Here is a 72089-nt window from a genome sequence, read left to right on the forward strand (position 1 = left end):
AGTGAATTTTGGATAGGTTTGTCCCCAAGTTATACTGTTTAAATTGATGTAAGTTATATGTATGGACAATGTAAACTCACAAAGTTGTAACAATTTATAATAAGTGTAACTTGTCAGCTTGGGAGGAATATGCGGGTGTGTTTCTGTTGTGCCATTGTGCCATTGTGTGTTTAAAATGGTGATGTCTGTTCTGTTGTCCCCACATGTGTATTGGTGATTTCCCTTTGTCCTGAGAGATAATTGGATTGCTCCTCGGTTGTCTCCGGGACAGAGAGGAGGAAACCATGATGCATTGTGGGGATATGTTGTATCTGTCCTGTGTCGCAGTCTCCCTTCTGGTCCTCTGGGGGCGTGAACGATTGGTTGCTGTACTTACATTGTATGTGTTGTAATATACTGATTGGTTGTATTTCAAAACCCTGTGGGCAGTACTATGTTTTTTTTTTTGTGAATAAAAGAGGCTGTACTTGAAGTACAGTCAGACCACTTCTTGACCCTCAACACAGAGCCTTGTCTCGTTATTGGGGGGATCCACTGTATGCTGTTAGAGACTGATTGCCAGGAGTGTAAGCTGATTCCTGTTCGTCTGCTAGCAGCTATTCGTGAGGTTCCAGTTTGGAGTGCTATTTTGTATCCAGTTCGGGAGTTTGGTGTTCTGCAGTAGCTGTGCCTGTCTCTCAGAAAAGGGGCATATCGCCGAAACTGATTTTAACCCCTTGTCTGCTGAAACGGTCCGTTACAAACACTTTTTCCACAGTAGTAACAAAGTTTATGCAACCTCCTAAAGTTCCTACTACCAGAACGGATAGATACCTGACCCAACTGCATGGGTTCCTCCCCTACCCCAGAGTTACATGTCATATCACCCTGGGGAGCAGGTGAGACGAAACCACTCACAGAAGGGATCTCTTGCGCGGAGGGAACCTTACACCTCTCACTAATACGTCTATCTAACCGTACTGCCAAAGACATAGCATTCTCCAATATATCCGGGTACTCATGAAAAGTTAGGGCATCTTTCAATCTCTCGGATAACCCCTGACAAAACTGACTACGTAACGCGGGGTCATTCCACTCTGACTCAGTAGCCCATCTCCTAAACTCAACGCAGTAAGCCTCTGCAATATGTTCACCTTGTAATAAATTACGCAATTTAGATTCCGCCATCAAGACCCGATCTGGATCATCATAAATTAATCCCAAGGCTTTAAAAAATTCTTCCACCGACCGGAGGGCCAGAGAACGGGACGGCAGAGAAAAAGCCCAGGATTGCGCGTCCCCTTTAAGCAGGGAAATGATTATCCCTACCCTCTGACTCTCATCACCAGACGAAGATGGACGCAGCCAAAAATACAACTTGCATGACTCTTTAAAGCGGATAAAGTCATCCGCACCCCCTGCAAATCTTTAAGGGAGAGCGACTTTAGGCTCCCCATAAATTTGACTCCCTCCTATTGCACCTGATGCCAGAGCATTCTGACACCGTGTGACCGAAATACGCAGATCCGCAACCTCTAGGGATAATCCCTGCATGCGATCAACTAGCGCATCAATTGACTCCATCTCAAAACAGCTGAGAAATGGCAGACAAAGTAATGGCGGGTTATAATGTCACGGCAGACAGGATACAATATACACAGGATATAACAAACAAGTGTCTAGGCAAGAAGCTGGGGAAAGGGGTCACCTCCTGACAAATCCCTACCAGCTCTCCCTAGACTACTATGCCCACATTCAGACCCTGAAGGTGGAAATGAATGTGTCCTCGTGCCTGGGCTGAAGATTCCCTAGAATCCCTAAGATGGTGAAAGGGGGAAAGAGGCAGCCTGCTCCCTCAGACCTGGAGGGGGCAGGCGTCTCTCTAACAGCCTAGACAGACAACCACAATAAAACAAAACCAACTTATCTATTGCTGAGCAGGAACAGCCAATCCGTCCTTCCTTCCTCTGAGCCAGACAGAAGCTATAACCCGCCCAGGACACTGGGAGTGGGTGTAATTTAAACTCTTACCAAAGACCCCACCCAGTGCACCTGAAGGGAGGCGGATACAGCTCCACTCCAAAACAATAACAAAAGGCTACACATGTGCTGCTAACCTAGCAGACCTCCGCACATGACCTGAGCAGGGCATGACAGTTATAGTAAATGTGCCAACAGTGCGAAGACACGCCCCTTTTTCTCGGCACTCCAGAAAAGTGCTGGGAAGCTCAAGAAGTAGCAAATTCAGGTGCACAGATGCTGTGTGCCTTAACCGCTTGCCGCCACGTTAACGCCGAAAGGCGTCATTGCGGTGGCTCCCCCAGGTCACACTAACGCCAATAGGCGTCATCTCGCGTGAGCCGAGATTTCCTGTGAACGCGCGCACACAGGAACGGAAGGTAAGAGAGTTGATCTCCAGCCTGCCAGTGGCGATCGTTCGCTGGCAGGCTGGAGATGTTTTTTTTTTTAACCCCTAACAGGTATATTAGACGCTGTTTTGATAACAGCGTCTAATATACCTGCTACCTGGTCCTCTGGTGGTCCCCTTTGTTTGGATCGACCACCAGAGGACACAGGCAGCTCAGTAATAAGTAGCACCAAACACCACTACACTACACTACACCCCCCTGTCACTTATTAACCCCTTATTAACCCCTGATCACCCCATATAGACTCCCTGATCACCCCCTGTCATTGATTACCCCCCTGTCATTGATTACCCCCCTGTAAAGCTCCATTCAGACGTCCGCATGATTTTTACGGATCCACTGATAGATGGATCGGATCCGCAAAACGCATCCGGACGTCTGAATGAAGCCTTACAGGGGCGTGATCAATGACTGTGGTGATCACCCCATATAGACTCCCTGATCACCCCCCTGTGATTGATTACCCCCCTGTCATTGATTACCCCCCTGTAAAGCTCCATTCAGACGTCCGCATGATTTTTACGGATCCACTGATAGATGGATCGGATCCGCAAAACGCATCCGGACGTCTGAATGAAGCCTTACAGGGGCGTGATCAATGACTGTGATGATCACCCCATATAGACTCCCTGATCACCCCCCTGTCATTGATTACAGGGGGGTAATCAATGACAGGGGGGTAATCAATGACAGGGGGGTGATCACCACAGTCATTGATCACGCCCCTGTAAGGCTTCATTCAGACGTCCGGATGCGTTTTGCGGATCCGATCCATCTATCAGTGGATCCGTAAAAATCATGCGGACGTCTGAATGGAGCTTTACAGGGGGGTAATCAATGACAGGGGGGTAAAGCTCCATTCAGACGTCCGCATGATTTTTACAGATCCACTGATAGATGGATCGGATCCGCAAAACGCATCCGGACGTCTGAATGAAGCCTTACAGGGGCGTGATCAATGACTGTGGTTATCACCCCATATAGACTCCCTGATCACCCCCCTGTCATTGATCACCCCCCTGTCATTGATCACCCCCCTGTCATTGATCAACCCCCCTGTCATTGATCACCCCCCCTGTCATTGATCACCCCCCTGTCATTGATCACCCCCCTGTCATTGATCACCCCCCTGTCATTGATCACCCCCCTGTAAGGCTCCATTCAGACATTTTTTTGGCCCAAGTTAGCGGAATTATTATTTTTTTTTTCTTACAAAGTCTCATATTCCACTAACTTGTGTCAAAAAATAAAATCTCACATGAACTCACCATACCCCTCACGGAATCCAAATGCGTAAATTTTTTTAGACATTTATATTCCAGACTTCTTCTCATGCTTTAGGGCCCCTAGAATGCCAGGGCAGTATAAATACCCCACATGTGACCCCATTTCGGAAAGAAGACACCCCCAGGTATTCCGTGAGGGGCATATTGAGTCCATGAAAGATTGAAATTTTTGTCCCAAGTTAGCGGAAAGGGAGACTTTGTGAGAAAAAAATTAAAAATATAAATTTCCGCTAACTTGTGCCAAAAAAAAAAAAAATTCTATGAACTCGCCATGCCCCTCATTGAATACCTTGGGGTGTCTTCTTTCCAAAATGGGGTCACATGTGGGGTATTTATACTGCCCTGGCATTCTAGGGGCCCCAAAGCGTGAGAAGGAGTCTGGTATCCAAATGTCTAAAAATGCCCTCCTAAAAGGAATTTGGGCCCCTTTGCGCATCTAGGCTGCAAAAAAGTGTCACACATCTGGTATCGCCGTACTCAGGAGAAGTTGGCGAATGTGTTTTGGGGTGTCATTTTACATATACCCATGCTGGGTGAGAGAAATATCTTGGTCAAATGCCAACTTTGTATAAAAAAATGGGAAAAGTTGTCTTTTGCCAAGATATTTCTCTCACCCAGCAAGGGTATATGTAAAATGACACCCCCCAACTTCTCCTGAATACGGAGATACCACATGTGTGACACTTTTTTGCAGCCTAGGTGGGCAAAGGGGCCCACATTTCAAAGAGCACCTTTAGGATTTCACAGGTCATTTACCTACTTACCACACATTAGGGCCCCTGGAAAATGCCAGGGCAGTATGACTACCCCACAAGTGACCCCATTTTGGAAAGAAGACACCCCAAGGTATTCCGTGAGGGGCATGGCGAGTTCCTAGAATTTTTTATTTTTTGTCACAAGTTAGTGGAAAATGCTGATTTTTTTTTTTTTTTTTTCATACAAAGTCTCATATTCCACTAACTTGTGACAAAAAATAAAAACTTCCATGAACTCACTATGCCCATCAGCGAATACCTTGGGGTCTCTTCTTTCCAAAATGGGGTCACTTGTGGGGTAGTTATACTGCCCTGGCATTCTAGGGGCCCGAATGTGTGGTAAGGAGTTTGAAATCAAATTCTGTAAAAAATGACCTGTGAAATCCGAAAGGTGCTCTTTGGAATATGGGCCCCTTTGCCCACCTAGGCTGCAAAAAAGTGTCACACATCTGGTATTGCCGTACTCAGGAGAAGTTGGGGAATGTGTTTTGGGGTGTCATTTTACATATACCCATGCTGGGTGAGAGAAATATCTTGGCAAAGACAACTTTTCCCATTTTTTTATACAAAGTTGGCATTTGACCAAGATATTTATCTCACCCAGCATGGGTATATGTAAAAAGACACCCCAAAACACATTCCTCAACTTCTCCTGAATACAGAGATACCAGATGTGTGACACTTTTTTGCAGCCTAGGTGGGCAAAGGGGCCCATATTCCAAAGAGCACCTTTCGGATTTCACAGGTCATTTTTTACAGAATTTGATTTCAAACTCCTTACCACACATTTGGGCCCCTAGAATGCCAGGGCAGTATAACTACCCCACAAGTGACCCCATTTTGGAAAGAAGAGACCCCAAGGTATTTCGTGATGGGCATAGTGAGTTCATAGAAGTTTTTATTTTTTGTCACAAGTTAGTGGAATATGAGACTTTGTAAGAAAAAAAAAAAAAAATCATCATTTTCCGCTAACTTGTGACAAAAAATAAAAAGTTCTATGAACTCACTATGCCCATCAGCGAATACCTTAGGGTGTGTACTTTCCGAAATGGGGTCATTTGTGGGGTGTTTGTACTGTCTGGCCATTGTAGATGTCAGGAAACATGACAGGTGCTCAGAAAGTCAGAGCTGCTTCAAAAAGCGGAAATTCACATTTTTGTACCATAGTTTGTAAACGCTATAACTTTTACCCAAACCATTTTTTTTTTACCCAAACATTTTTTTTTTATCAAAGACATGTAGAACTATAAATTTAGAGCAAAATTTCTATATGGATCTCGTTTTTTTTTGCAAAATTTTACAACTGAAAGTGAAAAATGTCATTTTTTTGCAAAAAAATCGTTAAATTTCGAATTAATAACAAAAAAAGTAAAAATGTCAGCAGCAATGAAATACCACCAAATGAAAGCTCTATTAGTGAGAAGAAAAGGAGGTAAAATTCATTTGGGTGGTAAGTTGCATGACCGAGCAATAAACGGTGAAAGTAGTGTAGTGCCGATTTGTAAAAAAGGGCCTGGTCTTTAGGGGGGTATAAACCTGTGGTCCTTAAGTGGTTAATGTGCAACTTTTTAATGCCACTCTTGTGGTGTAAAGGGCTTTAAATATGTCCCCCAGTGTTCACACAATGAGAGCTGTTTCCCCAACTCACATACCACCCTACTAGAGGTTGTTGTCCTCAGCAACCCTCCCAATACAAACTCATCCTGGGCATAGCGCTGTGGAGGCACACCAGCATTGGGTCTGGTTGACCTTTGCAGAGTGATTGGGGACATCAGGCACATGGGGACATCAGGCACATCTAATGGGGGTGGGGGGAAGCTGCTGACAATATACCATTCCTCCTCCTCTAAGGGGATTTCCTCTGTACTCTGAGCAGGATGACGCATCTCCTTCACACACATGGGCTCATCAAAATTACAACGCCTCAACATGTTATGGTGCAAGTTCCGCAAGGGCCCCCCTCCCACCGCCCATCCAACTTCCCAGATGGCCGCTTGGCATTGACCATCACTCGATCGCCCGGGGCATACCCATCCCTCTGCACTGGTCTTGGTTTAGAGTGTATCACTTGTCTGAGGCACTCCCCCACAACCTTGTGGATCGCTTTCAGCCGGCGGTGGTGCTTTTGCACCCATGAGGTGGTATTTCTTGGTGGTGGCTCCATCGGATCGGGCATGTGGAGATCTTCAATCTCCAACCGGCTCTCCCAAACATGAGCATATGTGGGGAGTAACCGGTGATAATGTGTACCCTGTTGTCATAGGTCCACATCAGTTCAGGTAGGTTCTCTGGCCACTGGGCCTTTTGGCTGTCCTCCAGAGTCTGCAGCATCTGGAGCACGGCCCATTTCCCTGGGGGTGATACGGGGTGGCGCAGGAATCTTTGATCCCATACAGTTGGTACAGCTTATTCATTAGAGTACCCTGAAAACATGCTCCCTGATCCGAATGTATCCTCCGTGGACACCCGAACACCTGCTTCAGCGGCCGACTCTGCCGTCTGGTCTCTGGTGTGTACAGCCACCGCATACTTCGTGAAATGATCGGTCATGACCAGACAGTACAAGTGTCCCGAGGCAGAATACCCAATCTGTACATAATCGATTATCAGGATCTCTAGGGGAGCAAACGTCCGGATGGCCTTGACAGGAGCCCGCTGTTCAGTGCTCTTAATCACACTTGAGACATGCCTCAGTCACCATGTCTGCCAGATCCTCTCATAACTTCCCAATGACATGGGGGTGTTGTCGGTACTGCACCTCTGATTGCAAGTATATAGTCCGACACAGGAGGCCCTGGGTAACAGTACGTTTATCCCACTGCCTCAACAACTTCTTGCATCCGATGTCAGATGGGCCTGCTCTTCTGGTCAAGACCAGATCTTGGTCCGGATCCATTCTTTCACTTTCTACAGGTCCGTGCAGACTCTCTCCCACTCAGCCAATGTCTTTCCCAGCACCATTCGCATTCCGGACATCACCCCACTTGAATGTGCCACAACGACTCCTCAATCTGCAGAAGGGAGTAGGGAACCCGGACGGTCTGGGCATTCAGCTTCCGATAATCCACACAGAACAGGAGACTCCCATCTTTCTTCCGCACCAAGACCACTGGAGCAGCCCTGGCACTTTGACTCTCCTGGATCACCCGATTTTCCAACATGCTGGCCACCGTGTCCTTCACCTCCTGGTACATTTTGGGCGGGATTTGCCAGTAACGTTCCCTGATTGGCGGAGCATCGCTGGTGGGGATTTCATGCTCAATGGCCGAAGCACACCCAAAGTCCTCATCATGTCTCTAGAACGCCTCCTGAAAATTCCAAAGGGTGTCTTTCAGCAACTTCTGTTGTCCTGGAGTCAAGGTCTTGCAGTCAACCCACATCCGGGCCATGATCACTTGGCCATTCCACTCCACTGTCAGGGTCTCCCTTTGATAGACCTCTACACCATAGCTCCAGGCTGTTTTCCTATCTGGCTGTAGCGTGAAGCTCCTTCTTCATAGGATGTTGCCCTCGGACACATAAACTTTGGCCAGCAAAGTATTCCCAGGAACGGTTAATTTGCAGTCTTCGACATTGAGGCAGCAAACAGTCACACATCCATGCTTCACAATAGCGAGGGCATGGGCTACCAGTGGGTGAGTCTGCATTTCCTCCTGATAAGCGGGCTCAATCAGGACCTCCAGTCCACTCAGTTGTCATCCAGCCCCCACTGGCAGCATCAATATTTGTTGTTGTCTTGGCGAGATCTTCACCGGGGTCCTCCGTGGCACCTTCATGTGTCCAATGGGCCAACCAGACATGTTACTCATGTAGACTACAGCTCCTCCCCATCTGCTGTAGAACCTTTTGGGTCGGCCGGTGTGTGGTGGCCCGTTGCCAATACTTCGGCCCTTCTTTGGCATAGAGTTGATGGTCTAGGTCTTGCAACACATTTATACCTAGCGTCACGTCCATTCCTCTCCAGGACGAATGGTCCACCAGCAAGACCCCCTTCTTGCCGATGTCTTGCCCAAACAGTCGCACCTGCTTCTAGACTATCCCTGCCACGTCTATCTATCTGTTATTTGCAGCCGTCAGCCTGATGATTCTCCCGTCTTCTGGCTCCATCATATGCCCAAAGTGTCTCTCAAAGAACTCCAGAGGCATAAGGGTGCACCCCAACCCTGTGTAAACTAGGCAGCGTACCTTCTGGCCTTCCATAATGGGGCTGCTGGCATATAGGTCGTGTTCCTCACGCATAGGGCTTAGTTTCTGGTGTACCGCCGCAGGATGCCCAGCTACTGCGGCGGTCAGAAGTTTAACGTCGGCTCGGACTTCATCTGTATCGGGCACTCTCTGGCCATACTGTCAACAAGCAAGCAAGGGGCCCTCTTTCGACGAGCCCCCAAACCCGAGCTATCCTGGATGGAGTGGCGCGAGGTACCTGGGTCATTTCCTGGAGGCCGGGGTGATCCTGCCTTCATCTGGGACACTTCCAACCAAAGTTCTCTCAATTCTGTCTGCAGGGCCTGGACCACATCTTTTAAGGACTTTGAGTCTTCAGACCCTAACCTAACTCCTGATGCATGGGTGTTACGCACTACTTGGCTGCCACAGGAATGTGCTCTTCTCTCTCCACGGCGGCTATGTAGATGCTGTAGAACGTCATGTGGGCCGTTTTCCATGTAATCTTTTGCAAATGGTCTTGTAAGAACTTGTTAGAGTGCCCCACTATGAACTGGTCTCGTAGCTGGTCCACCTCCTGGAAGGCTCCCATGGCCTCTGGGTCTCGCTGCTATATTTAATTTAAGGTCTCCTGTAGTGGTGCGTTGGAGTACTGCATTAGGGTCTCGCCCTCTCGCTGTGGTCGGTTGAAGAAGTGGCTCCGCAACTGTACTACTTTAGCACATCCTGCCTGGACTCCCTCCATCAGAGAGAATATTTTCTCTAGGTCTCCCTCTCAAATTCGGGCCTTACCATCACTGTCCGTCTGACGTGACCCTCTAGAGCCCGCAAAGCAACCTCCGCCCGCAGCTTGGGGGTCAGGTAACACATTTTAACCGCACTCCGTACCCTTTTAGTCCAGTCCTGCAACGTCATGTTTTTACCGTAAAATTTGGCCAGATGTCGCAATAGCGCCCCCCCCCCACGGGGAAGTAGCCTACTGGGGCTGGCATGGCAGGGGCAGGCTGTATCGGCGGCACTGGGGCCAGTTGTTCCAGTGGTGTTGGGGCAAGCTGGCATTGCACTGATGCACCCTGAGCTGGGTCCTAGGTCGGAGAGTTAGAAGGTCTCCTGCATTGTTCCCGTCCATAACTGTCGCTGTATCCTGCCAACTAAGCCAAGTTGTAAGCCGTGTCCCGACGTGGGCTCCCCAGGATACAGCAAAGTTATGAACGAGGAAAGCAGCTCTAACACCAGTTTTTGTCTAAACAGTATTTTACTTAAACGTGGTAATGAGTATGAGCACAAATGCTGATAACACACAATTAAATTTACATATACCCAGCCAGAAGGCTGAGACCCTTGTGCTGCACAGCGTGATACCCTCCAGTGGATGCTGGAGGTAAGAGCGGTCATTTACCTACTGGCGGGCTCAAATAAAACAGTCACACCTTACCTGTTATTACCCTAAAAATCAGGAATAACTGTTGCGTGGTGCAGGCTAGCCTGCGGTACAGCCCAACATCTTATAATCTTATTATACTCTATAGTATTCTCCCTCAACTGGTCATGTAGAACGTGCCTTAGTGTTTCTTCTGAGTAACCGCCAGCCTGGCTTGAGTTTGTGCTACAGCTGATCAGCTCTCCGGTTTAAACTGTAACTTTAACTGTAAAGTCTTTGTAATGAACAGTTAACAATCCTTGTGATCTGACACAAACAGAAACCTTAGTAACTGAGTACAGGCCTGGTCTCAGTCTCTAGAATCCTAGGCGCCAACAATATAATAAGGTGAGTGCACGATCAGTCTTAACGACTGTAACGGATCTCCTGGCACCCTGACTGGGTACCTCTGTTGATGGATGCTCCTAGTGCTTCCTGAGAACTCCAAGCACTCCACTTGACACCGTAAGCACTGCCGACCCCACGAACCACCGCAACTTCGGTTGGGATCTCGCCGTCTTCCACCCACCCTGGGCCCAAGACCAGGATCCAGCTTCCGGTATTATACTCCCAGGGGAGTATAATACCGATAGCAATCCCCAGAGTAAATATAGCTGTTCCCCCCACACATGAGATGAGACTCTACGTTGAAGGTAAAACAGGAACTGACTTTATTAAAGACCAACTCAGTATATATACAGTTCAAGAAGTCTAACAACATAAATCAATCAACCATGAACAACATGCAGACAGCTTCCCCCCCTCCCTAATGAATGAATATGGAGAGAGGAGACACATGTGATGGGATTATCTCCTGAGTGTATCATAGGGTGATATACTCATCTACACCGGAGTCGGCTATTCCTAGAGTCAGCTATCTTAATCCCATCACTAACACAATCAGTGGGAGTCTCAGTACAGAGTAAACCCTTTTTGTGTTGCTGGATTCACACCCTGCACCTTTAGTGGTCAATAGGAAATATGTGTCATATAAACTCCACATATAAATCAGGGTTCATAGTTCCTTGTAACCCCAAGAGGTCTGAGGGGGTCTCCATAGTTCTGGGTCCATAGTCCGTAGGAAGGAGGCTGGCCCTCAGGCTTCTCCAGCAGCCCCAGTGACGGGTCAGTCTGTCACACCGACCCAGGTCTGCGCTGCATCAGCTGGTGAGTGGTGACTGTGAATCGAACAAAGGCTTTTCCAACAAGCGTGCGGTACTGCAGTGTATGTTGCTTTGCCGCTCAGCTCTCATCAGCATTCCTGGCAGCAATCCTCCTTCCTCTGGACAGGATCAGGGTCTTGGACATGATCAGCTTCACTTGGATGCAGCTCCGGTTACAGAAGGATGCTCCCATACCTGGATGTCAATGGATTCTCTACTCACACAAGTGCTCAGTCTCTTTTAGCCTCACTCTAAGATGGAGGACCCTTCACTTCATTTTCAGGCTCTGTAACTCCACCCCTGTAAGTTTTTTTTAACATCAGATGGATTTAGGAATGCAGCCCTTTTTAGCTGTGCTTAGGAAACAGCGGCATCTTGTGGCCAAACAGCAAAATGTCAGTCCAGATCATTTAACTTCATTTACACAAACAGTGTTCACACAGTGAGAGCTGTTTCCCCACATCTGCACAATGCATAATAAATACGGGGTCCTCTCAAGTATTGCCACCACTCCAAGGGACTGTACAATCAATGCCATCATCAGCCTTCTCTGCCTCCAAAGTGGGATAAATGTTCCTCCACCAACATCAAAGATTCTCACCAACGTGGGGCAACTACGTCCAGTGTAACATCTCAAGTTACCCCTGATATCTCCACTCCCTCCACACAGGGAACGATAGAGATAAGGGGGAAAATAACTCATTTAAATACCAACATACTTAGAGAACGTCCTTGAGCAGAGGCTTTAAAAGGGTCATTTACTTCACCCCAAGATGGGATCTGTTGATCAAAGACGTGAACCTCTGCCAGAAAATTTCCAATAATCAAATGTCATACAGGTGAAAATAATGAGAAGCGGAAGCAATAGGGATCTTGGAGACACCCAGCAATGTACAAGAGGGAATCACCGCATCCTTTACTAATCTCAAATCGAAATCTAAAACTACACCTCTGTTCTCCCAATGTCCACAAATAAAGACATTTGTAGAAATGGTGATCCAAGATATCTGGAAAATCAGAGCAGATAGAAGCAGGGAAAATCAGAACCTGACTAAGGAGCAAGAAAAAGCCCTTCTGGTTATCAAACCTTCTGATAGAGGGGAAAATATAGTTATAACGGAGAGAAAGAACTACATTGCTATGGTAACAAGACTACTTCAGGATACAATGGGCTTACAAATAGATATACGCCACTTTTGTGGTGTATATCTGGCGCAGATTCTGTTACATACCATGCTGCAGCAGAATCTGAAACTTCTTCCCCACTCACGCCAGGTCTATAAAAAGGGTGCATGACGTGTGCGATGAAGGGGATGGGCCGGCAGGCCTGTCTCATCCATTATTTACTATGCATAGGCGTCAGCATTTAGAATGGCGATGGATACCCCAAAGCTATGTAGAGGCCGGCGCCTAAAGCGCATGGGCTTATTAAGACCGGCGTCTAAAATGCTGGTCTTAATAAATGTGCTCCAATATTCTTACCTTTAACTAGGGGCCCTACAACGGCCTTCGTGGGGGAACTGTCCAGGATACTGAATAAAGCTAAGGTTTGATTAGTGCTGGGAAATAGAGATAGCTTTGCGGTTCGCCCGGCGGTCGTTTCGCGGCAAACGTTGCTCGTTCGCGATTCGCCGAACATATGGCGATGTTCACATGCGCCATATTCTTTTGCATTGTGCCGAACTTTGACCCATGTCACATCCATCAGGTGGGACAGGACAGCCAATTGAGACGTTTCAGCACATGGACACACCCCCACCCTATCACAGAACCCGATCTGCCGCCATTTTACATTCAGTGTTTTGCCAGTGTAGGGAGAGGTTGCCGTGTGGAGCAGGGACACCAAACGCTAGATAGTAGGGCCACAAAAGTACTTTTAAGGACTGGTATAGGGGTGCTATCGATAGGTGTGACTTACTGAGGGGTGTGATATACACTGCTCAAAAAAATAAAGGGAACACTTAAACAACACAATGTAACTCCAAGTCAATCGCACTTCTGTGAAATCAAACTGTCCACTTAGGAAGCAACACTGAGTGACAATCAATTTCACATGCTGTTGTGCAACTGGGATAGACAACAGGTGGAGATTATAGGCAATTAGCAAGACACCCCCAATAAAGGAGTGGTTCTGCAGGTGGTGACCACAGACCACTTCTCAGTTCCTATGCTTCCTGGCTGATGTTTTGGTCACTTTTGAATGCTGGCGGTGCTTTCACTCTAGTGGTAGCATGAGACAGAGTCTACAACCCACACAAGTGGCTCAGGTAGTGCAGCTTATCCAGGATGGCACATCAATGCGAGCTGTGGCAAGAAGGTTTGCTGTGTCTGTCAGCGTAGTGTCCAGAGCAAGGAGGCGCTACCAGGAGACAGGCTAGTACATCAGGAGACGTGGAGGAGGTCGTAGGAGGGCAACAACCCAGCAGCAGGACCGCTACCTCCGCCTTTGTGCAAGGAGGAACAGGAGGAGCACTGCCAGAGCCTTGCAAAATGACCTCCAGCAGGCCACAAATGTGCATGTGTCTGCTCAAACGGTCAGAAACAGACTCCATGAGGGTGATATGAGGGCCCGACGTCCACAGGTGGGGGTTGTGCTTGTGGCGAAAGCCACTTTGCCACTGTGTTTTGGAGGGGGCTGTTTGCCCGCCTCCTGCCCCTGGATTACGGCCCTTTAAGATACTTTTACTAACTTTTAAACCCCTGAACCTATTCAAGTGAATTTTGGATAGGTTTTTCCCCAAGTTATACTGTTTAAATTGATGTAAGTTATATGTATGGCCAATGTAAACTCACAAAGTTGTAACAATTTATAATAAGTGTAACTTGTCAGCTTGGGAGGAAAATGCTGAGTGTGTTTCTATTGTGCCATTGTCCCATTGTGTGTTTAAATGGTGATGTCTGTCCTGTTGTCTACACATGTGTATTGGCGATCTCCCTTTGTCCTGAGAGATAATTGGATTGCTCCTCGGTTGTCTCCAGGACAGAGAGGAGGAAACCATGATGCATTGTGGGGATATGTTGTATCTGTCCTGTGTCGCAGTCTCCCTTCTGGTCCTCTGGGGGCGTGAACGATTGGTTGCTGTACTTACATGTGTTGTAAATTACTGATTGGTTGTATTTCAAAACCCTGTGGGCAGTACTATGTTTGTGGTTTATGAATAAAAGAGGCTGTACTTGAAGTACAGTCAGTTCTGCTTAACCCTCAAGCGAAGTGTCGTCTCGTTCTTGGGGGAATTGGATTGTATGCTGATTGCCAGGAGTGTAAGCTGATTCTATGCTTTTCCTGTTCCGCGGTTTCCAGGATTCGTGTAGTTCGGCAGACTGGTGCTTGCAGTAGCTGCCTGTGCATTGGAAAGGGGAATATCGTCTGAACGGAGTTGTGTGCTGAACGGTCCGTTACAGTGCTTACAGCCCAACACCGTGCAGGGCGTTTGGCATTTGCCAGAGAACACCAAGATTGGCAAATTCGCCACTGGCGCCCTGTGCTCTTCACAGATGAAAGCAGGTTCACACTGAGCACATGTGACAGACGTGACAGAGTCTTGAGACGCCGTGGAGAACGTTCTGCTGCCTGCAACATCCTCCAGCATGACCGGTTTGGCATTGGGTCAGTAATGGTGTGGGGTGGCATTTCTTTGGAGGGCCGCACAGCCCTCCATGTGCTCGCCAGAGGTAGCCTGCCATTAGGTATTAAGATGAGATCCTCAGACCCCTTGTGAGACCATATGCTGGTGCGGTTGGCCCTGGGTTCCTCCTAATGCAAGACAATGCTAGACCTCATGTGGCTGGAGTGTGTCAGCAGTTCCTGCAAGACGAAGGCATTGATGCTATGGACTGGCCCGCCCATTCCCCAGACCTGAATCCAATTGAGCACATCTGGGACATCATGTCTCGCTCTATCCACCAACGTCACGTTGCACCACAGACTGTCCAGGAGTTGGCAGATGCTTTAGTCCAGGTCTGGGAGGAGATCCCTCAGGAGACCGTCCGCCACCTCATCAGGAGCATGCACAGGCGTTGTAGGGAGGTCATACAGGCACGTGGAGGCCACACACACTACTGAGCCTCATTTTGACTTGTTTTAAGGACATTACATCAAAGTTTGATCAGCCTGTAGTGTCTTTTTCCACTTTAATTTTGAGTGTGACTCCAAATCCAGACCTCCACGGGTTGAAAAATTTGATTTCCATTTTTGAATTTTTGTGTGATTTTGTTGTCAGCACATTCAACTATGTAAAGAACAAAGTATTTCAGAAGAATATTTAATTAATTCAGATCTAAGATGTGTTATTTTTGTGTTCCCTTTATTTTTTTTGAGCAGTGTACTTATAATACACTTCTAACATAGAAAGTATATTATAGTGCATTTGCATTGTGCAGCAGTTGTGTGCGGTTCTGCTGAGATACCACAGCTATATAGAGGGACAAATGGTATTGGAATAACTAATTGCAACTGGTGTGATATACCTGTTGTCCCCCAAAAAACTGATTGAGGGGTGCGATATACCTATAATATACTTTCTAACATAGAAAGTATATACAGGGAGTGCAGAATTATTAGGCAAGTTGTATTTTTGAGGATTAATTTTATTATTGAACAACAACCATGTTATCAATGAACCCAAAAAACTCATTAATATCAAAGCTGAATATTTTTGGAAGTAGTTTTTAGTTTGTTTTTAGTTTTAGCTATTTTAGGGGGATATCTGTGTGTGCAGGTGACTATTACTGTGCATAATTATTAGGCAACTTAACAAAAAACAAATATATACCCATTTCAATTATTTATTTTTTACCAGTGAAACCAATATAACATCTCAACATTCACAAATATACATTTCTGACATTCAAAAACAAAACAAAAACAAATCAGTGACCAATATAGCCACCTTTCTTTGCAAGGACACTCAAAAGCCTGCCATCCATGGATTCTGTCAGTGTTTTGATCTGTTCACCATCAACATTGCGTGCAGCAGCAACCACAGCCTCCCAGACACTGTTCAGAGAGGTGTACTGTTTTCCCTCCTTGTAAATCTCACATTTGATGATGGACCACAGGTTCTCAATGGGGTTCAGATCAGGTGAACAAGGAGGCCATGTCATTAGATTTTCTTCTTTTATACCCTTTCTTGCCAGCCACGCTGTGGAGTACTTGGACGCGTGTGATGGAGCATTGTCCTGCATGAAAATCATGTTTTTCTTGAAGGATGCAGACTTCTTCTGTACCACTGCTTGAAGAAGGTGTCTTCCAGAAACTGGCAGTAGGACTGGGAGTTGAGCTTGACTCCATCCTCAACCCGAAAAGGCCCCACAAGCTCATCTTTGATGATACCAGCCCAAACCAGTACTCCACCTCCACCTTGCTGGCGTCTGAGTCGGACTGAAGCTCTCTGCCCTTTACCAATCCAGCCACGGGCCCATCCATCTGGCCCATCAAGACTCATTCTCATTTCATCAGTCCATAAAACCTTAGAAAAATCAGTCTTGAGATATTTCTTGCCCAGTCTTGACGTTTCAGCTTGTGTGTCTTGTTCAGTGGTGGTCGTCTTTCAGCCTTTCTTACCTTGGCCATGTCTCTGAGTATTGCACACCTTGTGCTTTTGGGCACTCCAGTGATGTTGCAGCTCTGAAATATGGCCAAACTGGTGGCAAGTGGCATCTTGGCAGCTGCACGCTTGACTTTTCTCAGTTCATGGGCAGTTATTTTGCGCCTTGGTTTTTCCACACGCTTCTTGCGACCCTGTTGACTATTTTGAATGAAACGCTTGATTGTTCGATGATCACGCTTCAGAAGCTTTGCAATTTTAAGAGTGCTGCATCCCTCTGCAAGATATCTCACTATTTTTGACTTTTCTGAGCCTGTCAAGTCCTTCTTTTGACCCATTTTGCCAAAGGAAAGGAAGTTGCCTAATAATTATGCACACCTAATATAGGGTGTTGATGTCATTAGACCACACCCCTTCTCATTACAGAGCTGCACATCACCTAATATGCTTAATTGGTAGTAGGCTTTCGAGCCTATACAGCTTGGAGTAAGACAACATGCATAAAGAGGATGATGTGGGCAAAATACTCATTTGCCTAATAATTCTGCACGCAGTGTAGAGCATTTGTATTGTGCAGCAGTTGTGTGCGGTTCTGCTGCGATACTGCAGCTATATAGAGGGACAAGCACTATTGGGGCAACTAATTGCAACGGGCGTGATATACCTGTTGCCCCCAAAAAAACGGATTGAGGGAGTGCAATATACCTGGCTCCACCAAATATTGATTCAGGGGTTCTATATACCTGTTTCCACAAAATACTGATTAAGGGGTTTGATATACCTGCTTCCACAATATACTGATTGAGGGGTGCGATACACCTGCTTCCACCAAATATTGATTAAGGGGTTCTATATTCCTGTTCCACAAATACAGATTCAGGGGTTCTATATACCTGATTCCGCAAAATACTGATTAAGGGTAGTGATGAGCGGCAGGGGCAATATTTGAATTTGCGATATTTCGCGAATATTTGGTAGAATATTCATCATCTATTTGCGAATTCGAGATTATTTTCTTGATCGCGAAAAATCGGCAATGTAATATTCGCATAATACACGCAAAATACAGGTGTGGGTCACTATAGCTACATTTTTCAAGCTGCTAGAAGTTTCCTGAGACTGGAGAAAATGGTTGGCACGGCAGAACATTATAATAACTTTATATGCAGATAGAGTGCTCCAATATATTCGCGATTGTGAAATCGGCACTAGTGATGCAAATATTTTGGCGCAATACCTGCAACTTCACATTTTAACAGGTCTGACTACTTATTAGTGATTGGTGCACTAAATATTGTTGTGAACTTGTGACATCACAGCACTATATATGTATGTATCATGTATGTATGGACAGCAGACCCGATCAGCTCCACTATATCACTATCTAACTTACACTGACTATTTCCCACTAACTATCTGTATTATATATATAAGCTAACTAACTATCTAATCTAATGACACAGGAAAGCAGAGAGCATAGCAATAACATTGCTGTCTCTCTCAGATCTACAAAATACTGCATACAAGGGCTGCTGGGAAGGTTCTTATATAGTAAGGGGGAGGCAGATTTCCTATTGGTTGCTAAGCTCAGACATAGACATTGCAGCCTTCTCATTGGCCCACAAGCAAGAAGGGAGGTTACTGATGAAAAAAAATCTAGAATATTCGAAATTACGAATATACAGGTCCTTCTCAAAAAATTAGCATATTGTGATAAAGTTCATTATTTCCTGTAATGTACTGATAAACATTAGACTTTCATATATTTTAGATTCATTACACACAACTGAAGTAGTTCAAGCCTTTTCTTGTTTTAATATTGATGATTTTGGCATACAGCTCATGAAAACCCAGAATTCCTATCTCAAAAAATTAGCATATCATGAAAAGGTTCTCTAAACAAGCTATTAACCTAATCATCTGAATCAACTAATTAACTCTAAACACCTGCAAAAGATTCCTGAGGCTTTTAAAAACTCCCAGCCTGGTTCATTACTCAAAACCGCAATCATGGGTAAGACTGCCGACCTGACTGCTGTCCAGAAGGCCATCATTGACACCCTCAAGCAAGAGGGTAAGACACAGAAAGAAATTTCTGAACGAATAGGCTGTTCCCAGAGTGCTGTATCAAGGCACCTCAGTGGGAAGTCTGTGGGAAGGAAAAAGTGTGGCAGAAAACGCTGCACAACGAGAAGAGGTGACCGGACCCTGAGGAAGATTGTGGAGAAGGACCGATTCCAGACCTTGGGGGACCTGCGGAAGCAGTGGACTGAGTCTGGAGGAAGACTGGGGAGAGGGAAATGCCAAAATGCCTGAAGTCCAGTGTCAAGTACCCACAGTCAGTGATGGTCTGGGGTGCCATGTCAGCTGCTGGTGTTGGTCCACTGTGTTTTATCAAAGGCAGGGACAATGCAGCTAGCTATCAGGAGATTTTGGAGCACTTCATGCTTCCATCTGCTGAAAAGCTTTATGGAGATGAAGATTTCATTTTTCAGCACGACCTGGCACCTGCTCACAGTGCCAAAACCACTGGTAAATGGTTTACTGACCATGGTATTACTGCCAACTCTCCTGACCTGAACCCCATAGAGAATCTGTGGGATATTGGGAAGAGAAAGTTGAGAGACGCAAGACCCAACACTCTGGATGAGCTTAAGGCCGCCATCGAAGCATCCTGGGCCTCCATAACACCTCCGCAGTGCCACAGGCTGATTGCCTCCATGCCACATTGCCGCATTGAAGCCGTCATTTCTGCAAGAGGATTCCCCACCAAGTATTGAGTGCAGAACTGAACTTAATTATTTGAAGGTTGACTTTTTTTGTATTAAAAACACTTTTCTTTTATTGGTCGGATGAAATATGCTAATTTTTTGAGATAGGAATTTGGGGTTTTCATGAGCTGTATGCCAAAATCATCAATATTAAAACAAGAAAAGGCTTGAACTACTTCAGTTGTGTGTAATGAATCTAAAATATATGAAAGTCTAATGTTTATCAGTACATTACAGAAAATAATGAACTTTATCACAATATGCTAATTTTTTTAGAAGAACCTGTATATCACTATATTCTAAATATCCGCGAATTCTAGAAGTGCCGATATTCGTGATTAATATTTGCTATTCAAACCCAACACTAATTAAGGGGTTTGATATATCTGCTTCCACAAAATACTGATAAAGGGGTTTGATATACCGGCTTCCACCAAATACTGATTGAGGCCTGCCATATACCTGCTTCCACAAATACTGCTCTTCTCTAGGGACTTTGGCACAGGGTCATTTTGAAAATGACAGGTAGAGGAAGAGGCAGGCCGTTCCGCAAGGGTGGTAGGGGTCGGGCCGCTGCACCAGGCCTGAGCCTATGTGGGAAGTTGAAGAAGGTGCGTGCGATTACGTCAAAGGACGCACCAGAGTTGGTTTAGTGGCTCACTCAGCCTTCAGCTTCTGCACCCTCCTCATCCTCTATATCTGCACCCTCCTCACACTCTGCTGTGTGCACCCCCAAAGACACCTCCACCACCACCATAGCCCCTCCACTCGAGTCAGAGGAATTATTTTTCCATCCATTCCCAGACCTTACTGATGCGCAGCCATTCTTGGCATCGGATCAGGAAGAGGAGGTAGCAACGGCCGCCACACAGCAGTCTGACGACAGCACCCAGATCAGCCCAAGGAGGGTGGTCCCCACTGTCGCTGCCTACTCCGAGATCTCTAATGTCAGTGGTGGTGAAGGTGACGATGATGACGTGCCGATGGACGTCATGTGGGTGCTTACAAGAGAGGAAGAGGAAGGGAGTTCAGAGGGAGAGACGGAGCAGCAGATAGGGAGGAGAAGCAGGCAGAACTCGCAGTGCACAGGAGGCAAAAAGCAGACTGCAAATGTATCTAGAGCGAGCCATCCACCATGCACGGTCACATCTTGCGCTCCCAGAACGCCAACACATGGCTCCGCAGTGTGGGCTTTTTTTAACGTGTCAGCTGCTGACAATAGTGTTGCCATCTGCAGCCTGTGCTGTCAACGCATAAGCCGCGGTAAGCCCTCACCTAGGGATGACTGCGTTAAAGGGAACCTGACCTCCCATCACCCAGCACAGTGGGAGCAACGCCGTCAGAACCCACAAAGCCACACTCCCGGCGCTCCACGTCCTGTCTCTTCTCCTCCCGTTTGTTCTCCACTTCACCTTCCCGTTGTCGCTTTCATCTGGCAGAAGGCAGGCTTCCATGGCCCAAATGTTCGAGCGTAAAAAGTTGATGACGCCGGATAACCCTATTGCCCAACGGCTGACCGCTGGTTTGTCGAAACTGCTAGCCCGCCAGGTACTGCCATATAAACTGGTGGACTCGGAGGCCTTTAGAAAATTTGTGGCCATTGGCACACCGCAATGGAAGATCCCCGGAAGGAAATATTTCTCCCAGAAGGGCATCCCAGAGCAATATGGCCACGTTCAGCGGCAAGTGAATATATCTCTGGAACACAGTGTCAGTGCCAAGATACATCTGACCACAGACACGTGGTCTAGCAAACACGGGCAGGGAAGGTACATAACTTTTACTGCCCACTGGGTGAACCTTCTGACAACCGTCAAGCATGTAACCCAAGGCACCCGTGTGGATTTGTTGTTACCGCCACGGATTGCATGCAGGCCGGCCTCTTCTTCTCCTCATACTTCATCCTCCGTCTCCTCCTCCTTTTCCACTGTTACCGACTCCTCTGCTACACCCCTCAAGCTCCCTAGAACCTATTCGACGTGCCAGGTGAGACATTGCCATGCTGAGGCTGTTGTGCCTGGAAGCCAAGAGCCACACCGGTCCTGCACTCCTTTAAGCTCTGCGGTCACAGGCCGATCAGTGGCTAACCCCGCTCAATTTGACAGTTGGTAAAGTGGTGTATGACAGCGGTGCCAATCTCCTGAGCGCGCTGAAACAAGGCAAAATGACACTCGTGCCGTGCATGGCACACATCCTGAACTTAGTTGTGCAGCGATTCGTTGCCAAATACCCCGGGGTCCAGAACGTCTTGCGGCAGGTCAGGAAAATCTCTGGCCATTTTAGATCTTACACGGCCATGGCTCTCCTTGCTGATGTTCAGCAGCGACACCACCTGCCCGTCAGACGTCTGATTTGTGACTGCCCGACGCGATGGAACTCCACCTTGTATATGCTTGATAGGCTGCTCCAGCAGAAACGTGCAGTTACCGACTACCTGTACGAACTCTGCGGCAGGACAGGTTCTGGGGAGCTTGGTTTTGTTTCACCGCGCCAGTGGCTGCTCATGCGCGACGCATGCAGACTTCTGCGGCCATTTGATGAGATCACCAAATTGGTCAGTCGCAGCCAGGGCGCCATCAGTGACATCATACCTTACGCCTTCTTTCTGGAGCATGCATTGCATGGTGTCATTGATCAAGCCGTTGAGGTGCAGGAGGTGGAAGATGAGGAAGTCGCAATGCTGAATGAATTCCCAGCGGGAAGGAGTCAGAGGAGGATGCTGGCTGGAATAAAATTTGTATCCAGTGACCGCCTAATGTACCTCCAGGAACATCATAAGATCTTTTCTGTTAGGTGAATGACTAATTTTTGGGGCCTGTACTGGCCTACAGTAAAATTTTTAGCCGGTGACTGCCTACTGTACCTCCAGCCACATCATCACAAGTTATTTTCTGTCAGGTAAATGCCTAATTTTTGGCCTACAGTAAAATTGTTATTCGGTGACCGCCTAATGTACCTCCAGCCACATAATCACTTGTTCTTTTCTGTCAGGTAAATGCCTAATTTTTGGGGCCTGTACTCCCGTGGCCGAAAAATAAAAATTTTCTAGGCTCCAGCTCCTCACATTTTTGAGAGTTTCCCTTTAAGACGCATAAAAATGGCCCCTGATTAAAAATACATATTTTTTGTGGGATTCTTTACTATTGATCCCCCTCTGGTACGTTACTGTCTATGTTGTGCACTTCTAGTAAGTATTTGGTGGCTGCAAATATGACCGGAAGGTTTTTCAGGTTCGCCTGCCATTAAAATGAAGGGGGCCCGCCTCGAACGTGTGGTTCGCGAACATTTGATCGCAAACGCTTGTTCACTTTCGCAAAACGTCCCAACCTATGTTCGTCCATCACTAGTTATGACCCAGTCCTGGAATATAAAAGGAGGGGCTGCCTACTCCTAACAATAATTTTGATATCTGGATACCTCTATCACCACTATCTCCTTGTGAACCTCTGGATGAGGTCCCACATACATACCTAGTCTTGTAATCAGTGGATCCGTACTTCAGATCCCTCCCTGATAAGGTTTTTGCTAGTTATCAGACTTTACCCCAGAGGACAGTTCTTTGATTTCTGTAGTCAAGTCTTCTCCTTCCAGTGTCTACTATGAGCTGTCCACGAATGAGGAATATAATCTCTATTCCCTCGATCTTCCCGGATGTCCTGAGATCTACTTATCCTGGAGTAAAGGAAGGTTGATATTTCCATAAGGAACAATGAGCTGAAGAGCCGCCATACGTACCCTGGGTAGATAGTTCTTGGATGCCATTAGACGGTTAGAGTGGTGTCCACCGATTGGGGTGATGAAGTCTAATCCTGCTAGATCAAATTTTTGCGAGTAGCATGTGGCTTGCACTGTACGTTACATTTACAGTGCTCACAAGAGACTGCTCTGTGGTGGTCTATTTGAGATGGCCTTCTCTATGGTGATATTTCTTCCACATTCTCGTGCTGCTGGTTAGGACATAAGAGAAGGATTTCTAACATGAATATGTTTTCCCTTAGTCCTAAGAGCAGCACAAGCTTCCCTCCCTAAGCATGTTACTTCTTTATAGTTATCAGGAGTCAAAACAGGAAACACCTGTGTCCCAGGCGGCAGCCTTGTTACTCAGGGCGGCTCCACTCCTGAACCTGGTGAATAGTTTCCTAGTCTTGGATAATCTCTGCTCGTTTTGACTAATCAGCCACAGCTTGGAACTTCGTATATAACCCGACCTGGACACCCCTCCAGATTACTGTGCTTCCTGCCTCTATCTAGCTCCTGAGCGGACTCCTAAACTGCTCCTGTTATCATCCCGGACTGTTATTCCACGCTGCTCGTATCCCCTGCTCCACAAACACATTGCAACGCCACACCTCGGTGAGAAAGGGGTAAATACAAACTTTATTAAAGGTAAAATATTACAATACAGCACATAGATAATTATTTTAGACAGCAGCCATAACAAAATGGAGGACACAAAACCACGGAGGAGGCTGAGGGGTCAGCACATGAACAGAGCAGGCCTCCACATTTACCTGTCTAGAAGGTGCATAAAGCTCCCGGACAAAACCAAGGAAAAAGGAAAGAGCAAAAGTGACAAGTGGAGAAACAGAAATGTAGTAAATGTGTGCCGGCTCCTCAGACGCCGCGTGCCGGCTCCTCAGACGCCGCGTGCCGGCTCCTCAGACGCCGCGTGTCGGCTCCTCAGACGCCGCGTGCCGGCTCCTCAGACGCCGCGTGCCGGCTCCTCAGACGCCGCGTGCCGGCTCCTCAGACGCCGTGTGCTGGCTCCTCAGACACGCTGGCTTCTTCTCACCGAGGTGTGGCGTTGCAATTTGTTGCCCTCTTCGTAGTATTAAAACTATGGATGCGGTGATCATCTTGGTGGCATTGTACCCGCTGCTCCAGATAGTCTCAGCCCTTGGACTCCTTACCTACCTTCCAGGCCTAGACGATTCCTCACTTCACTCTTACAATAATATACACGGGGCAGGAGGAGCTCGGAGTCCGTCTATAGGCTCTGCCGTCTAGAATTCATTAGTAATCGATGTATTAGACACTCAATCACGGGTCTAATTCTGCCTGATGTGATATAACAGAACTAGACTATGGAGTGGACTCTGTGGAGTAATAAACCGCCTCGGAGGTAAAGCAGAACAGCGATCGGCGAGGGGGGGCAGCTCTCCACCGATCACAGCCATTCATGAGGAGAGGCCACTGATGGTGAAATCCTGGAGTGCCCCTTTAAACCACTCATCTTTCACGCTGATCAGTATTTTTCCTTTACTTTCTACAAATTCATAAATTTAAAATGTGAGACGGCAAAAACGCCTGAAACGTTGGCACAAATTAACCCTGAGTTCAGGTGCAGTCGCCAGAATTACGGACACCCGCGTATCGGAGTCTGGCGTCTCCTCTCCTTGTGAGAAGGGGTAGAACGGGGCCTCACCGCTGCCCTGATGCCCAGCAGGCGCTGGTGATGAGGAGGCCCGGACAAGTCTGGGTTCACGGAGAGGCGAAGGACAAACATGACAGAAGCGCGCTGGGAGCACGCAGGGTACGGAGGATACGGGGGACCTCGTTACCATGACTCTGCTGTATACGGCTTCTCTCTGCCAGCGGGGTGTTATATATCTGTCCCCCTGTGGGAGGGGCTTATAAGAGCACCGCCCCCAGCTTCCATATAAGGAGAGGACTCCACCTGCTGGTAGTAAGAGAACCAGCCCGACTATGGAGGCTGCACAGATGACACCCTGTCATGGGCTCAGGGCCCCAGCTATCCTGTGGACCTCGCCTCTGACAAGCCGAGCTCCTCAGGCTCAGCCTACACCGGCCAGGTCGTCTCTAGGGAGCCGCCTGCGAGGGGCGCTGTCCTTCCAGCGCTGGCAGAACAATCAACATGGCGACTCCTGCGCGTAATGACGTCACAGAGTTGTCACGCTGCAAAGGTCTTAATAAAGCTTCGTATGCCACAGCAGTTCAAGACGACAGGAAGGGGCGGAGCTAGTCGCTTCTGTCCGTCAATCGCGCTCTGTCCAATCAGAGAACAGCGACTACATTTCTCTTTCTTATTGGCTGAAGACGACAGCACAGAATAACAGCTACTAAACTGCAAAGTCCGGCTAATGGGCGGGGCCTGCTGTAAAACTGTCCAATGACAATCGTCAGAAGGCGGAGATAAAAAGCGACGAGCAATCCGTCTGCAGCCTGGGGTGAGTGACAAGTCTGTCCACCAATCAGCGAGCAGATCCGCCGAGACATCCGGAAAAGTGACAGGTCCACCGAGGAAGCAAGAGACAGCAGAAGAGAGTGTGAGAAGAACAAAGTGTGAGACAGTAGAGTATACAGCGAGACTGCAGAGTGTGAGACAGTGGTGTATACAGAGGAGACTGCAGAGTGTGAGACAGTGGTGTATACAGAGGAGACTGCAGAGTGTGAGACAGTGGTGTATACAGAGGAGACTGCAGAGTGTGAGACAGTACAGTATACAGAGGAGACAGTGGTGTATACAGAGGAGACTGCAGAGTGTGAGACAGTGGTGTATACAGAGGAGACTGCAGAGTGTGAGACAGTGGTGTATACAGAGGAGACTGCAGAGTGTGAGACAGTGCAGTATACAGAGGAGACTGCAGAGTGTGAGACAGTGCAGCATACAGAGGAGACTGCAGAGTGTGAGACAGTGCAGTGTACAGAGGAGACTGCAGAGTGTGAGACAGTGGTGTATACAGAGGAGACTGCAGAGTGTGAGACAGTGGTGTATACAGAGGAGACTGCAGAGTGTGAGACAGTGCAGTATACAGAGGAGACTGCAGTGTGAGACAGTACAGTATACACAGGAGACTGCAGAGTGTGAGACAGTGGTGTATACAGAGGAGACTGCAGAGTGTGAGACAGTGCAGTATACAGAGGAGACTGCAGAGTGTGAGACAGTGCAGTATACAGAGGAGACTGCAGTGTGAGACAGTACAGTATACACAGGAGACTGCAGAGTGTGAGACAGTGGTGTATACAGAGGAGACTGCAGAGTGTGAGACAGTGCAGTATACAGAGGAGACTGCAGTGTGAGACAGTACAGTATACAGAGGAGACTGCAGAGTGTGAGACAGTGCAGTATACACAGGAGACTGCAGAGTGTGAGACAGTGCAGTATACAGAGGAGACTGCAGAGTGTGAGACAGTGCAGTATACAGAGGAGACTGCAGAGTGTGAGACAGTGCAGTATACAGAGGAGACTGCAGAGTGTGAGACAGTGGTGTATACAGAGGAGACTGCAGTGTGAGACAGTGCAGTATACAGAGGAGACTGCAGAGTGTGAGACAGTGGTGTATACAGAGGAGACTGCAGAGTGTGAGACAGTACAGTATACAGAGGAGACTGCAGAGTGTGAGACAGTACAGTATACAGAGGAGACTGCAGAGTGTGAGACAGTACAGTATACAGAGGAGACTGCAGAGTGTGAGACAGTACAGTATACAGAGGAGACTGCAGAGTGTGAGACAGTGCAGTATACAGAGGAGACTGCAGAGTGTGAGACAGTGGTGTATACAGAGGAGACTGCAGAGTGTGAGACAGTGGTGTATACAGAGGAGACTGCAGAGTGTGAGACAGTGCAGTATACAGAGGAGACTGCAGAGTGTGAGACAGTGCAGCATACAGAGGAGACTGCAGAGTGTGAGACAGTGGTGTATACAGAGGAGACTGCAGAGTGTGAGACAGTGGTGTATACAGAGGAGACTGCAGAGTGTGAGACAGTGCAGTATACAGAGGAGACTGCAGTGTGAGACAGTACAGTATACACAGGAGACTGCAGAGTGTGAGACAGTGGTGTATACAGAGGAGACTGCAGAGTGTGAGACAGTGCAGTATACAGAGGAGACTGCAGAGTGTGAGACAGTGCAGTATACAGAGGAGACTGCAGAGTGTGAGACAGTGCAGTATACAGAGGAGACTGCAGAGTGTGAGACAGTGGTGTATACAGAGGAGACTGCAGTGTGAGACAGTGCAGTATACAGAGGAGACTGCAGAGTGTGAGACAGTGGTGTATACAGAGGAGACTGCAGAGTGTGAGACAGTACAGTATACAGAGGAGACTGCAGAGTGTGAGACAGTACAGTATACAGAGGAGACTGCAGAGTGTGAGACAGTACAGTATACAGAGGAGACTGCAGAGTGTGAGACAGTACAGTATACAGAGGAGACTGCAGAGTGTGAGACAGTGCAGTATACAGAGGAGACTGCAGAGTGTGAGACAGTATACAGAGGAGACTGCAGAGTGTGAGACAGTATACAGAGGAGACTGCAGAGTGTGAGACAGTACAGTATACAGAGGAGACTGCAGAGTGTGAGACAGTGCAGTATACAGAGGAGACTGCAGAGTGTGAGACAGTGCAGTATACAGAGGAGACTGCAGAGTGTGAGACAGTGCAGTATACAGAGGAGACTGCAGAGTGTGAGACAGTACAGTATACAGAGGAGACTGCAGAGTGTGAGACAGTGCAGTATACAGAGGAGACTGCAGAGTGTGAGACAGTGCAGTATACAGAGGAGACTGCAGAGTGTGAGACAGTGCAGTATACAGAGGAGACTGCAGAGTGTGAGACAGTACAGTATACAGAGGAGACTGCAGAGTGTGAGACAGTACAGTATACAGAGGAGACTGCAGAGTGTGAGACAGTGGTGTATACAGAGGAGACTGCAGAGTGTGAGACAGTGCAGTATACAGAGGAGACTGCAGTGTGAGACAGTGCAGTATACAGAGGAGACTGCAGAGTGTGAGACAGTGGTGTATACAGAGGAGACTGCAGAGTGTGAGACAGTGCAGTATACAGAGGAGACTGCAGAGTGTGAGACAGTACAGTATACAGAGGAGACTGCAGAGTGTGAGACAGTGCAGTATACAGAGGAGACTGCAGAGTGTGAGACAGTACAGTATACAGAGGAGACTGCAGAGTGTGAGACAGTGGTGTATACAGAGGAGACTGCAGAGTGTGAGACAGTAGAGTATACAGCGAGACTGCAGAGTGTGAGTCAGTGGTGTATACAGAGGAGACTGCAGAGTGTGAGACAGTACAGTATACAGAGGAGACTGCAGAGTGTGAGACAGTGGTGTATACAGAGGAGACTGCAGAGTGTGAGACAGTGGTGTATACAGAGGAGACTGCAGAGTGTGAGACAGTACAGTATACAGAGGAGACTGCAGAGTGTGAGACAGTACAGTATACAGAGGAGACTGCAGAGTGTGAGACAGTGCAGTATACAGAGGAGACTGCAGTGTGAGACAGTACAGTATACAGAGGAGACTGCAGAGTGTGAGACAGTGCAGTATACAGAGGAGACTGCAGAGTGTGAGACAGAGGAGACTGCAGAGTGTGAGACAGTATACAGAGGAGACTGCAGAGTGTGAGACAGTACAGTATACAGAGGAGACTGCAGAGTGTGAGACAGTGCAGTATACAGAGGAGACTGCAGAGTGTGAGACAGTGCAGTATACAGAGGAGACTGCAGAGTGTGAGACAGTGGAGACTGCAGAGTGTGAGACAGTATACAGAGGAGACTGCAGAGTGTGAGAAAGTGCAGTATACAGAGGAGACTGCAGAGTGTGAGACAGTGCAGTATACAGAGGAGACTGCAGAGTGTGAGACAGTGCAGTATACAGAGGAGACTGCAGAGTGTGAGACAGTGGAGACTGCAGAGTGTGAGACAGTATACAGAGGAGACTGCAGAGTGTGAGAAAGTGCAGTATACAGAGGAGACTGCAGAGTGTGAGACAGTGCAGTATACAGAGGAGACTGCAGAGTGTGAGACAGTGCAGTATACAGAGGAGACTGCAGAGTGTGAGACAGTGGTGTATACAGAGGAGACTGCAGAGTATGAGACAGTATACAGAGGAGACTGCAGAGTGTGAGACAGTACAGTATACAGAGGAGACTGCATGGCGCCGGCCTCCTGTGTGCCTTAGCCTCCCTCTGCATGGCGCCGCCCTCCTGTGTTCTGTAGCCTCCCTCTGCATGGCGCCGGCCTCCTGTGTGCCTTAGCCTCCCCCTGCACGGCGCCGCCCTCCTGTGTTCTGTAGCCTCCCCCCGCACGGCGCCGGCCTCCTGTGTTCTGTAGCCTCCCCCCGCACGGCTCCGGCCTCCTGTGTTCTGTAGCCTCCCCCCGCACGGCGCCGGCCTCCTGTGTGCTGTAGCCTCCCCCCGCACGGCGCCGGCCTCCTGTGTGCTGTAGCCTCCCTCTCACGGCGCCGGCCTCCTGTGTGCTGTAGCCTCCCTCTGCACGGCGCCGGCCTCCTGTGTGCTGTAGCCTCCCTCTGCACGGCGCCGGCCTCCTGTGTGCTGTAGCCTCCCTCTGCACGGCGCCGGCCTCCTGTGTGCTGTAGCCTCCCTCTGCACGGCGCCGCCCTCCTGTGTGCTGTAGCCTCCCTCTGCACGGCGCCGCCCTCCTGTGTTCTGTAGCCTCCCTCTGCACGGCGCTGGCCTCCTGTGTGCTATAGCCTCCCTCTGCACGGCGCCGGCCTCCTGTGTGCTGTAGCCTCCCTCTGCACGGCCTCCTGTGTTCTGTAGCCTCCCTCTGCACGGCGCCGGCCTCCTGTGTGCTGTAGCCTCCCTCTGCACGGCCTCCTGTGTTCTGTGAAGAGACTGATGATTTCTCTTATTTTCTAGGTATCGTTCCTGAATCTTGTGGCAATGGAGGAGTCTACAAGAAGTGGGGTGAGGGGTGACCTCATATTATGCCGCTCAGTCACATGACCCCCAGTTTACCGGAATGTCCTGTCATCCGGATGCTCTTGTTGTATGACCTGTAGATGATGACCCCCACTAAGCAGGATTGTACCGTCATCCGGAATACGTCTGTGTATTTTATATACGTGATATTCTCGGGGTGACTGGTTGCCGGGGGATGGGTGCATTCACTCTTCTTTTCTTTCAGACGATCGGTGAGCTCCTCCTGGCACTCTATGAGATGGGCTTCGATGAGTCTCAGGTTCAGGCCGCGCTCCGGGCCGGATGCTTCAGGGTGCAGGACGCAGCAGAGTGGTGAGTGACGCCTGCAGGGGGCGGACTGTACGGTGCGGTAGACAAGAGAGTCTGGGTCTGGTCAGTGACCTGCGGTACACACAGCGCAACGTGGGGCCGTCTCGTGCAGCTGGCGCGTCGCCTGCCGGGCCGTCTCGTGCAGCTGGCGCGTCGCCTGCCGGGCCGTCTCGTGCAGCTGGCGCGTCGCCTGCCGGGCCGTCTCGTGCAGCTGGCGCGTCGCCTGCCGGGCCGTCTCGTGCAGCTGGCGCGTCGCCTGCCGGGCCGTCTCGTGCAGCTGGCGCGTCGCCTGCCGGGCCGTCTCGTGCAGCTGGCGCGTCGCCTGCCGGGCCGTCTCGTGCAGCTGGCGCGTCGCCTGCCGGGCCGTCTCGTGCAGCTGGCGCGTCGCCTGCCGGGCCGTCTCGTGCAGCTGGCGCGTCGCCTGCCGGGCCGTCTCGTGCAGCTGGCGCGTCGCCTGCCGGGCCGTCTCGTGCAGCTGGCGCGTCGCCTGCCGGGCCGTCTGGCTGATGACAATTATCTATTGTGAGGGGGTGAAGATAGGCTCACAGCTCCTCTTGTATCTACCCCTGTGGGGCCCCTGCAGGGTCCCTTTATAGGGTTATCAGTGTGCAGCACTGTCATGGAACGTGGTGTCTTTTGTGTTGCAGGATCCTGCAAGGCGGTCAGCCCCGGGGAACGCTCCTCGCCCAGCAGACAGCAGAGCCAGGAGCCGTGGCCGCCTTTAATCCCCCCTTAGAAGGAGGAGGGGAGATATCCCAGGAGTCCTCCTCCTCAGGTCAGACCACATGATGTCCCCTCCAGACCGCAATCATTCATTCCCTCCAAATGTAATCAGAGAGCGTGGCTGCGTGTCCAGCATGTGTGAGTCTATGTCCTGAGGGAGCGCCAGAGAGCCTGGGAGTTGTCCTCACCATGAGCAGAATCTACTCCTAAACCTGAAGAAGAGGGAAAAGAAAGTTCACTGGCTAATTATCCGTGCGGCTGGCCATTGTGTCTTGATCCACTGTGAATAACCGGGCACACAAATAATGGCTGGTCTAGGATGTGTGGTGTCGGTGGGTGACCCGGCTGGTCTAGGATGTGTGGAGTCGGTGAGTGACCCGGCTGGTCTAGGATGTGTGGAGTCGGTGAGTGACCCGGCTGGTCTAGGATGTGTGGAGTCGGTGAGTGACCCGGCTGGTCTAGGATGTGTGGAGTCGGTGAGTGACCCGGCTGGTCTAGGATGTGTGGAGTCGGTGAGTGACCCGGCTGGTCTAGGATGTGTGGAGTCGGTGAGTGACCCGGCTGGTCTAGGATGTGTGGAGTCGGTGAGTGACCCGGCTGGTCTAGGATGTGTGGAGTCGGTGAGTGACCCGGCTGGTCTAGGATGTGTGGAGTCGGTGAGTGACCCGGCTGGTCTAGGATGTGTGGAGTCGGTGAGTGACCCGGCTGGTCTAGGATGTGTGGAGTCGGTGAGTGACCCGGCTGGTCTAGGATGTGTGGAGTCGGTGAGTGACCCGGCTGGTCTAGGATGTGTGGAGTCGGTGAGTGACCCGGCTGGTCTAGGATGTGTGGAGTCGGTGAGTGACCCGGCTGGTCTAGGATGTGTGGAGTCGGTGAGTGACCCGGCTGGTCTAGGATGTGTGGAGTCGGTGAGTGACCCGGCTGGTCTAGGATGTGTGGAGTCGGTGAGTGACCCGGCTGGTCTAGGATGTGTGGAGTCGGTGAGTGACCCGGCTGGTCTAGGATGTGTGGAGTCGGTGAGTGACCCGGCTGGTCTAGGATGTGTGGAGTCGGTGAGTGACCCGGCTGGTCTAGGATGTGTGGAGTCGGTGAGTGACCCGGCTGGTCTAGGATGTGTGGAGTCGGTGAGTGACCCGGCTGGTCTAGGATGTGTGGAGTCGGTGAGTGACCCGGCTGGTCTAGGATGTGTGGAGTCGGTGAGTGACCCGGCTGGTCTAGGATGTGTGGAGTCGGTGAGTGACCCGGCTGGTCTAGGATGTGTGGTGTCGGTGAGTGATCCGGCTGGTCTAGGATGTGTGGAGTCGGTGAGTGACCCGGCTGGTCTAGGATGTGTGGTGTCGGTGAGTGATGTGGCAAGTTTAGGATGTGTTGGTTGGAGGTCGTGTGTTCTCGTTCCCTCAGTTTGTCGTTGTGGCGAAACCAACCTCGCCACTGGGTTTTGGAGGGGCCTGGCTACCAGCCTCTTGCCCCAGGATTATGGGCCCTCTCATCAGCCAGGCTTCCTTTGTTCACAAAGGACTTGTACTAACTTGAACCCCTGGTCTAATTCGTGCCATTTTGGGATGTTAAATGACTATGTGTATTGAAAAGGGTGGGACATTGTATACGCTGAGTAGTGAGGTCTGTTCCATTGTCTCTCTGTGTGTATTGGCGATGTCCTTTGTCCTGAGAGATAATTGAATTACGTCTCGGTTGTCTCCAGGACAGAGGACATTGTGTATTCTCCTGCCTGTGATGATTGCATCAACCCAGTGTGAGGTAATTGGATCACAGGCAGAGGGGAGGATTTTGTGTGGGAGTGTCTGAGTGTATTGTACGTGGTTATTGGCTGTTTTTACAAAACCCTGTGGGTGGTAACCTTGTTGGAAAATGTGTATAAATCAATGCTTGTGTTTTCAAATAAAGAGTTCCTGTTTTACCCTTTATCATGTTGAGGCTGGTGTTTGGGTAACTGATCGACACTGGGGATTGCTATACGCTGAAGATTTGCTATACTCCCCTGGCATAATTACTAGCTCTTGTAAGAGCTGTTCCTGCTCTCTGGATTTAGGAGAGGTTCACCCACGGGAGCCTGGAGCCTTGTCGTAGGTCCAGGGTGGGTAGGAGACGATGAGACCTCAACCAAGCTTAGGCGGTTTGTGGGGTCTGCAGCGCTTACGGTGTCAAGTGGAGTGCTTGAAGTCCTCGGGAAGCACTAGGAGCTTGAAGTCCCCGGTCGGGGTGCCAGGAGATCCGTTACAATGGTGGCAAGCAGTGAGAGGAGAAGCAGCTCGGAGACACCGTTCGTGGATTTACAAAATTGAGGGCAACACTAAATGTAACGGATCTCTTAGCACCCCGACCGGGTACCTCCGTCGATAGATGCTCCTAGTGCTTTCCGAGGACTCCAAGCACTCCACTTGACACCGTAAGCACTGCAGACCCCACGAACCGCCGAAGCTTGGTGGAGGTCTCATCGTCTCCTACCCACCCTGGACCTACGACAAGGCTCCAGGCTCCAGTGGGTGAACCTCTCATAAATCCAGAGAGCAGGAACAGCTCTTACAAGAGCTAGTAGTTATAGCCAGGGGAGTATAGCAAATCTTCAGCGTATAGAAATCCCCAGTGTCGATCAGTTACCCAAACACCAGCCTCAACATGATAAAGGGTAAAACAGGAACTCTTTATTTGAACACACAAGCATTGATTTATACACATTTTCCAACAAGGTTACCACCCGCAGGGTTTTGTAAAAACAGCCAATAACCACGTACAATACACTCAGACACTCCCACACAAAATCCTCCCCTCTGCCTGTGATCCAATTACCTCACACTGGGTTGATGCAATCATCACAGGCAGGAGAATACACAATATCCTCTGTCCTGGATACAACCGAGAAGTAATTCAATTATCTCTCAGGACAAAGGACATCGCCAATACACACAGAGAGACAGTGGAACAGACCTCACTACTCAGCGTATACAATGTCCCACCCTTTTCAATACACATAGTCATTTAACATCCCAAAATGGCACGAATTAGACCAGGGGTTCAAGCTAGTCCAAGTCCTTTGTGAACAAAGGAAGCCTGGCTGATGAGAGGGCCCATAATCCTGAGGCAAGAGGATGGTAGCCAGGCCCCTCCAAAACCCAGTGGCGAGGTTGGTTTCGCCACAGTCGTACATTAGTAAACGCTTTTTCATGATGGTAGGGATGCCACTCCCCACACCCGCTGACGTCATCCATCTCCTCCAGGATCCCCATCATCTCCAGAGCTCCAGCCACTACCCAGCTCCCGGCGCATGGAGCAGAGGAGAGAGTATGAGGAGAGGCACAGTGCCAGCCTGGCGCGAGAGGTGATGGAGGAAAAACGCACCAAGAAGAAGGTGAGATGAAGGAAATGACCTGTGACACGGACATGCCCTCATCGCTGCCCCCTGCTGGTCTACAGCATGCTGTGATGTAGTGTTTGCACCAGTCAGACAATGATGGTGGCTCGGCTCATCCTGTGATTGGAGTATAACTGAATGGTGCTCTGGGTACAACTGCAACATACGTCATGATGTAATGACTGCAGATCTAGAGGTGACAAGAGTATACTTTATGTAACAGCAGAATTGTGACTGCAGCTCTGGAGGTGGCTGGAGTATAAGTCCTAATGTAGCAGCACTAAAGGTAACAGGAGCATCAGTCATCATATAGCAGCAGAATTGTGACTGCAGCTCTGGGGGGGTGTAAGTCATCGTGTACTAGCAGAATTGTGACTGCAGCTCTGGGGGGGTATAAGTCATCGTGTACTAGCAGACATGATGGATAAGACAAGGAGTCGTGCTGAGTTTTCTGGGCAGGAAATTAACCCCCTCAGTGCCTCTCGGCAGTGTGGGATATCTGGGGAGTTTCTCATCATGTGATCCTCATTTCGCAGGATCGGGATCTTGTGCTTCGGCGTATTGCAGAGGACCGGCAGATGCAACAGGACAAAATGGCGCCAGCAGTGAGTGAGCAGCAAGAGACCCAAGGACCCCTAACCGCCCGCCCAGCCGCCCACAATCACTGTGCCCTCATGGTAAGTGCAGGCAGCGCTGAGGGACATTATATAGTGTGTGCCCCCCCTGTATGATGGAGTGTGCCCCCCCTGTATGATGAATAGAGTGTGCCCCCCCTGTATGATGGAGTGTGCCCCCCCTGTATGATGGAGTGTGCCCCCCCTGTATGATGGAGTGTGCCCCCCCCTGTATGATGGAGTGTGCCCCCCCCTGTATGATGGAGTGTGCCCCCCCCTGTATGATGGAGTGTGCCCCCCCCTGTATGATGGAGTGTGCCCCCCCCTGTATGATGGAGTGTGCCCCCCCCTGTATGATGGAGTGTGCCCCCCCCCTGTATGATGGAGTGTGCCCCCCCCTGTATGATGGAGTGTGCCCCCCCCTGTATGATGGAGTGTGCCCCCCCCTGTATGATGAATAGAGTGTGCCCCCCCCTGTATGATGAATAGAGTGTGCCCCCCCCTGTATGATGAATAGAGTGTGCCCCCCCCCTGTATGATGAATAGAGTGTGCCCCCCCCTGTATGATGAATAGAGTGTGCCCCCCCCTGTATGATGAATAGAGTGTGCCCCCCCCTGTATGATGAATAGAGTGTGCCCCCCCCTGTATGATGAATAGAGTGTGCCCCCCCCTGTATGATGAATAGAGTGTGCCCCCCCCTGTATGATGAATAGAGTGTGCCCCCCCCTGTATGATGAATAGAGTGTGCCCCCCCCTGTATGATGAATAGAGTGTGCCCCCCCCTGTATGATGAATAGAGTGTGCCCCCCCCTGTATGATGAATAGAGTGTGCCCCCCCCTGTATGATGAATAGAGTGTGCCCCCCCCTGTATGATGAATAGAGTGTGCCCCCCCCTGTATGATGAATAGAGTGTGCCCCCCCTGTATGATGAATAGAGTGTGCCCCCCCCTGTATGATGAATAGAGTGTGCCCCCCCCTGTATGATGAATAGAGTGTGCCCCCCCCTGTATGATGAATAGAGTGTGCCCCCCCCTGTATGATGAATAGAGTGTGCCCCCCCCTGTATGATGAATAGAGTGTGCCCCCCCCTGTATGATGAATAGAGTGTGCCCCCCCCTGTATGATGAATAGAGTGTGCCCCCCCTGTATGATGAATAGAGTGTGCCCCCCCTGTATGATGAATATAGTGTGTGCCCCCCCTGTATGATGAATATAGAGTGTGCCCCCCCTGTATGATGAATATAGTGTGTGCCCCCCCTGTATGATGAATATAGTGTGTGCCCCCCCTGTATGATGAATATAGTGTGTGCCCCCCCTGTATGATGAATATAGTGTGTGCCCCCCCTGTATGATGAATATAGTGTGTGCCCCCCCTGTATGGTGAATATAGTGTGTGCCCCCCCTGTATGATGAATATAGTGTGTGCCCCCCCTGTATGATGAATATAGTGTGGGCCCCCCCTGTATGATGAATATAGTGTGTGCCCCCCCTGTATGATGAATATAGTGTGTGCCCCCCCTGTATGATGAATATAGTGTGTGCCCCCCCTGTATGATGAATATAGTGTGTGCCCCCCCCTGTATGATGAATATAGTGTGTGCCCCCCCTGTATGATGAATATAGTGTGTGCCCCCCCCTGTATGATGAATGGAGTGAGTGTGTGTGTGTGTGTGTGTATATATATACATACACACTGCTCAAAAAAATAAAGGGAACACTTAAACAACACAATGTAACTCCAAGTCAATCACTTCTGTGAAATCAAACTGTCCACTTAGGAAGCAACACTGAGTGACAATCAATTTCACATGCTGTTGTGCAAATGGGATAGACAACAGGTGGAAATTATAGGCAATTAGCAAGACACCCCCAATAAAGGAGTGGTTCTGCAGGTGGTGATCACAGACCACTTCTCAGTTCCTATGCTTCCTGGCTGATGTTTTGGTCACTTTTGAATGCTGGCAGTGCTTTCACTCTAGTGGTAGCATGAGACGGAGTCTACAACCCACACAAGTGGCTCAGGTAGTGCAGCTTATCCAGGATGGCACATCAATGCGAGCTGTGGCAAGAAGGTTTGTTGTGTCTGTCAGCGTAGTGTCCAGAGCATGGAGGCGCTACCAGGAGACAGGCCAGTACATCAGGAGACGTGGAGGAGGCCGTAGGAGGGCAACAACCCAGCAGCAGGACCGCTACCTCCGCCTTTGTGCAAGGAGGAACAGGAGGAGCACTGCCAGAGCCCTGCAAAATGACCTCCAGCAGGCCACAAATGTGCATGTGTCTGCTCAAACGGTCAGAAACAGACTCCATGAGGGCCCGACGTCCACAGGTGGGGGTTGTGCTTACAGCCCAACACCGTGCAGGACGTTTGGCATTTGCCAGAGAACACCAAGATTGGCAAATTCGCCACTGGCGCCTTGTGCTCTTCACAGATGAAAGCAGGTTCACACTGAGCACATGTGACAGACGTGACAGAGTCTGGAGACGCCGTGGAGAACGTTCTGCTGCCTGCAACATCCTCCAGCATGACCGGTTTGGCATTGGGTCAGTAATGGTGTGGGGTGGCATTACTTTGGAGGGCCGCACAGTCCTCCATGTGCTCGCCATAGGTAGCCTGACTGCCATTAGGTACCGAGATGAGATCCTCAGACCCCTTGTGAGACCATATGCTGGTGCGGTTGGCCCTGGGTTCCTCCTAATGCAAGACAATGCTAGACCTCATGTGGCTGGAGTGTGTCAGCAGTTCCTGCAAGACGAAGGCATTGATGCTATGGACTGGCCCGCCCGTTCCCCAGACCTGAATCCAATTGAGCACATCTGGGACATCATGTCTCGCTCTATCCACCAACGTCACGTTGCACCACAGACTGTCCAGGAGTTGGCAGATGCTTTAGTCCAGGTCTGGGAGGAGATCCCTCAGGAGACCGTCCGCCACCTCATCAGGAGCATGCACAGGCGTTGTAGGGAGGTCATACAGGCACGTGGAGGCCACACACACTACTGAGCCTCATTCTGACTTGTTTTAAGGACATTAAATCAAAGTTGGATCAGCCTGTAGTGTGTTTTTCCACTTTAATTTTGAGGGCGACTCCATATCCAGACCTCCATGGGTTAAAAAATGTGATTTCCATTTTTTATTTTTTTTTGTGATTTTGTTGTCAGCGCATTCAACTATGTAAAGAACAAAGTATTTCAGAAGAATATTTAATTAACTCAGATCTAGGATGTGTTATTTTTGTGTTCCCTTTATTTTTTCGAGCAGTGTATATACCCTTGATCCCAAACCCCCGGCACTCCTCTGTAAATGGTGACTTCTTCACACTTGTCACAGCCACGTTTCAGTCTCCTCCCGTCCCTTTCTCCAGACTGCGTATATTTATATATCCCATAATTAATCAATTAATGACCAATATCCCAATAAAACAATCCATGATTTGTATTCGGTGTCGACATGATTGTAATCAAATCCAGTTCATATTCGTGCACTCATGTATATATCTACTATATAAAGCTGAGTGTGTGTATGTCCGCTAAAGGAATCCGCACCGTCACATTTACAATCACGGAATTTGGCACACAGGTACATCAGGTGTCCGGGAAAGTTTCAGACCGGGTCTCAGCTCTCTAGGACGTACCGTTCCTGAGATATTCCCAAAAAAAGCAAATATAGCACATGCATTAGCCAGTAGAAGCCTGGTCACATGACCCTTATCAGCCAACAGAAGCTCTCCACATACACACGCCCCTCTCACTCTGCAGCCAACCAAGATTGAAAGAATGAAGGTAAAAATCTACTTCTGTCAGCTGCAGGGGTCTGATGGCGGGTGACCTTCTCCCTGCAGCTCACACTCAGACAGCAGCACTGTGCTGCCGTCTAAGAGCGAGCTGTTCAAAAGGACAGGGGTACTGTGAAGATGGAGGAGGTAGGACACGTGGCACAGTGGGTTCCCACTCACTGGTTTGTGACTGGTTCCGGGAGGAGACTGAAATGTTGCTGTGACACGTGTTTTTTTACCATTTACAGAGGAGTGCTGTGGATTTCTTGTGTGTGAATATATAATGGTCCTGTAGAATAAAGAGAGACAGATGGATATTAGATAGAGACATAGATATGAGATACAGTGGCTTACAGGGGTTTGGCCACTTGGTCACAGTGCTGTTACAGTTAAAGAGGACCTTTCACCGATTATTACCCTATGAACTAAGTATACAGACATGTGGAGCGGCGCCCGGGGATCTCACTGCACTTACTATTATTCCCGGGCGCCGCTCCGTTCTCCCGCTATGCCCTCCGGTATCTCCGTTCCCTTAGTTATAGTAGGCGGAGTCTGCCCTAGCGCTGGCCAATCACATTGCAGAGCTCACAGCCTGGGAGAAAATAACCTCCCAGGCTGTGAGCTCTGCGCTACGATTGGCCAGCGCTAGAGCAGAACAAGGGCAGACTCCGCCTACCATAACTTAGGGACTGGAATCTCCGCCTACTATAACTTAGTGAGCGGAGATACCGGAGGGCATAGCAGGAGAACGGAGCGGCGCCCGGGGATAATAGTAAGTGCAGTGAGATCCCCGGGCGCCGCTCTACATATCTGTATAGTTAGTTCATAGGGTAAGAATCGGTGAAAGGTCCTCTTTAAGCAAGGTGAAGATAAAATTATCTCCAAAAGCCATAAAGTCACAGATGACTTGTTCCCTTTGTATTTTAAGCAAAAACAATTTTTTTAAATTTTTATTTTATATTTTCAAAATAACAAAAAAGGAAAAGGGCCCAAAGCAAAGGTTTGGGCCCCCAGCATGGTTAGTACCTACTTGTGCCCCCTTTGGCAGGTATCACAGCTTGTAAATTCTTTTTGTAGCCGCCAAGAGTCTTTCACTTCTTGTTTTGGGAATTTTCTCCATTCCTCCTTGCAGACGTCTTATAGTTCTGTGAGGTTCCTTGGCCATCTTGCAGGTTCTGCTCTTTTGAGGGATTTTCGTCCATTCCTCCTGCAGTGGCCGGGTTTGGGGTGGCCCCAAGGCTACGCTGGGTTCCCCGGACACCGTCGAGGTGTCACCATGTGTTGCTGCTCTCCGGAAGGGATATTAAGGTGTGGTGCAACCCAATGGGAAATACTTTCAGAGAGTCAGGGTCTGCAGTAACCAGGGGGCTTCTTAATTGGAGGAATTCAGGTACAAAACAGTACAGGCTCGGCATTGTGTTGGCTTCTCCAGTCTCCTCCCTGGCAGAAGAAGAGTTTGATGCTGAGGAAAGGCCTGAGCTAGCTGTCCCCCTCTCAGAAGGCTGCGTCAAGGGCCCACGGTCTGTAGCTCAGTAATCCGGGTGGCTCCTTGGTCTCAGGGCTGGTGATCCAGGATCTGTGTCTCAGCATCCCCATCTCAGCGTCTTCTTCTGGTCACTCAGTAGTCTGTCAGAGTCTCCTCTTCCAAGCACTGGTCCCTAACTGCAGCACACGAGGGGCTCTGACTGCTCTCCTTATATGCAGTTTTTACTAGACTAGAACCTTCTATTGGGAGGGGTGGAGTGGAGAAAATCAGCACAAACAGATACAATGTTACACTTTCCGTCTGGTATAGACTTACATTAGAACTTCAATGATACTCAATAGCAGTGACACAGCAGGTTTTCCAGACAAAAACAAGTCTCCAGACATAACAACAGAGATAAACCAGACATTTAAAAGGTCAGACTGTCTGCTTTTTGGTGGTAAACAAGTCTGGGTTTTTCCCTCCAAAACATGCTCTTCTTTAAACCCTATGGCAGCTGTGGAAAATTACCAGCTTTTCAAAGTCCTAACAGTCTCTCAGTATCCATTAACCCTTTCCACAGAGCCATGTAAATACAGTGATAATGAACACGCTATATATCACAACATTATAAAATGCAGGTACACAGTGTTAACCCTTTCAAGAGAAATAAAGTAAGAAGTTTTAACTTTGCATAGGGGGTATAAGCAAATGTCAAAGTACTCCCTGCTCTAGGGCACTACACTCCTTGCAGACGTCTTCCAGTTTTGAGGTTCCTTGGCCATCTTTCATGCTCTGCTCTTTTGAGGGATTTTCCGCCATACTTCCTTGCAGATGTCTTCCAGTTCTGTGGGATTCCAGGGCCGTCTTGGATGTTCTGCTCTTTTGAGGGATTTTCCTCTATTCCACCTTGCAGACGTCTTCCAGTTCTGTGAGGTTCCTGGGCTATCTTGCATGCTCTGCTCTTTTTAAGGTCTATCCACAGATTTTCAATAATGTTCAGATCAGGGGACTGAGGGCCACGGTAAAACCTTCAGCAGATCAGGGGACTGTGAGGGCCACGGTAAAACCTTTCTTCCCTCTACACGTTAAATATTGGCTGCAACACAATGACACCCCCCCCCCCCCCCCCATGATTAATGTTTAAAGGGGTGTTCTTCTCATGAAATTCTGGGCCCTTTTTTCTCCACACATACCTTTTTGCTCGTTGTGGCCACAGAGCTTTATTTTACCCTCATCCGTCCTCAGGACTTCCAGAACACATCAGGCTTATTTAGATGTTCTTTTGTTGAATATTGTGGTGAGGACGCAGGAGAGGTTTTATTCTGATGACTCTTCTATGAAGTCCATATAGAACAATGTCCCACAACTTCAGCGTCTGCTAAATCTTCCTGAAGGTCTTTTGCAGTCTAGAGCAGTTCTGATTTGCCTTTCTAACAATCCTACCAGCAGCTGTCTCTGACATTTTTCTTGGTCTCCCAGACCTTCTCTTCACCTCCGCTGTTCTTGTTAAAGGGGTTGTCCAAGTTATTTTTATTGATAACTTATCCTCAAGGTCATCAATATCAGATCGGTAGGGGTCTGACACCCCTGCTGATCAGCTGGTTGAAGAGAAAGCACTCGCCATGCCAGCGCTGTCTTGCAGTCGTCTTCTAGCTCTGTGAGATTCCTGGGCCGTCTTCCAGGCTCTGCTCTTTTAAGGGATTCTCCTCCATTCCTCCTTAGTCGTTTTCCAGTTCTGTGAGATTCCTGGGCCATCTTGCATGTTCTGCTCTTTTGATGGATTTTCATCCATACTTCCTTGCAGACGTCTTCCAGTTCTGTGAGATTCCTTGGCCGTCTTGCATGCTCCGCTCTTTTGAGAGATTCTCCTCCATTCCTCCTTGCAGACGTCTTCCAGTTCTCTGAGATTCCTGGGTCATCTTGCAGGTCTTTTGAGGTCTATCCACAGTTTTTCATTGATGATCAGGTCAGTTGTCATGTATGACGGGTCATGTATGATGTCAGTTGCCATGTATGGCGAGTCACGTATGATGTGTCAGTGGTCATGTATGACGAGTCATGTATAAGAGCATGTATTACGAGTCACTTATGATGTGTTGTGGTTATGTCACACTGTTCCTCTGCAGGTGCGTCTTCCCTCCGGACAGTCGGTGCGGCTGCGTCTGCCGGGTGACTCTCGGCTGCAGAGCGTATGTGATCATGTGCACGCTCTGCAGCCGGCGCTGGCTCCCTGCCGCTTGTTGCAGACGTTTCCCACCAGACACTTTACAGAGCAGGACCTACCCCGCAGCCTCCAGGAGCTGGGACTGACCCCCAATGCCACCCTGTGTGTGCACCCCGGGAACCCACCCACCCCAGAGCCCCCTGAGTCTTCCCTGCAGCCCCCCATGTGTGAAGCAGATGAGCTGATGATGCAAGGAGAGCGACTGCGACCCATCCTCCGCTCCCCGGCCCACTCTGTGGCCCATGACGTCCACATGAGGACAGAACCCGCGCTGCAGCATTGCTGGGGTATGTATGCTATGAAGGGAGGGTGGGCATCTGGAGGGGAGTATATGTCCTCCGAATGTACCTACTTACCAGAGATGTCTACCCTCTTCATCCTCAGGGCGCGGGCATCGCTTGGTGCCGGAGGAGGAGAGTGGAGCTGAGGAAGAAGAGGGAGGAGCAGGTAATGAAGGTGGGTGTTTTATAGCAGCTTACAGATTTAGGTCCCCCCCCCCCCCGGCTCGGCGGCATACAGGGTCGTGAGCAGTGCCTGTGTCTCGTCTAGTTGCCTCTAGTCAGGGCCCCCTAGAATACATAGCTTAAATAGCACTTCCTTCAAGCGTCTGAAATCCAAAGAAGGACCCCAATCGCCATGGCCGTTCATACCTTGAGGGTCCAGCTATTCACTCCGCTTCATGTGCAAATGTAATGTTGTCAACCCTCCCGCCAGAGATATCCCAGCTAACCTCAGTGTATTGGCAGTGCCGCCATATCAGTCCCTCAGGAGGACTCGATGGAGGACAACCTTCTGCTGCCCCCACTGACCTCACCAACATAGGGCGGATAGTTTGTCCTACGTGACAGACATAACAAGGACAAAAATATCAGAAACGACAAATGTCCAACATGTCCTGAAATGGTAGACTGAGGTCTCGTGCCCTCCGTCCTTCAGGACGTAGAACGGCCGCCATGAGTCCTATGACTGCGGTGTAATCTACACACGGGAGATCGCTGACAACGCTCCGCTGGACTTCCATGTTTCTTGATGTCACACAATGAAGGACACGTGACGCGGCGCGCGCTGCAGTTTTCCATACACGCATGGTGACTGCGGTTTACTGGTGTGACCGCAAGAGGCACCGCCATCCTGACTGTTGTGTAAATACGTAGAGATGTCCGTGCTATATACAGATGACCGTGCTATATACAGGTGTTGCGCAGGGGAAGGCGGCGCCATGTGCAAGTGTCACGCAGGGGGAGGCGGCGGTATGTGCAAATGTTGTGCAGGGGATGCGCCGCTATGTGCCGGTGTCGCGGAGGGGGGGGGATGGTGCTATGTACAGATGTCACGCAGGGGGAGACACCAGCAGGGGGCGGATATGAAGGAATAAGCAGCAGTTTTTAACCCGTTGTATCCGTCCTCCCCATTCAGGTGTGCAGGATGATGGTGTGAGCGCAGAGTCGCACCAGTGGCCAATGAACGGCGTCAGACTCCGGTGAGTGTGGTGTAATGGGGGCATATAATAGAGGGAGACCCAGTATATAGTACAATGGGGTGATGTATAGTACAATGGGGTGATGTATAGTACAATGGGGTGATGTATAGTATAATGGGATGATGTATAATATAATGGGGTGATGTATAGTATAATGGGGTGATGTATAATATAATGGGGTGATGTATAGTATAATGGGATGATGTATAGTATAATGGGGTGATGTATAATATAATGGGGTGATGTATAGTATAATGGGATGATGTATAGTACAATGGGGTGATGTATAATATAATGGGGTGATGTATAGTATAATGGGGTGATGTATAGTACAATGGGGTGATGTATAGTATAATGGGGTGATGTATAGTACAATGGGGTGATGTATAGTATAATGGGTTGATGTATAGTATAATGGGGTGATGTATAGTACAATGGGGTGATGTATAGTATAATGGGTTGATGTATAGTATAATGGGGTGATGTATAGTACAATGGGATGATGTATAATATAATGGGGTGATGTATAGTATAATGGGGTGATGTATAGTATAATGGGGTGATGTATAGTATAATGGGGTGATGTATAGTATAATGGGGTGATGTATAGTATAATGGGGTGATGTATAGTATAATGGGTTGATGTATAGTATAATGGGGTGATGTATAGTACAATGGGATGATGTATAATATAATGGGGTGATGTATAGTATAATGGGGTGATGTATAGTATAATGGGGTGATGTATAGTATAATGGGGTGATGTATAGTATAATGGGATGATGTATAGTATAATGGGGTGATGTATAGTACAATGGGGTGATGTATAGTACAATGGGGTGATGTATAATACAATGGGGTGATGTATAGTATAATGGGGTGATGTATAGTATAATGGGGTGATGTATAGTATAATGGGGTGATGTATAGTATAATGGGATGATGTATAATATAATGTCGGAAATTCAAGATAAACCACGGCACTCAAGTTCTGTGGCATGAAATTCTTATTTTGTTCTCTTTTTTTTATCATCCATCCAGAAGAGATGACGTCAGGTCACTGGCCAACGTTCCGGTCCAACCTAGACCTTGTTCACGGCCTTAGACATTACAGATGGTAGTGTCCGCGATCTGGGCCGTGAACAAGGTCTAGGTTGGACCGGAACGTTGGCCAGTGACCTGACGTTATCTCTTCTGGATGGATGATAAAAAAAAGAGAACAAAATAAGAATTTCATGCCACAGAACTTGAGTGCCGTGGTTTATCTTGAATTTCCGACATTGTAAAGTACCACTGAGCCCCACCCTAGAGGTGTGCCGTTCAACGCCCTCGTCTAACATATATAATAGGGTGACATATAATAGGGTGATATCCGATGCCCTATGTGTCTCTCAGGCTGTCGCATGACGATGGCTCCTCCCTTCATCCTCCACGTGTCATGGCGAGGGCGGCTGCGGAGATGCGTCAGGAGAGCGTGGAGAGGCCAGAGCCCCCGAGGATCTCCAGGACGTCGGCGGTGCCCACACTGAGGAGCCTGACGCTGCGCCGGGCAATGCCCGTCATCACTGGCAAGTCTGCTGTCATGTCCACCATCTCACAGCCGGTAACACCAGTGTACTGACCGAGCCCCAGACATGACGGGGTTAATATCTCACCCACATGTGGTGGGATATGTCACGTGTATACTGACGTGTGGTGGGATATGACACGTGTATGTGGCACTGATCACGCCCCCTCTCTCCACAGCCCCCAGCATGCAGTACCCCGGCTCTCTGTCTGGGCTCACCCCGGATCTGGCGGAGATGATAATTGATTACATGATTAAAGAGCAGCTTCTGCGTCCCAGGATCCTGGAGCTGTTTGCCGGCTGCCCGGTCGGCAGGATCACGCTGAGCTGCTACCCCTACTGCACCAATGACCTGATCCGACAGCTGCGAGGCTTCCCGGGCCTGCGCCGCCTGAGTCTGAGCTCCTCCGGGCTGATCACAGGTAGGGATCGCTGCACCCTACGTCACGTCTCGTCAGCAGCCACATCCTGACGCCCTGCTCTCTCCCCTCAGATCAGGGGCTCAGCGTGGTCCAGAAACTGCAGAAGTTACAGCACCTGAACCTCAGTGCCTGCCGGAACCTGACTGAGTCCTGCCTGCTCCACCTCCGAGGTGACCGCACGCTGTCCTGTGTCCAGTATGTGTGTGTGCCCCATACATGTATGGCATGTGTCGGTACCTTCAGTATGATTGTGCGTGTCGCTGAGGTACACAGGTGTGCAGTGGCTGCGCGTGGGATTATCTTCCACTGTCTGGCTCTAGTTTCTTTAGTGCTTTCCATTTCAGCAGAACACCCTGGTTAAGTATCATAGTGTCAGCGTTCCTCTCCCGGTTACTCGGTCATTATTGTACTCTGTCCGATTCCTGTCTCTCTGTCATCGTTGTGCTCGGTCCGGTTCCTCTCTCTGTCATTGTTGTGCTCGGTCTGGTTCCTCTCTTTGTCATCGTTGCGCTCGGTCTGGTTCCTCTCTCTGTCATCACTGCGCTCGGTCTGGTTCCTCTCTCTGTCATCACTGCGCTCGGTCTGGTTCCTCTCTCTGTCATCACTGCGCTCGGTCTGGTTCCTCTCTCTGTCATCACTGCGCTCGGTCTGGTTCCTCTCTCTGTCATCACTGCGCTCGGTCTGGTTCCTCTCTCTGTCATCACTGCGCTCGGTCTGGTTCCTCTCTCTGTCATCACTGCGCTCGGTCTGGTTCCTCTCTCTGTCATCACTGCGCTCGGTCTGGTTCCTCTCTCTGTCATCACTGCGCTCGGTCTGGTTCCTCTCTCTGTCATCACTGCGCTCGGTCTGGTTCCTCTCTCTGTCATCACTGCGCTCGGTCTGGTTCCTCTCTCTGTCATCACTGCGCTCGGTCTGGTTCCTCTCTCTGTCATCACTGCGCTCGGTCTGGTTCCTCTCTCTGTCATCACTGCGCTCGGTCTGGTTCCTCTCTCTGTCATCACTGCGCTCGGTCTGGTTCCTCTCTCTCTCATCGTTGTGCTTTGTCTGGCTCCCCTGACTTCAATACTTTGTGTTCTGATCACTTCTGGATTTCCGTGTCTCTGTCTCTGCAGGTTTGAAGCATTTGTCCCACCTTGTCCTGGATCAGACCAAGGTCAGCGATGGCGGAATGTGTGACTTCCTGCTGAACACAGACTCTTCACTCACCCACCTGAGTGTCAATCAGACGGCGATCACTGAGCGCACACTCAGCATTCTGGTGCAGCGGAGCCCGGAGCTGAGAGTGCTGAGTGTGAAACACACCCAGGTGGGCATCATCACATTGGGTCTGGGGGATGCGTCCTGTGTCGGGATGTCTTCATGACTCTGGTTATCTTGTCTGTCTCTTAGGTCTCTGACATCTCCCCATTGTGTGGTCTGAAGCATCTGACGACTCTCCATTTAGACAGTACCCGTGTGACTGAGGAGTCACTCCAGACCGTCTCTTCCCTGCCGGCACTCTCCACACTCACACTTTCAGGGGTGCAGTCTCTGAGCTCCAATCGGGTGTTGGAGCTTCTATCTGGTGAGTCCAGGAGTGTCGCTCAGGGATGTCTCTCGCCGGTGTCTGTCACTCTGTGGTGTCCCTCGCTTGTGATAGTTCTTCTTTTTCAGTGCTGTCTCACTCATAGGTTTCATTCATCAGTGTCTGTCGCTCAGTCGTCTCTTTCTTTCTGTGATGTCTCTCTGTTAGGGATATGTCTCTCACTCTGGGATGTCTCTCCTGCGGTGATGTCTCCATTGTTATTTCCTCTATTTTGCCACAGGTCTGTCTCTAACGCGCCTTCTGCTTCCTGGGAGACACAGCCTTTCTGATGTGGGGCTTTCACATCTGTCTCGTCTGTGTGGTCTCTTAGAATTAGACCTAACGGATCACACCCAGATCACAGACCATGGTGTGCAGCACATCTCGCAGCTCACAAGGTGAGACCGCTCCATCCCCACACATCAGCAGAGTGTTAGGGGTCATGGGGGGAGGGGGCTGTTGGGGGTCATGGGGGGAGGGGGCTGTTGGGGGTCATGGGGGGAGGGGGCTGTTGGGGGTCATGGGGGGGAGGGGGCTGTTGGGGGTCATGGGGGGGAGGGGGCTGTTGGGGGTCATGGGGGGGGAGGGGGCTGTTGGGGGTCATGGGGGGGGAGGGGGCTGTTGGGGGTCATGGGGGGGGAGGGGGCTGTTGGGGGTCATGGGTGGGGAGGGGGCTGTTGGGGGTCATGGGGGGGGAGGGGGCTGTTGGGGGTCATGGGGGGAGGGGGCTGTTGGGGGTCATGGGGGGAGGGGGCTGTTGGGGGTCATGGGGGGAGGGGGCTGTTGGGGGTCACGGGGGGAGGGGGCTGTTGGGGGTCACGGGGGAGGGGGCTGTTGGGGGTCACGGGGGAGGGGTTTATTAGGAGTCATGTGGGAGGAGGCTATGAGGGTTCATGTGGGAGGGGGCTATGAGGGTTCATGTGGGAGGGGGCTATGAGGGTTCATGTGGGAGGAGACTATGAGGGTTCATGTGGGAGGAGACTATGAGGGGTCATGTAGGAGTGGACTATTAGGGGATTATTAGGGGTCATGTGGGGTGCTGCAGTGGTGACGGGAGCGCCTCTTATGTGTGTTTTTGGTTCTCCAGGTTGCGTGTCTTGTCCCTGTGTAACACGTCGGTGTCGGACTCTGGACTGCGCCACCTGCAGGGACTGAAGCTGTTGGAGGAGTTAAGTCTGGACCGGACTAAAGTGACGAGCAGAGGGGTGTCCCAGTGCATCCCCCACCTCCCGCACCTCCAGGTTTCTTCAGCTGTCCTGGGCCCCTGTGATCCATGTGTAGAATGGGGGGGATGGGCTGAATGTTAAATTCTCACATCCTTGATGGGCTCCTCCCTAATAATGTGACCGGGGGAGGGGTGCCCCCAGTTATCTCCTGTGTTTAGTCACTGAATTGCGCTCTTCTCTTGGGCAGGTCCTCGGATTGGCGGACACCGGGGTTGGTGACAATGTCTTGAAGCTCGGAGTCCAGAACTGCAAGAACCTCGTGAAAGTCAATTTAAGTCGCACGCGAGTCACCAACAAGGGTGAGTGGAGGCGGGGCTTGAGGGGAGGGGAACTGATGTTTATAATCGGGGGAGGGGCCCTGTGTGACGGTCGGAAGAGGGATGGGGAGGGGCTCAGTGATATGGGGAGGGGCTCTGTTATGGTGAGGGGTCGGGGAGGGACTCTGTGATGTTATGGTCGGGGAGGGGTTCTCTGATGTTCATGGTTATGACAAGGCTCCAGGCTCCAGTGGGTGAACCTCTCCTAAAACCAGAGAGCAGGAACAGCTCTTACAAGAGCTAGTAGTAAAGCCAGGGGAGTATAGCAAATCTCCCAGTGTATAGCAATCCCCCGCGTCGATCAGTTACCCAAACACCAGCCTCAACATGATGAAAGATAAAACAGGAACTCTTTATTGAGGGCTACCCGCCCGTATTTATGCAGGTCCCCATCTGGTGGACACGCCCCTAGGGGACCAGAAGGAAGACTGACACAGAACAGACACGTAGCACTCAGGATACACAGACACAACACATCCCCACAATGCATCATGGTTTCCTCCTCTCTGCCCTGGAGACACCCGAGGAGCAATTCAATTATCTCTCAGGACAAAGGGAAATCACCAATACACATGTGGGAACAACAGGACAGGAATCACCACCCAAACACACAATGTCACACCCCCACAGCAAACACAGACATTTAACATATTCCCAGATAGCTCAAGTCTGAGTGCATATCATTAGGTGAATGGCACTCAGAATACACAAATACAATACAATTAGCTATCTGGGTGCCCTCACATAACAAAATACAATTGCAAAGACAGATTTAAGCTGTGCGGCCGGTCTGTCTGCTCCTTTAAAGTTAGTATGGGCCATAATCCTGAGGCAAGAGGCTGATAGCCAGGCCTCTCCAAAACCCAGGGGCGAGGTTGGTTTCGCCACACATCTCCCCCTCCCAGGGAAGACTAACCAGATACCTGACCTCACGGTCAGTACCTGAGTTAGTCTGGCAGTCCAACCACAACCCAATACTGGACCTGTTGAATTTTGGGGCCTGGCTCTGTTCTGTATGAGGGGGCATCTGCTACTCCTTGCTTCCTTGTTGCTCTCTAGCTTGGAGCTGTAGGTACTTGGTGGGCAGAGGCCGACTGCGCTCTGCCCCGATGCCAGCTCTTCCGCTGGGGTAGCCTGTGGGAAGTCCAGCTCTGGAGAAGAGGATAGGGGAGGGCAGAGGCCGACTGCGCTCTGCCCAGATGCCAGCGCTTCCGCTGGGGTAGCCTGTAGAAAGTCAGCATCTGGAGAAGAGGATAGAGGAGGGCAGAGGCTGACTGCGCTCTGCCCAGATGCCAGCTCTTCTGCTGGGGTAGCCTGTGGGGAGTCGGGCTCTGGATAAGAGGATAGGGGAGGGCAGAGGCTGACTGCGCTCTGCCCAGATGCCAGCTCTTCTACTGGGATGTGGTCAGGGAATCCTATCCCCAGGACCTTGTTGCAGATCGGCTGTGGAGAGGAGGAATCGCTTACCACCTCCTCCTCCTCCTGGCATTCCTGCAGGGTTGGTGGGGGATCTGAACCGGCCGTCCAGCATCTCTGTAGGACCGGTGGAGAGACCTCGGTCCCATCTCCACCTGCCATCAGGAGGTCTTCCCAGAACCAGTCGATGAAGTTCCCTACTTTGGGAGTTGGTAGGGAAGCAGGGGGTATCGCCGGCAAGTCTTCCCAGTTGTAGTGGGGCAGATCTGGCTCTGCTTGTCGAGTAAGTTGGGGATGAATGGAGCTGAGCAGGTGTTGGTAGGTCTGCTCCAGCTCCCACTCCCTTGTTACCAGGTGGGTCATGTCTTTGCTCACCTCCCTTCCGTCAGCATAAACATGCATGCCCATCCGGTAGTCGTAGATATCCCAAAACCTAGACTCCTCCGTGCTGCCAAGATCAATGTCCTCCTCCAAGGCATCCCATAGTAACCCCGGTCCATCAAAATCCTCACCCTCGGGTCTGTCGTGCTCAGCCATCCAGGGGGAATGTTGAATAACATGCTACCTTAGGGCCTGGTAAGCGTCCTCTAGCCAAAGCTCCTTACATACCAGGTTCTGGAGCTCTGTTACCCAGTCATCCAGGGGCTGCTCTCCCAAGAGACCCATCCGCATCGCCACACGCTTCTGTAGCCGCTGCTCATAACTGGGGAGACTCTCACCTCGCCGCCGCTGGGCATTTTCCAGGGCCTCATACCAGACTTCCTTTCTGTCTGCATCCCTGTAGTCTGCGGCTGCCTCCTCCTCCTCGTCATAGAATGCTGTCCGAAGACTAGCCGATTCCATCCTGCTGTAGCCAGGGGCGCTGTACGGATACTAGCGTTGCCCTCAATTTAGTAAATCCACGAACGGTGTCTCCGAGCTGCTTCTCCTCACACTAGGACGCCATCCCACTGCTTGCCACCAAATGTAACTGAACTCCTAACACCCCAACCGGGTACCTCCGTTGATAGTTGCTCCTAGTGCTTTCCGAGGTCTCCAAGCACTCCACTTGACACCGTACGCACTGCAGACCCCACGAACCGCCGAAGCTTGGTTGAGGTCTCACCGTCTCCTACCCACCCTAGACCTACGACAAGGCTCCAGGCTCCAGTGGGTGAACCTCTCCTAAAACCAGAGAGCAGGAACAGCTCTTAAAAGAGCTAGTAGTTATAGCCAGGGGAGTGTAGCAAATCTCCCAGCGTATAGCAATCCCCCGCGTCTATCAGTTACCCAAACATCAGCCTCAACATGATGAAGGATAAAACAGGCACACTTTATTGTGGGCTACCCGCCCGTATTTATGCAGGTCCCCATCTGGTGGACACGCCCCTAGGGGACAAGAATGAAGACTGTGACACAGGACAGACATGTAGCACTCAGGATACACAGACACAACACATCCCCACAATGCATCATGGTTTCCTCCTCTCTGCCCTGGAGACACCCGAGGAGTAATCCAATTATCTCTCAGGACAAAGGGAAATCGCCAATACACATGTGGAGACAACCGGACAGAAATCACCACCCAAACACACAATGTCACAACCCCACAGCAAACACAGACATTTAACATAGTATCACGGTCGGCGTGACTATCACATACGTGACGCAGAGGGAGGGAACAAGGAAGGCCCTGCCCAAGTGAGAGGGAAGGTGGTGACCCCTGACTCACCTAGCGGCTGGCACCTGGCTGCCCTGACGTCCCTAGACAGGTTCCTCACCCGTACGCCGATCACGTGCCTAAAGCCCTGGCTTTCCCTAAGCTGAGCCCTAGATAGTGAACAGGGCGGTGGGAACACTAGTCCGCACCACTAGCTCTAAAGGAAAACACCAAGGGAAGGACAGACAATACAAACTCAACATATAATCCCGGGTGGGCGACAACAGGAGACAACAATAAGCCCAACAGGGATCCGGAGGGTAGCACACAGGAACAACAACCAGGATTAACCACTCCAGTGGGTCAGTATAGATGTCCAGGCAGGAAGCTCTATAACTGGCAACTAGAGAAGTGTGAGGGGAGAATATAAGGAGTTTGGGAGTGGCAGACAAGAAACAGCTGAGGAGGAGAAGCTACGGATCCCTGATTGAGACAAAAAGGATAGCAAGGCAAACACAGAAAACAATCACTAAGAAACAACGTGATCTTTAGATATAGAGCGCGCAGCCACCCGCTGCGACCTCCTGACCCCGGGTATAACGGAGTCAGACGTGGCTCTTGATACCCTCGTGACACATAGCCCCAAATAGCTCAAGTCTGAGTGCATATCATTAGGTGAATGGCACTCAGACTACACAAATACAATAAAATTAGCTATCTGGGTCCCCTCACATAACAAAATACAATTGCAAAGACAGATTTAAGCTGTGCGGCCGGTCTGTCTGCTCCTTTAAAGTTAGTATGGGCCATAATCCTGGGGCAAGAGGCTGGTAGCCAGGCCTCTCCAAAACCCAGTGGCGAGGTTGGTTTCGCCACAATCAATCAGCGAGGACATCCACATCTTCATGGAATTGATTGATTAGCAATGTCAGAAGGTGATGGCGGGGGAGTCAGGACAGAAGGTGGTGGTGGGGGAGGCGGGACAGAGGGTGGAGGGTAGGGGAGGCGGGACAGAAGGTGAAGGGTAGGGGAGGCGGGACAGAAGGTGGCGGCTGGGGAGGCGGGACAGAAGGTGGCGGCTGGGGAGGTGGGACAGCATGGACATCATCAGCTTCTGATCATGGATCTTTCAGGAAGTGCTGGATGGTTGGGAGTGTTCCCTCCCTTACCTACCAATAGGTTGGGGGGAGTGATGAGAAGACAAAGTGAAGAAGTTGGGTGTAGTAGTTGTTGCTGTTTTTTACTGGAAGGGTCAGGATCTGAGCTGAGGCCAGATCCTGGGACCATGTGTGAGGATCTCCTGATCAGGGAGATGTTTTGAGGCCGTCCCTGAGATATTGTGTTGGATTGGATTAAAAATAAGTGTTGAGCTCCATCTGGATCGTCTGGCTGCCGTATGAAGGAACCTTAAAACTACGCCCCGTATATAGCTCTGTGTACGGTACAGTACAGCACTGTGTATAGTGTATGGCTCTGTGTACGGTATAGCACTGTGTATAGTGTATGGCTCTGTGTACGGTACAGTATAGCTCTGTGTACAGTACAGCACTGTGTATAGTATAGCACTGTGTATAGTGTATGGCTCTGTGTACGGTATAGCACTGTGTATAGTGTATGGCTCTGTGTACAGTATAGCACTGTGTATAGTGTATGGCTCTGTGTACGGTATAGCACTGTGTATAGTGTATGGCTCTGTGTACAGTATAGCACTGTGTATAGTGTATGGCTCTGTGTACGGTACAGTATAGCACTGTATAGCGGATGGCTCTGTGTACGGTACAGTATAGCTCTGTGTACAGTACAGCACTGTGTATAGTATAGCACTGTGTATAGTGTATGGCTCTGTGTACGGTATAGCACTGTGTATAGTGTATGGCTCTGTGTACGGTACAGTATAGCACTGTGTATAGTGTATGGCTCTGTGTACGGTATAGCACTGTGTATAGTGTATGGCTCTGTGTACGGTACAGTATAGCACTGTATAGCGGATGGCTCTGTGTACGGTACAGTATAGCTCTGTGTACGGTACAGTACAGCACTGTGTATAGTATAGCACTGTGTATAGTGTATGGCTCTGTGTACGGTACAGTATAGCTCTGTGTACAGTACAGCACTGTGTATAGTATAGCACTGTGTATAGTGTATGGCTCTGTGTACGGTATAGCACTGTGTATAGTGTATGGCTCTGTGTACAGTATAGCACTGTGTATAGTGTATGGCTCTGTGTACGGTATAGCACTGTGTATAGTGTATGGCTCTGTGTACAGTATAGCACTGTGTATAGTATAGCACTGTGTATAGTGTATGGCTCTGTGTACGGTACAGTATAGCACTGTGTATAGTGTATGGCTCTGTGTACGGTATAGCACTGTGTATAGTGTATGGCTCTGTGTACAGTATAGCACTGTGTATAGTGTATGGCTCTGTGTACGGTACAGTATAGCACTGTATAGCGGATGGCTCTGTGTACGGTACAGTATAGCTCTGTGTACAGTACAGCACTGTGTATAGTATAGCACTGTGTATAGTGTATGGCTCTGTGTATGGTATAGCACTGTGTATAGTGTATGGCTCTGTGTACAGTATAGCACTGTATAGCGGATGGCTCTGTGTACGGTACAGTATAGCTCTGTGTACAGTACAGCACTGTGTATAGTATAGCACTGTGTATAGTGTATGGCTCTGTGTACGGTATAGCACTGTGTATAGTGTATGGCTCTGTGTACAGTATAGCACTGTGTATAGTGTATGGCTCTGTGTACGGTATAGCACTGTGTATAGTGTATGGCTCTGTGTACAGTATAGCACTGTGTATAGTATAGCACTGTGTATAGTGTATGGCTCTGTGTACGGTATAGCACTGTGTATAGTGTATGGCTCTGTGTACGGTACAGTATAGCACTGTGTATAGTGTATGGCTCTGTGTACGGTACAGTATAGCACTGTGTATAGTGTATGGCTCTGTGTACGGTATAGCACTGTGTATAGTGTATGGCTCTGTGTACGGTACAGTATAGCACTGTATAGCGGATGGCTCTGTGTACGGTACAGTATAGCACTGTATAGCGGATGGCTCTGTGTACGGTACAGTATAGCACTATATAGCGGATGGCTCTGTGTACAGTACAGTATAGCTCTGTGTACGGTACAGTATGGCTCCCTGTGCTTTCTCACCTCTGATTACCGGTTTTGTCTCCTCCTCGGCAGGTCTGCGCTTCCTCAGGCACACGTCCATCGTGCAGCTGAGTCTTGACGGTTCGGGGATCACTCTCCAGGGAGTTTCTGATCTGATGAGCGTCTGTCCCACCATCACTAGTGTAAGAGCCAGCAACCTGAGGCTGATTCCTACTGAGCAGGTGTCTGAAGAGGAGGATGGGAGCTGAGCTTTCCTCCATGATGAGGTCATCGGTAGATTCCTTCTCAGGTGTTGTGTAGTGTCAGACTTGTGATCTCATCACCCAGGTACTGATCTGGGGTGGGCAGCAGGAGACTCTAGAGCAGATGTTTTACTTTTCAGGTCAGAGGATTTATTTTATCGCACCATCTACAGTGTCCAATAAAACATTTTTATGAATCTGTGTTATTGTGGATGTCAATCAAACTGCAGAGTGAGGTGCTGATCCTGGTCTGGGTCCATCTTCTGGAAGCCTCCTCTCCAGACAGGACCATCTTCCTGTCTGCTGCGGCACTAGCACCAAGCGTGAAGAACGCCTGAAGAGGTTTAAGGCAGATTAGTGTCTCTATAAAGGAGCTCAGTGCCCTTGGTCTCTGTTCTGTGTCATTATTATGAGAGAAGTAAAGATGGGAGCTAGAGCTTGCGATATAGCAGCAAAGTGCAACATACAATAGCGTAGAGATAGCTCGGTAGAAGACTTGGTGATAAGAAGATGTAATGTAGAAAGAAGGTAGAACACACCAGAGCATGGACACCACTCAGGAGAAGATTTGATGATGAGAGTATGTGACATAGTAAGAAGGTAAGACATACGTGACCATGGAGGCAGCTCAGGAGAAGACTTGAGAGCATGTGATGTAGTAAGAATATAGAACACACCAGACCATGGATGAATCTCAGGAGAAGACTTGATGAGAGCATGTGATGTAGTAAGAATATAGAACACACCAGACCATGGATGAAGCTGAGGAGAAGACTTGGTGATGAGAGGTTGTGAGAAAGGTAGAATATACCAGAACATGAAGGCTGCTCAGGAGACAACTTGGTGATGAGAGCACGTGATGTAGGATCAAGGTAGAATACACCAGAGCATGGAGGCAGCTCAGGAGAAGACTTGAGAGCATGTGATGTAGTAAGAATATAGAACACACCAGACCATGGATGAATCTCAGGAGAAGACTTGATGAGAGCATGTGATGTAGTAAGAATATAGAACACACCAGACCATGGATGAAGCTGAGGAGAAGACTTGGTGATGAGAGGTTGTGAGAAAGGTAGAATATACCAGAACATGAAGGCTGCTCAGGAGACAACTTGGTGATGAGAGCACGTGATGTAGGATCAAGGTAGAATACACCAGAGCATGGAGGCAGCTCAGTAGAAGAATGGATGATGAGAGGTTGTGAGGCAGGAAGAAGGTAGAATTTACCAGGGCATAGAAGCAGTTCAGAAGACTTAATGATGAGAACTTGTAAAATCTACCAAAGTGTAGAGGCAGCTCAAGAGGAGATTTGGTGTTGAGGGGTTGTGATGTAGGAAGAAGCAGTGGTTGTTGTTGCACATGATTAGAGCGGGAGTTATTTTTTTGTTCTTTGTATGTTTCTAACTAGGCAAATGAAAGGACTTTACCATGCACTTACTTTATCTCCAGTTGCTGGTTTCTCAGATTTCACTGAGGGTCACATGACCTGTGATGTCAGCTTCTCTCCCTGCTCTGATGATGTTTCGTGCACAAGCCTGAAAGAGCAGATGTGTGTCTGTACAGGAGACATCACAGTGCTGGCCACGCCCCCTGAACTGCCTTCTGCTGCTGTCTGCGCTCTCCCTGGATTCTTAACCCCTTCAGCTGCACAGACTCAGGGCTGAAGGCTTTATTGAGCAGCTGCAGGCAGTGAGGAGACCAATGCTGGGCACAAGAGCTGACAGACTAGAGGAGTTCTGCACAATAACAGGTAGGGGGAAGATCCTGTGTGTATCAGCAGTGTCATTGTACAGCTGGGACTTGTAGTCCTACACATACAACATGCTGCAGAGTCTCCCAGCAGGCAGACATGTCACTCAGGGCAGCACTTGTATTCACTCCCTTTCCAGAGCGGGGGAGGAGCGGAGATTGTTGTTATTGCATGTAAACAAAGAGCCAGAAGAGAACCAGGAAAATGAGGAAATGGATAAAAAAATAATTTTACCTAAAACTTAGCTCAGTTATATATTGCTGCCCCCCAGATTTACAGTGCTATATATTTTTTTCATAACTTGGACAACCCCTTTAAGAGGACAAATGACTGATGGATCTCTGATGTGAGATCCAAGAACTGTCCCCAGGATCCTATGATCTTATTTTTATTCAGGGTTGACAGTAAAGGAGTTGGACTTCTTGTGGTGCAGATGTCACAGGTCATTATACCCACCATTTCTGAAGTCCAGTTCCCTTATAATGCAGAAACCACAAAAGAAGAAGGTCAACCTGCCGACCATTGTCAGCTTTTCAAATGAAGAAAGCAAGGAAAGGTAAGGGGAAAGGGTTAAAAGGAAATCAATGTAAATAACAAAGTCAACTGAAACCTGACACTGCAACCAGTAAAGTGGCTATAACATAAGCCCAAAACGGTCTCCTCCTGTACTATAAAGCACAGCACCCCTGCTGATCCCCGGGGTTCAAAATGGCACATGGCGCACACAACCCCCCCATTAAGTCACCAGCAAGAGTTACACCATGGTCACCAGCAGGCCTCCCAACATTCGACAGGACTGAAGCACAAAACAATCATGTATGGACTGGGACTGTTAACACATCTTGGTAATCAATCATTCCCAACATGCAAAAAACATTCTCACGTGTGTTTCTTTCCTGGGGAGGCCACCACCTGGTCCATCTTCATTAGCAATGATTGCTTCTCGAGCAACCGTTTGAATGGCGGGCTGTAGGGTCTATCCAGATGTGGAGGATAGTCTTAGTTCCGGCAGCCACCACCTGGAGGACATCCAGTAACGTTGGGATCAATCTACCCGAATACGGCCCCGATAGGGCCCAGTGGTGCTGCCGAAGCTGCATGACTAGTGGTAAATGTGTGCGTTCTGCACCAAAATGATTGTGTTCTGTTGGGGCAAAGCTCCCTGTGATTGTCGGGGTCCCATGTGGATGTATGAGCGCTCGGAGAGCGGACACGGACACCCTGCTGGATCAGGTTCTCTCCTTTATTACACACAAGCAGACATCTTTATAACACTACAGATAATCATAGACAAATCTGGCCCCCGCCGAGGGGGTGGAAAGCAAAACTAGTGATTTGATTGGTTATTCATAAAAGGCAATACTTCCGCACCATAGCAACACAATTCTAATAATGAAAACGTTTCTGCAAAGTTAACATTCTCCAGCAGCGCATCCTGCATAGCGCTCTCCTGTCTGTCAGACCGATGAGGAGGCGGCCACCTTGGTCTATATACACAGAGACTCCCTACGTCCTGCCAGCTGGCTCATTCATGGAAGAAGTACTCCTCACAATCACCGGACATGTCCACAATACTAAATACCCGCCTCTGCAGTCGCTCAATATGTACTGGGCTGATATGTGCCTGGTGATAATTCTGTAGGGTCCTTTCTCTATAGGGACTTGAGGGTAGGTAGTGAAGACCAGCAGTGGACTATCCTTAAGCCATTTAGACATGGCCGCCCCTGGTGGTGTAGCCTAGAAGGGCCGGGGTATGTCTGACAGAGTCATGGAACACCCGGCTCCATTCCCAGGGTGTCAGAGCTTGGAGATGAGGGAATAGCGCTATATTCGGATATTTCAGCTTGAGCTCTTCTAGAGACGACATCTTACAGGTCGTGATATATACTAAATGGCCAGTCGTGGTGATCCCTCCTCTACGCCACAAGACCCTATGTGGATTGACCAGGAGAGACATGCAGCCAGCCATAGAGGTCTACATTCTTCAGCTTCGGGACCCCCCAATGAGGAAGATGGAGACGGGGCGACTGGCTATAAACGCCTGTTCCTGCAACCTATTGGAGAATCAGAAGTCAGATATATCCATCAGCGGCATCAATATCAGATCAGCGGGCAGGCTGATCAGCAGTTTGAAGAGAACGCAGAGCTTATATGAGCACAGCCACCTCGTCCCTGTGTCCTGCTCACCGTCATAACAGCAGTGTAATTACAGCGACGCCGTCCTATTCACTTCTGTGGACGGCTCCTTCCTATTCACTTCCATGGACGGCTCCTTCCTTATTCACTTCCGTGGACGGCTCCTTCCTTATTCACTTCCGTGGACGGCTCCTTCCTTATTCTCTTCTGTGGACGGCTCCTTCCTTATTCGCTTCTGTGGACGGCTCCTTCCTTATTCCCTTCAGTGGACGGCTCCTTCCTATTTCACTTCTGTGGACGGCTCCTTCCTTATTCACTTCTGTGGACGGCTCCTTCCTTATTCACTTCTGTGGACGGCTCCTTCCTTATTCACTTCTGTGGACGGCTCCTTCCTTATTCACTTCTGTGGACGGCTCCTTCCTTATTCACTTCTGTGGACGGCTCCTTCCCGTTCACTTCTGTGGACGGCTCCTTCCCGTTCACTTCTGTGGACGGCACCTTCCTCTTTCACTTCTGTGGACGGCTCCTTCCTCTTTCACTTCTGTGGACGGCTCCTTCCCGTTCACTTCTGTGGACGGCTCCTTCCCGTTCACTTCTGTGGACGGCTCCTTCCCGTTCACTTCTGTGGACGGCTCCTTCCCGTTCACTTCTGTGGACGGCTCCTTCCCGTTCACTTCTGTGGACGGCTCCTTCCCGTTCACTTCTGTGGACGCTCCTTCCCGTTCACTTCTGTGGACCGCTCCTTCCCGTTCACTTCTGTGGACGGCTCCTTCCCGTTCACTTCTGTGGACGGCTCCTTCCCGTTCACTTCTGTGGACGGCTCCTTCCCGTTCACTTCTGTGGACGGCTCCTTCCCGTTCACTTCTGTGGACGGCTCCTTCCTTATTCGCTTCAGTGGACGGCTCCTTCCTAGTTCGCTTCAGTGGACGGCTCCTTCCTAGTTCGCTTCAGTGGACGGCTCCTTCCTAGTTCACTTCTGTGGACGGCTCCTTCCTTGTTCACTTCTGTGGACGGCTCCTTCCTTGTTCACTTCTGTGGACGGCTCCTTCCCGTTCACTTCTGTGGACGGCTCCTTCCCGTTCACTTCAGTGGGACAGCTCTTTCTTTCTTCACTTCTATGGACGGCTCCTTCCTATTCACTTCTATACGATTACAGTGATACCACATTTATATAGTTTTATGGGTTTTGTATTTACAGTGTTCCCTATGAGATAAAACTGACCTGTTCCCTTCATTCTCCGGGTCAGTACGATTACAGAGATACCACATTTATATAGTTTTATGGGTTTTGTTTTTACAGCGTTCCCTATGAGATAAAACTGACCTGTTCCCTTCATTCTCGGGGTCAGTACGATTACAGTGATACCACATTTATATAGTTTTATGGGTTTTGTTTTTACAGCGTTCCCTATGAGATAAAACTGACCTGTTCTCTTCATTCTCCGGGTCAGTACGATTACAGTGATACCACATTTATATAGTTTTATGGGTTTTGTTTTTACAGCGTTCCCTATGAGATAAAACTGACCTGTTCTCTTCATTCTCCGGTCAGTACGATTACAGTGATACCACATTTATATAGTTTTATGGGTTTTGTTTTTACACCGTTCCCTATGAGATAAAACTGACCTGTTCTCTTCATTCTCCGGTCAGTACGATTACAGTGATACCACATTTATATAGTTTTATGGGTTTTGTGTTTACAGCGTTCCCTATGAGATAAAACTGACCTGTTCTCTTCATTCTCCGGTCAGTACGATTACAGTGATACCACATTTATATAGTTTTATGGGTTGTATTTTTACAGTGTTCCCTATGAGATAAAACTGACCTGTTTCCCTCATTCTCCGGTCAGTACGATTACAGCGATACCACATTTATATAGTTTTATGGGTGTTGTTTTTACAACATTCCCTATGAGATAAAACTGACCTGTTCTCTTCATTCTCCGGGTCAGTACGATTACAGTGATACCACATTTATACAGTTTTATGGGTTTTGTGTTTACAGTGTTCCCTATGAGATAAAACGGACCTGTTCTCCTCATTCTCCGGTCAGTACGATTACAGTGATACCACATTTATATAGTTTTATAGGTTTTGTATTTACAGCGTTCCCTATGAGATAAAACTGACCTGTTCTCCTCATTCTCCGGTCAGTACGATTACAGTGATACCACATTTATATAGTTTTATGTGTTTTGTTATTACAGCGTTCCCTATGAGATAAAACTGACCTGTTCCCTTCATTCTCCGGTCAGTACGATTACAATGACACCACATTTATATAGTTTTATGGATTTTGTTTTTACAGCGTTCCCTATGAGATAAAACTGACGTGTTCTCCTCATTCTCCGGGTCAGTACGATTACAGTGATACCACATTTATATAGTTTTATGGGTTTTGTGTTTACAGCGTTCCCTATGAGATAAAACTGACGTGTTCTCCTCATTCTCCGGGTCAGTACGATTACAGTGATACCACATTTATATAGTTTTATGGATTTTGTTTTTACAGCGTTCCCTATGAGATAAAACTGACCTGTTCTCTTTATTCTCCGGTCAGTACGATTACAGTGATACCACATTTATATCGTTTTATAGGTTTTGTATTTACAGCGTTCCCTATGAGATAAAATTGACCTGTTCTCTTCATTCTCGGGGTCAGTACGATTACAGTGATACCACATTTATATAGTTTTATGGGTTTTGTTTTTACAGCGTTCCCTATGAGATAAAACTGACCTGTTCTCTTCATTCTCCGGTCAGTACGATTACAGTGATACCACATTTATATAGTTTTATGGGTTTTGTTTTTACAGCGTTCCCTATGAGATAAAACTGACCTGTTCTCTTCATTCTCCGGTCAGTACGATTACAGAGATAAAAACACAGAAATATAGGTGGCAATTCTGGGGGAGCTGCTCAGCCCCAAACACTGTAGCGTGTTTTTCATTGGGGGAGCAGCCCCACCGCATGTGGACCGCAGCAAACGACTATCCCCAGCAAAAAATGCATACAATGGAGGATGTCGGCGCGGTCCACATGCACCACAAAGGCATCCTACACAAAACGGAGCATTGTGCGGATGTAAATATAATCATATAAATCACAGAAAAAATGCACCAAACGGATATGCCACTGACTATACTGGCTAGTCATAAATGCAGATATTAAAAGCGGAGACTTTTGCCAATATATTCCTGTCAGGAAAATATCGGAGCCCATCATTGCACCACGTCACGGTCTCTCAGCATGGCAAGGGTCCTACCACTACGCTAACTATGGTATGAACAAGGTCTGAAGGGGATGTAATCCAGCTGTGAGCTGTCACCTTCAGACCTTGTTCACACCATAGTTAGCGTAGTGGTAGGACCCTTGCCATGCTGAGAGACCGTGACGTGGTGCAATGATGGGCTCCGATATTTTCCTGACAGGAATATATTGGCAAAAGTCTCCGCTTTTAATATCTGCATTTATGACTAGCCAGTATAGTCAGTGGCATATCCGTTTGGTGCATTTTTTCTGTGATTTATACGATTACAGTGATACCACATTTATATAGTTTTATGGGTTTTGTTTTTACAGCGTTCCCTATGAGATAAAACTGACCTGTTCTCTCCATTCTCCGGGTCAGTACGATTACAGTGATACCACATTTATATAGTTTTATGGGTTTTGTATTTACAGCGTTCCCTATGAGATAAAACTGACCTGATCTCTTCATTCTCCGGGTCAGTACGATTACAGTGATATCACATTTATATAGTTTTATGGGTTTTGTATTTACAGCGTTCCCTATGAGATAAAACTGACCTGTTCTCTTCATTCTCCGGGTTAGTACGATTACAGTGATACCACATTTATATAGTTTTATGGGTTTTGTTTTTACGTTGTTCCCTATGAGATAAAACTGACCTGTTCTCTTCATTCTCCGGTCAGTACTATTACAGGGATACCACATTTATATAGTTTTATGGGTTTTGTTTTTACAGCGTTCCCTATGAGATAAAACTGACCTGTTCTCTTCATTCTCCGGGTCAGTACGATTACAGAGATACCACATTTATATAGTTTTATGGGTTTTGTTTTTACAGCGTTCCCTATGAGATAAAACTGTCCTGTTCTCTTCATTCTCCGGGTCAGTACGATTACAGTGATACCACATTTATATAGTTTTATGGGTTTTGTTTTTACGTTGTTCCCTATGAGATAAAACTGACCTGTTCTCTTCATTCTCCGGTCAGTACTATTACAGGGATACCACATTTATATAGTTTTATGGGTTTTGTTTTTACAGCGTTCCCTATGAGATAAAACTGACCTGTTCTCTTCATTCTCCGGGTCAGTACGATTACAGAGATACCACATTTATATAGTTTTATGGGTTTTGTTTTTACAGCGTTCCCTATGAGATAAAACTGTCCTGTTCTCTTCATTCTCCGGGTCAGTACGATTACAGTGATACCACATTTATATAGTTTTATGGGTGTTGTTTTTACAGTGTTCTCTATGAGATAAAACTGACCTGTTCCCTTCATTCTCCGGTCAGTACGATTACAGTGATACCACATTTATATAGTTTTATGGGTGTTGTTTTTACAGTGTTCTCTATGAGATAAAACTGACCTGTTCTCTTCATTCTCCGGTCAGTACGATTACAGTGATACCACATTTATATAGTTTTATGGGTTTTGTTTTTACAGCGTTCCCTATGAGATAAAACTGACTTGTTCTCTTCATTCTCCGGTCAGTACGATTACAGCGATACCACATTTATATAGTTTTATGGGTGTTGTTTTTACAGTGTTCTCTATGAGATAAAACTGTCCTGTTCTCTTCATTCTCCGGTCAGTACGATTACAGTGATACCACATTTATATAGTTTTATAGGGTTTGTTTTTACAGCGTACCCTATGAGATAAAACTGACCTGTTCTCTTCATTCTCCGGTCAGTACGATTACAGTGATACCACATTTATATAGTTTATTGGGTGGTGTTTTTACAGTGTTCCCTATGAGATAAATCTGACCTGTTCTCTTCATTCTCCGGTCAGTACGATTACAGTGATACCACATTTATATAGTTTTATGGGTTTTGTTTTTACAGCGTTCCCTATGAGATAAAACTGTCCTGTTCTCTTCATTCTCTGGGTCAGTACGATTACAGCGATACCACATTTATATAGTTTTATGGGTTTTGTATTTACAGCGTTCCCTATGAGATAAAACTGACCTGTTCTCTTCATTCTCTGGGTCAGTACGATTACAGTGATACCACATTTATATAGTTTTATGGGTTTTGTATTTACAGCGTTCCCTATGAGATAAAACTGACCTGTTCTCTTCATTCTCCGGGTCAGTACGATTACAGTGATACCACAGGGCCTGGGTACCAGCTGGAAACGAAAAAGCCCAGGATTGAGGATCCCCTTGGAGAAGGGAGATAACACTCCCCACCCGCTGCTCCTCATTACCAGAGGAATGTGGGCGCAGCCTGAAATATAATTTACAGGCTTCTTGGAACACCACAAACTTCTCTCTCCCTCCAGAAAATCTGTCAGGGAGAGAAACCTTAGGTTCCAGATTGACCTGGTTACCCATAGCAACCACTGGGCTCGAGGTCCGCTGCTGCTGAAGTACCGACACCCTCAATTCTGTCACTTCAAGAGACAGACTGCCAAAGCAGCAATAGGATCCATAGTGGATCTATAAAAATATTTTTTTCTCAAAAAAAAAAAAAAAAGAAGGGCCAGATATAATATCCCGTCTGATATGGCAGGTAACAGATGTGCGTTGCAGAGAGGAGGGAAGAGGAGAACCCTTCCACTAGGGCGAGGGAGGAGTGGTGACCCCTAGCTCACCTAGCACTGGCACCTAGCTGCCCTGACGTCCCTAGACGGGCTGCTTACCCATACGCCGATCACGTGCCTAGTCCCTGGCTTACCCTGAAATAAGCCCTTGGTAGTGAATAGGGCGATGGGAGCAGTAGTCCTTGCAACGGGCGCCGCCCCCCCCAGGGCCCTCCTATCGCGACCCATGTTTAGTAGGAATGCCGAGTGGTGTAACAGTGCGGCCTAAATGTCTCTCTATATGTCACTGTGCTCCTACCTGGATACTGCTGGACCCCAGGCTTTGGCTCCGAAGCAATAAAAAGGGGGAATAATTGAGGGATGGGAAATAACTTGAGTCCAGATCTTGAGATCTAGTTCAATAGCAGCTTTACTTTGAATTAATGTTTCTTCCAACAGTTACAGGCTTTGTCTTGGTTCCAGCAGGCTTTAGCATTAAACTGGCAGGCAAACTCAACTCTGCTATATTTTTCTCTTTGACTCTGCTGTACTGACAAGCTTAAATAGTATCTTTGCTTTCTTCTTGATTCTGCACTCTCTGTAGTCTGACTCTTGGTTATGACAGGGAACTTTCTTCCTGGCTCCTGAAGCTTTGGGCTTCTTCTTCCATGGCCAGTAGAGCTTAAGGTGCTCTGGCTGGCGTAGGCACGTCCAGCAGAGACACACCCTTCCCCTGTCTAGGGAAGACTAGAGTAACTAAAACTGGTCCCCACCCTTCCTGCAGGAAGTAGGGCTAGCCCACTTCCCTACAGAGGGGGGGTTATAATTGAATGGTAAGTTCCATTTTATATAAGTACAGCTCTGCCATATTTTCTGCCAACTGCTGATGAACCAGGTATATTACATGAACATAACAGTTGCAAAATTATTAGGAATGCACAGTGTATAAGACCTGGAAAACAATACATAAGATTACATTTTGTTAGACCATTAAAGACAGTAGCAGGGCGCAGGAGTGGTAACACTACTCTGGGGTGTTACAAACCCCCTTACTTAAAATCAAGCCACCCTCGGTTTGTGCTTAGGGTGTGCTCTCAGGGTACCCGAGGGGAAATTAAAGTACTGCATGAGACTATTTTCTATTATGACATACATCGACATAGCAACGGCTACCACTAGGTTCCTGCCCGTATGAGTAACGATAATAACCAGAGAACCAAAAAGACTGCAGAAAGCATCCAAATACTCCAGTTTTGTGTGGATACCGAGCCCTAGTACCACCGGAAGCGTGGGGGTATCATGTACTGTAATCCCTCCACGATACTATAAGACGCCCCCAAATAGAAGGGTGGCTTCATCCTGTAATCCCTTCCCAACACCAAGGTCTACATAAAGCTTTTCACACGGTCACAGCCAGCTAAGCATATTTCCTTAAGGCTGTGCACAAGGCTCTAGGATATCTTGACATACATTAACACACATTTATTAGCAGCGGGGTTACCCTTGACGGTGTTAGACCTGCTTGTGACTTACCACTTGGTCTCACCGGTTCCACTTGTGTAGCAGCAATACAGTACCTAGGCTAAGCTAAGTCAAGGCAGTATAAGACCATTAGTATTAATGTCCTCAGAGGCAGTCCATATGTGCACTGGAGTAAGGTGCTAGCTATATGGCTAACTACATCAGTCTGGTGGAGGACTCTGGCAATGACCAGCTGGTCACACTGGCTATAGCTGCGGCAATCTGTTGCTTAAAAGGACGTGAACCTCCTGCCGGGGCAAGTAAACTGTCACGACGGGGGCGTGCACTCAGACTCACAGATAACCGACCAACCAGGCTCTGGGCGAGAGACAGGGGAAGGGTCACCTCCTAGCTAATCCCTGACCTCTTTCCCTGCACTGCTCAGCCTACATCCAGACCTTTATGGTAGGTATGATGTGTCCCCGTGCCTGGGCTGAAACACCCTAAATTCCCTAAGATGGTGAAGAGGGGAAATAGGAACAGCCTGCTCGCACAGAACCTGGATAGGAGAGATGACACAAAACAACCAAACTAGAAATCACACTTATCTTCTTGAGCTGGAACAGACAACCTTCCTTCCTAGCTTCCAAGACCACAATGATTCCTATAATCCGCTCAGAGCACTGGGATGGTGTGCTATTTAAACTAATGACCCCACCCAGTGCACCTGATGAGAGGCGGATCCAGCACGGCTCCAAAACTAACACTAAACTCGTGCTGCTATCCTGGCCGACCTCCGCACATCGTCAGAGCGGGGTATGACAGTACCCCCCCTTCTACGGGTGACCTCCGGACACCCCGGACCAACCTTATCCGGATGGGACCTATGAAAAGCCCTCACCAGTCGGCTGGCGTTGACATCCAACGCCGGAACTCACATCCTCTCCTCAGGGCCGTATCCCCTCCAGTGCACCAGGTACTGAAGGGAACCCCGAAGAACTCTAGAGTCGAGAATCCTGGAGATCTCAAACTCCGAGTTTCCCTCGACTAGAACAGGAGGAGGAGGCAATGGCGATGGTTCCACCGGTCTCACGTATTTTTTTAGTAAAGACCTGTGGAACACATCATGGATCCTCCAAGTCTGCGGAAGATCCAGCCGAAACGCTACAGGATTGATCACCGCAGAAATTTTATACGGACCAATAAATCTTGGACCCAGTTTCCAAGATGACACTCTCAATTTGATATTCTTAGTGGACAACCACACCAGATCACCCACACACAGGTCCGGACCAGTCACACGTCTCTTGTCAGCGATTCGTTTATACCTCTCACCCATCTTCTCCAAATTCCCTTGAATCCTCCGCCAGATAGAAGACACGACAGAAGAGAATCTCTCCTCCTCTGGCATCCCAGAGGAACTAGTCCTAGAAAAGGTACCAAACTGAGGATGGAAACCGTATGCGCCAAAAAATGGCGACTTACCCGTGGACTCCTGCCTACGGTTATTCAATGCAAACTCTGCTAAGGACAAGAATGAGGACCAGTCTTCCTGATTCTCAGCCACAAAGCACCTCAAGTAGGTTTCCAGGTTTTGATTAGTACGCTCCGTCTGACCATTCGACTGCGGATGAAAAGCCGAAGAGAATGAAAGTTGAATGCCAAGCCGAGAGCAGAACGCCCTCCAAAACCTGGAGACAAACTGTGTGCCCCTATCAGAGACCACATCCGAAGGAATACCGTGCAATTTCACAATATTATCCACAAAAATCTGCGCAAGAGTCTTAGCGTTAGGCAGACTAGTTAGCGATATAAAGTGAGCCATTTTACTGAAACGGTCAACTACAACCAAAATCACTGTTCTCCCGGAGGAACTCGGCAGATCCGTGATAAAGTCCATAGACAAATGCGTCCAAGGACGAGACGGAATCGACAATGGAAGAAGTGAACCAGCCGCTCGAGTATGAGCAACCTTTGACCGAGCGCAGGTTTCACAAGCTGTCACGAAATTCTCAATGCTCTTACGTAACCCTGGCCACCAGAACCTCCGGGATACTAGATCACAGGTGGACTTACCACCAGGATGTCCAGCGAGGACAGTATCGTGATGTTCCTTGAACACCTTATATCGCAGGCCCTCAGGAACAAACAACCTCCCTGGGGGACAAGAACCAGGAGCCCCCTCCTGGGCTCCCAACACCTCCATCTCCAATTCAGGGTACAGAGCGGAGACCACCACCCCATCCGCTAAAATCAGCGCAGGATCCTCTGAATCACCTCCCCCAGGAAAGCTGCGAGACAAGGCATCTGCCTTGACGTTCTTGACCCCTGGGAGAAAGGTAACCACAAAATTGAACCTGGTAAAAAACAGTGACCATCTGGCCTGCCTAGGGTTCAGACGCTTGGCAGATTGCAGGTAAGCCAAATTCTTATGGTCTGTATATACCGTAACGGGGTGAGACGCCCCCTCCAACCAGTGACGCCATTCCTCAAAGGCCAACTTGATAGCCAACAACTCTCTATCTCCAACATGATAATTCCTCTCGGCGACCGAGAGCTTCTTGGAGAAAAAGGCACACGGGACCCACTTGCCAAGAGATGAACCCTGTGACAGCACCGCTCCAACCCCCACCTCTGATGCATCAACCTCCACTACGAATGGCTGAGACACATCCGGCTGCACCAGAATGGGAGCAGACGCAAAACGCTCCTTAATAGCCAAAAAGGCCTGCAAAGCCTCATCGGACCAGACAGAGACATCAGCGCCCTTCTTGGTCATATCAGTGAGAGGTTTTACTACGGTGGAATAATTTGAAATAAATTTTCTATAATAATTCGTAAACCCCAAGAACCGCATCAAAGCTTTCTGATTCTCTGGTCGGTCCCACTCCAGAACCACCCGGACCTTTTCGGGGTCCATACGAAAACCAGAATCAGAAAGCATGTATCCCAAGAATGGAAGCTCTTGCACCGCAAACAAACATTTCTCCAATTTGGCATATAATTTATTCTCCCGAAGGATCGTCAAAACCTGTCTCACATGATCCTGATGGGTCTTCAGATCAGGAGAATAAATTAAAATGTCATCCACTACTACGAACCTCCCCACCAAGTGATGAAAAATGTCATTGACGAATCGCTGAAATACTGCTGGCGCGTTCGTCAACCCAAAAGGCATAACCAGGTTCTCAAAATGACCCTCGTGCGTATTGAAGGCCGTTTTCCACTCATCCCCCTCCTTGATTCTGATCAGATTGTAGGCCCCTCTCAAATCCAACTTGGAGAACACCTTGGCTCCAACAATCTGATCAAAAAGATCAGAGATCAAAGGCAGGGGATATGGATCCCAGACTGTAATACGGTTCAATTCCCGGAAATCCAAACACGGTCTCAGTGATCCATCCTTTTTCTTCACAAAGAACAAACCTACTGCCACTTGAGACTTAGATGGTCTAATATGACCCTTTGCCAAACTCTCGGCGACATACTTTCGCATGACCTCTCTTTCGGGTTGAGAGAGGTTGTAAAGCCGAGACTTTGGCAACTTAGCCCCCGGAATGAGATTAACTGGACAATCATAGTCTCGATGAGGGGGCAATTCCTGAGCCCCACCCTCCGAAAAGACATCCGCAAAATCCGAGAGATACTGAGGTAAAGCCGTAATGGACACACCAGAGATAGATGTGCCAAGACAATTATCTGAACAAAACTCACTCCAACCAATGATTTGTCTCGCTTGCCAGTCTATAATTGGGTTATGTCTAGTCAACCATAGCAACCCCAAGACTATAGGAGCTGGCAAATCCTTCATGACAAAACAAGAAATAATTTCAACATGTGAATCACGCACCCTTAAGTGAATACCATGAACAATGTGAGTAAGGCTCCTTTGAGAAAGAGGGGAAGAATCAATTGCAAAAACACGAATCTCGTTCTCTAAAGAGTCTGGGTATTCATGAAAAGCAAGGGCATCCTTCAATCTTTCAGATAACCCCTGACAAAACTGACTACGTAACGCGGGATCATTCCACTCTGATTCAGTAGCCCACCTTCTAAACTCAACACAGTAAGCCTCTGCAGTAAGTTCCCCCTGAAACAAATTACGTAATCTTGACTCTGCCATCGAGACCCGATCTGGGTCATCGTAGATTAATCCCAGAGCTTTAAAAAATTCCTCCACCGACCGGAGGGCCCGAGAACCAGGTGGCAGAGAAAAGGCCCAGGATTGCGCGTCCCCTTTAAGCAAAATAACAGAAATAACTATACCTATCCTCTGACTCTCATCACCTGACGACGATGGACGCAGCCGAAAGTACAATTTGCAGGATTCTCTAAAACGGATAAAGTCATCCGTACCTCCTGAAAATCGATCAGGAAGAGCCACTTTAGGCTCCACACAAATTTGACCTGCACCAGCTGCCAGAGCATTCTGACACCGTGTGACCGAACCCTGTAGCTCCACAAACTCTAGGGATAGCCCCTGCATGCGGTCAACTAATGCTTCAATTGATGCCATCACAAAACCGCCAAGTAATGGCAGTCACAGTATGGCGGATTATAATGTCACGACGGGCGTGCACTCAGACTCACAGATAACCCACCAACCAGGCTCTGGGCGAGAGACAGGGGAAGGGTCACCTCCTAGCTTATCCCTGACCTCTTTCCCTGCACTGCTCAGCCCACATGCAGACCTTTATGGTAGGTATGATGTGTCCCCGTGCCTGGGCTGAAACACCCTAAATTCCCTAAGATGGTGAAGAGGGGAAATAGGAGCAGCCTGCTCGCACAGAACCTGGATGGGAGAGATGACACAAAACAACCAAACTAGAAATCACACTTATCTTTCTGGAACAGACAACCTTCCTTCCTAGCTTCCAAGTACTGGAGGCCATATCTCCAGAAGGATATAGATACTCTAGAGAGAGTTCAGAGAAGAGCTACTAAACTAGTACATGGATTGCAGGATAAAACTTACCAGGAAAGGTTAAAGGACCTTAACATGTATAGCTTGGAAGAAAGAAGAGACAGAGGGGATATGATAGAAACTTTTAAATACATAAAGGGAATCAACTCGGTAAAGGAGGAGAGCATATTTAAAAGAAGAAAAACTACCACAAGAGGACACAGTTTTAAATTAGAGGGGCAAAGGTTTAACAGTAATATCAGGAAGTATTACTTTACTGAGAGAGTAGTGGATGCATGGAATAGCCTTCCTGCAGAAGTGGTAGCTGCAAATACAGTGGAGGAGTT

The 72089-nt window shown here is 48.8% G+C and overlaps 2 protein-coding genes across 4 annotated transcripts; both read left to right on the forward strand.

Moving 5' to 3' along the window:
• Positions 1–25654: 25654 nt before the first annotated feature.
• LOC121000939 lies at positions 25655–55898 on the forward strand. Its single transcript, XM_040431756.1, has 18 exons — positions 25655–25800; positions 30148–30195; positions 30416–30522; positions 31167–31294; positions 34479–34609; positions 35149–35289; positions 42596–42980; positions 43078–43149; positions 44110–44173; positions 45569–45741; positions 45920–46162; positions 46234–46332; positions 47275–47468; positions 47552–47726; positions 47968–48124; positions 48814–48967; positions 49140–49251; positions 55532–55898. The coding sequence occupies exons 2-18, from the start codon at positions 30172–30174 to the stop codon at positions 55705–55707; spliced, it is 2535 nt and encodes an 844-aa protein (XP_040287690.1). The 5' UTR covers positions 25655–25800; positions 30148–30171; the 3' UTR covers positions 55708–55898.
• Positions 31303–34523, forward strand: LOC121000940. 3 transcript variants are annotated; one of them, XM_040431759.1, is made up of 2 exons: positions 31303–32646; positions 34400–34522. In XM_040431759.1, the coding sequence occupies exons 1-2, from the start codon at positions 31548–31550 to the stop codon at positions 34426–34428; spliced, it is 1128 nt and encodes a 375-aa protein (XP_040287693.1). In that variant the 5' UTR covers positions 31303–31547; the 3' UTR covers positions 34429–34522. The 3 variants fall into 3 exon arrangements, with proteins under 3 accessions (XP_040287693.1, XP_040287691.1, XP_040287694.1); XM_040431757.1 differs by having other exon boundaries at positions 31304–32651; positions 34405–34523; XM_040431760.1 differs by lacking the exon at positions 34400–34522 and having other exon boundaries at positions 31305–32499; positions 32533–32569.
• Positions 55899–72089: the final 16191 nt, after the last annotated feature.

The sequence above is a fragment of the Bufo bufo genome, chromosome 5 (genome assembly GCF_905171765.1).
Source record: "Bufo bufo chromosome 5, aBufBuf1.1, whole genome shotgun sequence".
In the NCBI taxonomy this organism is placed as follows: Eukaryota; Metazoa; Chordata; class Amphibia; order Anura; family Bufonidae; genus Bufo; species Bufo bufo.

Coding starts and splice junctions, on each gene's coding strand:
- LOC121000940 (XM_040431759.1), top strand. CDS start 31,548: ATGGCTGGTCTAGGATGTGTGGTGTCGGTGGGTGACCCGGCTGGTCTA. Junction 32,647..34,399: donor TGTTCTCGTTCCCTCAGTTT/GTCGTTGTGGCG, acceptor GGTTTCGCCACA/GTCGTACATTAGTAAACGCT.
- LOC121000939 (XM_040431756.1), top strand. CDS start 30,172: ATGGAGGAGTCTACAAGAAGTGGG. Junction 47,469..47,551: donor TGAGTGTGAAACACACCCAG/GTGGGCATCATC, acceptor TCTGTCTCTTAG/GTCTCTGACATCTCCCCATT. Junction 48,968..49,139: donor CCCACCTCCCGCACCTCCAG/GTTTCTTCAGCT, acceptor TCTCTTGGGCAG/GTCCTCGGATTGGCGGACAC.